Raw genomic sequence first — 71,192 nt, forward strand, 5'->3', positions numbered from 1 at the left:
AGGAAGGGAGCGGAGGCCGTACCCGCCAAGAATTGGACTGCAAATACATCTTAACAATATCCGAACCACATTAGGAAAATATTCTGAACAACTGCTAATTCCGAACACATTTCGAACCATTCTGAACAGAGGTGGGTCTAGGGGTCACGTGACCCTTTTGCCCAAAGAAAAGAACAACAGAAAAATAGGTATGTAAATGCAAATTATATGTATAAGCGACATGTATTTCTGAATTATGTTGATTGACCGATGTAGACTAACTGTCTCGATAAACGTATTCTTATTGTCTGTAACTTATCCGCTGAACGTAGTGGTACAGTACGCGTACAGTAGACAGTAGATACATCAATGCTAAATTGAGTAGTTACTTGGTCTTTGTCAGCGTAACAAAAAAATAATATCGATATGTACAGGCAAATTATTCCATGGACGACGATTTGAATGTACATGTTTTTATGTCGGTCCTGGTATTTAAATTGTCGATGTAGACTCGCTGCCCCCCATAGTACAGTCCCCTCTGTGAGATGCAACTTTTCCGCTGACTTTAATTTGACCTCAGAAGTACAAAATATGACTACATTGATGATACTTTGACCAGGTTGTTGAGATAACAAAATTAAGTTGACGTGTTGGAGTACAAGCATATTATTCTATGGAAGTATTAATTTTATAAAATGGTATGGACCTGGTATTACTGTACCATAGCCAGAGCAAACTATCACGACTGTACATCTATGCTAAATTGATTGAGAATGTAATCACAACAGAGAACTTGGTCGTTTAGTCTAACTTAGCTCATGTTTGCAGATATGACCAAGACGGGGAAGCCAGACTCATACTGGAGAGACATCTGCCAAAAGTATGCCCAGGGCAGCTACCAGTTTTCCACAGGCAAAAGGCCCGGTGGTAAGAAATGGAAAAGAGCCCTGGAGTGTATAGATGCTTGCCCGCTGCAGAGCAAGAGTAAGGTGGATCTGTTCGGGAGACACCTAAAATGCTCTTGTGGGTTCCATAAGGTAGGTTATATGATGATTTATTTCATTTAAGTGATGATAAGTTGCTGTAGCATGAAGTCGATTATTTGATGGATCATACCCTATGTGCACAAATTTGGATAAAACTAACAGTGTAGGATCATTGGTGAAATTATTTATTACAAGTAGCATGAGCCTCTTTTGTACTTGAAATCCTGCCTCCCCCCTTCAGTCAGATGCATCAGAGGCAGGTGGAGGCTCCTATGAGGCAGGTGGAGGCTCCAGGCAGGCAGGTGGAGGCTCCAGGCAGGCAAGAGAAGGCTCCTGTGAGGCAGGTGGAGGCTCCAGGCAGGCAGGAGAAGGCTCCTGTGAGGCAGGTGAAGGCTCCAGTCAGGCAGGAGAAGGCTCCAGTCAGGCAGGAGAAGGCTCCAGTCAGGCAGGAGAAGGCTCCAGTCAGGCAGGAGAAGGCTCCAGTCAGGCAGGAGAAGGCTCCAGTCAGGCAGGAGAAGGCTCCAGTCAGGCAGGAGAAGGCTCCAGTCAGGCAGGAGAAGGCTCCAGTCAGGCAGGTGGAGGCTCCTATGAGGCAGGTGGAGGCTCAAGGCAGGCAGGCGGAGGCACCAGTGCAGACAGAACAGTAAAGTGCTGTCAGTGCAATCAGGTTGTGAAGGCAGAAAAATTCTCCATGCACCTTTCTGACCGCCATGTAGAGGAGACATGTGACACCTGTGGGGCCAAGGTCCAAGGTTCTGTTGGCCTGTTGGAGCATATAGAACAGTTCCATTATTTATCCTGGTTGGCTCAACCTCCATCGCCAACTTCAACAGGTAGCTCCACCACACCATCCCCACGGCCAACACCATCTCCGCGGCTAACGGCCACACCATCTCCGCGGCCCACACCAACTCCGCGGCCCACACCATCTCCAGGGCCCACACCATCTCCAGGGCCCACACCATCTCCGCGGCCCACACCATCTCCAGGGCCCACACCATCTCCAGGGCCCACACCATCTCCGCGGCCCACACCATCTCCAGGGCCCACACCATCTCCATGGCCCACACCATCTCCGCGGCCCACACCATCTCCGCGGCCCACACCATCTCCAGGGCCCACACCATCTCCAAGGCCCACACCATCTCCAAGGCCCACACCATCTCCAAGGCCCACACCATCTCCACGGCTAACGGCCACGCCATCTCCGTGGACCACACCATCTCCGCGGCCCACACCATCTCCACGGCTAACGGCCACACCATCTCTACAGCCCACACCATCTCCGCCGACAACTACATCTCTGCTCCCTCCTCCAACAGGTTGCTCCAGCACGCCACGCCACACTCCTCAAACTCCACTTAGGCCAGCTTCCATTGATTGGGAAGCTTTTCTCCCCAATCAATTCAAAAAGGTTATACAGCCAGCAGATCGGGTGTGGATTGCCAAGGTCCTCTATGAGCCTACAGGTCAGCTGAGGCAGAAAATGGAGGCGTGCTGGTTTCATCCACCACTGCAGCACAAACCGTCTCCTCCCGAGCCCGGGTGGCACTTCCGGCAGAGGATGTTCCTCTGGGCACCAATGAGGATGTGGGGGATTCCTCTGAAATGCACGCGGTGTGACCGGAAAATGCACCACTCAGGGATCTACCCGAAGGTGAGGGAGGTGATAGATGTGGATACCCGCTACTACCTTGTGGGAGGGGACTATCCACGTTGCAGCAAGTGTATGCTGCCGGTCTGCCCATGGAGCCAGGAAATCCTTGCTCAACTGGATGTGGCACATAGGAGCCTGTTTCCCGCTGTCCTCACTACACAGCTAGCCCTGGATAGGAAGTGTATGACTTTCCTGAAGCCAAGGACCAGTGGGAACAGTTCCTCCTACCTCCAGTCTGCAGTAGAGGAAGCACACAGCGAGGAGTGGGCACGTCAGACCATCCGCTACCTGTCTGACTGTGAGCTTCATTTGAAGATGGCTACCTTCGTCTCTTCTGCAGCTGTCCATCTTCCTCCTCCACCCTTCAGGCCCCTTCCACTTGCCCAGTGGTTTGAGACGGTCCACTCCAACGACATCCTCAGCCACCTGGAAGAGATGAAGGGGGTGATCACCTCTACCTATGGTAGAATTCTGAAGATGGACTCTACAAAGAAGGTGAGGGTTTTAGCATTAATTTTATTTACTCTGATGTTAACCAATTGGAATGGATATAAATAGTTTACTTTATCATCCTAATGATGAAATAGTATTAATTTTAGTAAGTTTGTACAGTTTTTTTTAGAACGTTCTGTTTTTGTTTGTTTTTCAGATCACCAAGAAGCTGGCTGGCAGTATAGGGGACACCGCTGCATGGATGTCCAACATCGGCAACGAGCTTGGCCAGGTTCTGAACAGTGTTCTGACGACAGGTGAAGGTGCAGGGCTGGAAGAGTTGTGCCAGGGCATCGTCACACGTTATGAGAATGCTGGACAAGCTGAGCCTGAGGCTATCTATGTTGACCGGGACTGCTGCAGCCAGTCAGGTGGGATGCTGAAATTGTTACTTTATGAAATATACATTGCAGATTACAGTATGTAATTAACTAAAGTTAATTATGATGTTAAAAAAAGAGAAAAATGGTGATAGTAATCTATAAACTAACAATGTAATGTAATTGCCCAAAAAATAGATGATCACGTCTGTAATAATCAATGTTTGTCTTTCACAGGTGTGTCGTCAGTGCTGAGACTCTTTCGACCATGGAAGTTTGTCGTCCGTTTAGACGTCTTCCACTTCATGCGAAGGTTTAACTGCGGCCTCACTACTGAGCACCACCCTCTCTACGGTACCTTTTGCTCCAAACTTTCCGCCTGTATCTTTGAGTGGGATCAGGAGGATGTGCAACGGCTTAAGGAGGCCAAGAAAGGGGAGTGGAAGAGCAGCCATGGCGGAAATGCTCCCACTGAGGCACTGCTCTTGGCCAGTATCAGCACTGGTGAAATGGCAAAGCACTGCAGGTGGAGGACCCGTGCAGTGGAGGAAATCCGGGTCATGATTTCGGGGCTGCTCGAATCGATGTGGGAGCTGACTGACACCACGGGGCTGCGTCTAGTGAACCCTGACAGCATGCACCATGTGTGGGAGGTGCAGCAGAAGCACCTGGAGTGCATCCAGGACCCTGCAGGGGTGGAGTTGTACACAAAGACAGGGACACTGCAGAAGGGTGGCAAAGTCCTTGACGTCCTCAGGTGTGGGAGGGGTCCTCCTCCCTCGAGAGTTTTCACCGCCACCAGTGTGCTTTTGTTCCAGGTAAATTCAAAATGTTAACTTGCCGTATGCTGATCTTAAAAAAAAGTATGTGTTATGACATAGTATGCACTTGAATTATTCAAATAACAATGTAATTGTCACTTTGTATTTAATAGGTGTTAATATGTATTGACTTCATAATAATGGTTGACCTAACCTGAGTATTTTGTTTCTTAGGCTTTCGATGCAATGCATTGCACACACAAATGTACATGCTGGAGGGGGTATCGAGGTGGAACATGAACCGGGCAAAGGAAGCTGTAGCTGTGGTGGGGGCATCAACCCTGAGGACATTTGATGTTCGCTTGATGTCTCACCTAAACAGCATGAGCCAGCGGGTCCTTGGTTGTTCTCTGGTTCCAGAATTCACCCCACCTGGAAAACCTACTGGTGAGATAGCTCTCAGATCAGCACTGAGCATTTGAGTATTACTTCCTCTCCCACTTTTCTTTTCTCTGCCACCTCCACCCCTCCTCAGAGGACGTGGGAGTGAAGATCGGGCTCTACATGTAGGAGATGTGTCTGTGTCTGTGTTTGTGTCCTTTCCTCTTCTTTAACTATGTGTTTAAACACTATGTGTTACAGGCGAGCGCATTGCTGTGGAGTACCTGTTGGCCCAGTCCAATAGAGGCGACCTGCTGGTTCCACAGCAGCTGCCAGAGATCCCCACAGAGGAGCTCGAGGACGACGGGGGTGAACCTGACGTCACGGTGTGCCAGGTAGCTGACCTTAGGGTAGGTGATCCTGATCCTCCAATATGTGCCGTGGAGGCCCAGGTGACACTGGAGGGTGACAGTGGACCCAGATCCCTGGATGAGGACATCATTGTGGAGGAAGACGACACACAAGACAGCACATCAGACCAGGTAATGTAACACCTTTCTCAAAAACAAGATATGTAACAAGTTCGCTAATGATATGCCACAAGTATCATACGTTTGTCAAGTAAAACGTCAAGTATTACGTTTTATGGAGAGAGAAAAAAGGTCAACATTGCTCAAATAGTTCAAAGAAATTTACACATTTATTTACATGTGTTTTTTTCATGATTTTCACTTTTCAGAATAGCCGATGTGATTCCAGAGGTGTCTTGGGCTGGGATGCGGTTGATGACCTGGCAGCCTACCTGGTTGGCCTGAACCGAACCATCACTGCCTTGTCATCAAAAGAGGAGGCTGACATAGTCCATCTTTACATGGCTCTCCCTGCTATGGACAAGGAACCTTTGAGGTTCGGCCAGAAAGCGAGGAAGAAGACCGTGGCAGGACCTTGGAGAGCGCCCAGGAAGCCGAGTGGCTCTGCTCCTGGACAGCAGGCGGCAGAGAGGTGATTTGACACAATTCTTAATCATTTTGGTTCATTACAAATCATTGAATCAGAAGGCTGTACTGCGTCAAACCAGGATTGAAAAAAATATTTTGTGATTATATTAGTTTGTGGGGGGTAAATTGGGCTGTTCACAGGTGACAGGTTGTTGCTATTATTATATTTTTTTGTTTACAGCCTTGTTTAAAGTCCGGACCATATCATCCTTCTTTCCCACAGACTGTTCATGACTCACGGGCAGGCAGCCCAGGACCCCGAAGTCCACAGGGTCAGCGAATGTGTTTGCCTGAGACTTTTAAAAGAGTTTCAGCAAGCACCAAACAGGCCCAAGGACACAAGGAGTAGAACTCTGCCCATCCCACAGTCCATTGTGGTGGCCTACAGCCATCTTAAACAGCTGCTGGAGGACAGCAGGGTTGTTCTGGAGAAGACCAACGTGGTTCTGATACCAGTAAACAACACAACAATCTCTTCTTGGTGAGTCTTGTTTTTTACGTGTGCACCTTTCCTATACAATGACATTATATTATTATATTATTAAACTGCAAGAAAAACCTTCAACTGCTTGCTTGTTAGAAAATACTAAACATAGGAGGATAGGCTACTATGTATAAAATAACTAACTGAAGCTACTGTATGCATTTTTGTCTTTTAGGCTGCTTAGGAGGGATAAGAGGAAGGACAGGGACATGCTGCTGCAGGGCACCATACTCCCCAAACGGTTTGAACTGGCCAAGGACTCACTCCCTGAAGCCCAGACTCTTCCGGCTGCTCCTGTGCAGCATGGGCATGAGGCTATGGTGTTTGAGGAGCCAGAGAACCGGGAGGGTGAGGCAGTGATACGCCCTCGGCACAGTGTTCGTTCTGCCTTGGCACAGCACTACCAGCCTGGGTCATACGTATGGCCTGGTTCTGCTGGCTCAGCCTCGTATGAGCATGGTAACCTGCCACCACCCCCATCTCCTGCCTGGGCCTCGTACCAGCAGGGTCACCTGCCACCACCACCACCCCCATCTCCTGCCTGGGCCTCGTACCAGCAGGGTCACCTGCCACCACCACCATCTCCTGCCTGGGACTCGTACCAGCAGGATTACATGCCACCACCACCATCTCCTGCCTGGCCCTCGTACCAGCAGGATTACCTGCCACCACCACCATCTCCTGCCTGGCCTTCGTACCAGCAGGATTACCTGCCACCACCACCATCTCCTGCCTGGCCTTCGTACCAGCCACCTCCCCCCTTCCAGCCACCTCTCCCCTTCCAGCCACCTCCCCCCTTCCAGCCACCTCTTCCCTTCCAGCCACCTGCTGACCATCCACTGTACCTGGCCCCTCCACCACCTGGCACCTCTGTTCAGCCAAGGCAACGTACGTGGAGACAGAAAAAAGCTGCCCAGGAGAACGAGGAGCTGATGGCTAGGGGTGAACCTCCACGCAAGAAGTTCAGGGATACCTACCAGTACATTTGCAAGCAGTGTGGGCAGGGGAAAAACAAAAGTACGGGTCACACCCAGCTGAAGGGGCGGTGGTACTGTCCAGCCTCAGGACTCACCCTGGCAGAGTGGAAGGACCAGTTGACCAGTCTTGCCAGTGGGAAATAAAGGAAAATGTATGAATAAATAAATACTGTATATAATAGTTATGTGTAAATAGTTAAGTATTGTATATAGTTAAGTTTTTCATTTCTGTGTTCTAAAAAATTCAATAAAAAAAAAATAGATGTATATATTTGTTAAATATATACTTTCAGGTTTAATAAAGTGACCAAAGTTTGTCAAATTGTATAATAATGTGTAGATAGTAAAGTATTGTATATAGTTATGTTTTTCATTTCTGTGTTTGTGCATTGCATGGTGTTCTAAAAAAGAAAACAACAAAAAAATAAAGATGTATATATTTGCTAAATATATACTTTCAGGTTTAATAAACTGACCAAAGTTTCTCAAATTTTGACTTCTGGATTGTTTTTCTCCTATACCTCCTATACTTTATTCCTAGAACTCTTGCAAAGTAACTAAGTAGGCTACCAGTGCTGTTATTAAATATCAGCACTCCTGGAAAGCCCTCTGCCAATGAAAATACATACTTTCTTGCTTTGATCTTCCTGACCTCTTTTCTCACCAGTGTTTGATGTTGTAGGGGGTGTTGAGAGGGGGTGGAGCTGAGGGTAAGAGGTGAGATGAAAGGGATGGGGCAGGAGAAGCCAAAGCGGTGGGGGTCTGTGACCTGAGTGCTGTGGAGATGGGGGTAGGGCAGTGTTCTGGGGGTGCACCTGAGGTGTGCAGCAGCCGGGGTAGGGGCTGATCAAACCTGTTGAAGAACAAGTTCAGGTTGTTCACCCACTTCTGGTCCCCCGCAGTCTGGGACAGTTGCTAAATATATATATATATATCTGGGACAACTAACCCCCTAATCAGGATGAATGACACATAGCACTTTAATTACATCAAAATCAGATTTATTGGCCAAGTATGTTAACACACACACAATGATTTTGGTTCTGGCTGCTTTTAAACAATACATGCAATATTCACACAACTCACTTAATACAAGCAATATACACGTTATACGAAAGAAAAATTATGTTAATGCATGGTATTGGTGCATGCTGCCACGGTGCACAGCGTCGTCGGATCGAATCCCGCAGGAGACAAAGTGTCAATGTTGTCGATAAAAGTGATAAAAATAAGCGCACATGCGTGTGAAAATAACTTTAAAGGCGTTGTGAGTGGAGAAAAAAACATGACAAATTGTTTGTTTTTCTCCTTTTCTCTTTCCGTTTTTTCTCTTCCCCCCCCTCTTTTTCCTTCTCCCCCCCCCCTAGCAGTCCCTTTTGCCCCATTTTCCAGTAATGGCACGGGGGAAAAGACTGCAAAGGAGGGGGACGGGAGGAAGGAGGCTGCGAGAGGAGAGGGGCGAGGAGAAGAGAAGGCTGGAACAGGAGGAGAGGAGGGGAAGGAGGCGGAAGGAGGTGAAGGAGCGGAGAAGAAGGTGGCTGGGTCGGTGGAGAGAGAGGAGGAGGAGGAATCGGTGACGGGATTGGAAGGAGAGGCAGAGACGGGACAAGAAGAAGGAGCGGAGAAGGGGGAAGGAGCGGAGAAGGGGGAAGGAGCGAAGGAGTGGGGAGACAGCATGTCGAGCGCCTTGGTAGAAGAGATGAGGGGAATGGTGGAGGAGATAGCGGGGAGGGGGGGTGGTGTCTCCCCGTTGCCTCCAACACCAAGGAAGAGGAAAGGGAAGAGGAGGGGGGGCTCGACAGGCAGTGAGGGGGAGGGGAGTGGGGGGGTGGGGGGTGGGGGGGGGGGTGGCCAAGCGAGGGATGGGGGAGGGAAGAACGCCCTTGTCCTCGTCGGCGTCCTCGGTCCCTCAACTTGTAGTGGAGGGTGACTCCCAAGGGTTGGTTCAGGCCTGGTTGTCTGAGGGGGGATCTCAACTCCTGTTTGGGGTGGGGGGGTCCCCTACTACTAGCCCAGCAGCCTGCGGGGAGGGAGGATTGGAGGGTGTTGAGGGGGAACCCAGGATGCGGGGCTTTACAAGGCTTAACACTATGCCTGCATCCTGGGTTGGAGAGATGGGGGAGGACGGGGGGACGTCAGGAGAGGAGAAGACGTCCCTGCCGGACGAGATGGAGCAGGGGAGCATCGGGTGAGTCTCCTGTTTTTGGTTTTGTTGGTTTCTATTTTTTGATGTGTAGTTTAGTTTATAATGGATCCTTCTGTTAATATTTTCACTTTAAATGTTAGGGGGTTGAGGGATTTTGTTAAGAGGAGGGCAGTTTTTAGTTTTTTGGAAGGGGTGGGTTTTGATGTTTGTTTTTTACAGGAGGTTCACCTGAGGGATGGAGGGGATGTTGAAAGGTTTAGGAGGGAGTGGGATAAGGGGGAGTCAGTTTGGGGTATAGGTGGGGTTCATTCAACAGGGGTAGGGATTTTGTTTGGGAATAGGGAGGTGAAATTAGAGGATACTTTTGTTGTGATACAGGGCAGGGTTTTGGGGGTGGATGTTACTTTTAGGGATAGTAGGTATAGGTTAGTGGGGGTGTATGGGCCACAGGTGGCGGCAGACAGGAGAGAGATGGTAGACTGTCTGGCGCCACTGTGTGTTACAAATAGGCACTTGGTGATAGGAGGGGATTTTAATATAGATTTAGGGGTAGGGGGGGATAGCAGTGCAGGTGCCATCACCGGGCTAATGGCTTGCCATGGTTTGGTTGATGGTGGCCTGCACACTACTCCGACAATGGCTGGTCCCACATGGCGCAACTCCCGGGGGGTTGCGCGGAGGCTTGACTATATTTTTATATCCAGGTCTTTGGGTCAGTTGTCTGGGCGGCTGTTGCCTGTCTTCTTTTCGGATCACGACGGGGTGCTCCTGCAGGTGGGCTCGCCAGTCTGCCTCTTCGGTAGGGGGTACTGGAAATTAGATCGGGATGTGTTGGAGGAGCAAGTTTTCGTTGACGGCTTTTGCATTTTCTTTCGGAGGTTGGAAGGCCTCCGGTCCATGTGTGAGGGGGTGTTAGAGTGGTGGGATTTAGTTAAGGTAAGGATTAGGGCTTTTACAATAGGATATTGTAAGAGGAAAAAAAGGGAGGAAAGGAGGGAGGTGGATCGTATCCAAAGGTTGCTCGAACTCGAGTACGAGGCAGGCAACCTCGGCGGGTCGATTGACTGGGAGAGATCAGCAGCCCTGAAGGCGCAGCTCAGGGAGCTGCAGGAGCGGAAGGCTCGAGCTTTCCTGGAGCGTGCGCATAATGGCTTTCTAGAACATAATGAGACTTGTTCCGCTATGTTCTTTAAGTCGGTTAGGAGTAGACAGAGTAGGAAGGTAATGAATGGGGTTAGGGAAGAAAATGGTAGGATAGTCAGAGAGCCAGAGGAGATGGTCAGGGTGACAACTGACCATTTCCGAGGTTTATTTAAGGAGAGGGAAATAGATGTAGAGCAGGGAAATGTGTTTTTAGAACACTTGTTCGGCGTTTGCCGGAGGACATTAGAGAAGCGATGGAGGCTCAGATTTCCCTAGAAGAGGTTGAGAGCGCTCTTAGGAGGATGGGAAAAGGGAAGGTGCCCGGGATGGATGGGTTGCCGGCGGAGTTTTATCTCAAGTTTTGGGGTATACTTGGACCGGTGGTCCTTGAAGTCTTGAAGGCCATCCTTTGGGGGACTACATATTAAATGGATTTTTCGAACAGGGAGTCGGAAAAATGGGGCTTGCTCCGTCCGCTCCACGCATCGACCCGGTATTGCAGTACCTCCGGGAACGGTGCAACACTTTTCTCCCATTATCAAGGAAAACAACTACACGGAGGTAGGTAAAACATCCAGCAGAAGAAGAGAGGGAAAAAAAAAATCCAAACTGAAGGAAGGGCGAAGCGCTTTTCGTGCGCTCCATTGTTTTCCCTCCATTTTTCAAAAAATAAAAAAATAAATAAAATAAAATACGATATTTGGTTTGGCATTCACCAGGATACTGTCTGTCTGTCTGTCTGTCTGTCTGTCTGTCTGTCTGTCTGTCTGTCTGTGTCTGTGTTTCACCAAAAAAAGAACAAATACTTCACCAGGATAGTGGGTCTGTGTCTGTTTGTCTGTGACTTTTTCCCCACAGCCCCCGAAAAGTTGGCGAGTGGGTTCGGGGACAACCCGCGAGAACCCGGCCTTGAGTAAACAGAGTGCATCTCGGGCCCCGACCTCTGACTTCCATACGACTCTGGTTTCTCTTCATTACGCACAAGCCTTTCGCCTTTTACTAAAGACTTCCGTGGAGAGGAACACTTACGAGTTCAACGTATTTTTGGAGGGGCTTTGCTTCTGGCAGAGCCCGATATCTTGTTTCAAGAGAAATCAACAGAGACGGCAAGTCAGGCATTTGAGTTCGTGCTGGCTGACCGGCGTATTTTTCCAGTCAAAGTAGTCACTTGACGCATTAGCGACTTTTTGGGAAAAAAACACTTGCCTGTCGCCATGGAAACGTGGAGTGGTGGCGATGGGAGGAGCACACTTTAGCCAAACCGCTGAGGTCTCCCGAGACCCCCGGGTGCCCGGCGGGTGCAGGGTTCAATTTGTGGGTTATCGCTTCTCGGCCTTTTGGCTCAGATCAAGCTTGGTACCGAGGTGCCCCAAAGCCCGCTGAGTCAGGAGGTCGAAGGAAGGCAGGAGGGAGGAGGCTTTCATACCCTTTTGGAGGTGGTGGGAACCGGATTTTCGGTTTTCTTTTTTCAGTGGCTTCTTGTTTAAGAGAGCTTTTTTGAGAAAGATGGAGCAGCAGAAGCCAGTGCCGGGGATGGGTTTGGCGAACACGCTGAGGTTCACCTGGATAGACAAGGAGATGGAGCCGTGGGGACGAGAGACATTCGGGAGGAATATCCTGATGGGGTACCTGAAGCTTCAGGTTAAGGACGTGCTTTGCCTTCAAGGGAACCCTTTGGAGAGTGCATATGATGTAACTTTCCACTTGGAGGAGAAGCATGACAGCGTGATGAAGAAGGTGAGGGAAGGAAGAGGAGCAAGACCCCTGTGCCATTATGAGGTGACCAGCCTGGCAAGGAACAATTTCAGGGTGGTCACCGTGACTATGTATAATCCGCACGTAAAGGATGAGGAGGTGAGGGCCTTTCTGGGGAGATACGTGGACAACGTCTCCTCAGTGAGGCACCTCAGGGACTCCCTGGGATTCTGGAACGGGAGGAGAGGGTTCCAGGTCCTTCTCAGGGAGGACCCGAAGGGTTTGGGTGGCTACCTCCATCCTCCGGCAATGTTCTCCCTGGGGGCTGACAGGGGGACATTGTTTTATGCCCGTCAGCCTCCGTTCTGCAGGCGGTGTATGGCCTACGGCCATATCCTGGCCTCGTGCAACACCAGAAAATGCAGGTTCTGTGGATCGGGAGAGCACGAGGCCAAGGACTGTGACGAGCCCAAGGCTTGCCACGGGTGTGGCTCGGTAGCACACCTGTGGCGTGATTGCCCGGCTCGTAAGAGGTCATACGCGTCTGCAGCTGGAGGGGGAACGGGGGATGGGGGGAGAAGAGAAAGTAAGGGAGCGGATTCAAGTAATGGCACAGGGGAAAAGAAGGCACAGGAAGAGGACGGGAGGAAGGAGGCTGCGAGAGGAGAGGGACGAGGAGAAGAGAAGGCTGGAACAGGAGGAGAGGAGGGGAAGGAGGCGGAAGGAGGTGAAGGAGCGGAGAAGAAGGTGGCTGCGTCGGTGGGAGGAGGGAGGAGGAGGAGGAATCGGTGACGGGATTGGAAGGAGAGGCAGAGACGGGACAAGAAGAGGGAGCGGAGAAGGGGGAAGGAGCGAAGGAGTGGGGAGACAGCATGTCGAGCGCCTTGGTAGAAGAGATGAGGGGAATGGTGGAGGAGATAGCGGGGGGGGGGGGTGGTGTCTCCCCGTTGCCTCCAACACCAAGGAAGAGGAAAGGGAAGAGGAGGGGGGGCTCGACAGCCAGTGAGGGGGAGGGGAGTGGGGGGGTGGGGGGGGGGGGGGAGGGGGTGGCCAAGCGAGGGATGGGGGAGGGTAGAGCGCCCTTGGCCTCGTTGTTTTCCACAGTCCCTCAATGTTTGGGGGAGGGTGACTCCCAAGGGCTGGGTCAGGCCTGGTTGGCTGAGGGGGGATCCCAACTCCTGTTTGGGGCGGTGGGGTCCCCTACTATCAGCCCAGCAGCCTGCAGGGAGGGAGGAAGGGAGGGTGTTGAGGGGGAACCCAGGATGCAGGGCTTTACAAGGCCTAACACTATGCCTGCATCCTGGGTTGGAGAGATGGAGGAGGACGGGGGGACGTCAGGAGAGGAGAAGACGTCCCTGCCGGATGAGATGGAGCAGGGGAGCATCGGGTGAGTCTCCTGTTTTTGGTTTTGTTGGTTTCTATTTTTTGATGTGTAGTTTTAGTTTATAATGGATCCTTCTGTTAATATTTTTACTTTAAATGTTAGGGGGTTGAGGGATTTTGTTAAGAGGAGGGCAGTTTTTAGTTTTTTGGAAGGGGTGGGTTTTGATGTTTGTTTTTTACAGGAGGTTCACCTGAGGGATGGAGGGGATGTTGAGAGGTTTAGGAGGGAGTGGGATAAGGGGGAGTCAGTTTGGGGTATAGGTGGGGTGCATTCAACAGGGGTAGGGATTTTGTTTGGGAATAGGGAGGTGAAATTAGAGGATAGTTTTGTTGTGATACAGGGCAGGGTTTTGGGGGTGGATGTTACTTTTAGGGATAGTAGGTATAGGTTAGTGGGGGTGTATGGGCCACAGGTGGCGGCAGACAGGAGGGAGATGGTGGACTGTCTGGCGCCCCTGTGTGTTACAAATAGGCACTTGGTGATAGGAGGGGATTTTAATATAGATTTAGGGGTAGGGGGGGATAGCAGTGCAGGTGCCATCACCGGGCTAATGGCTTGCCATGGTTTGGTTGATGGAGGCCTGCACACTACTCCGACAATGGCTGGTCCCACGTGGCGCAACTCCCGGGGGGTTGCGCGGAGGCTTGACTATATTTTTATATCCAGGTCTTTGGGTCAGTTGTCTGGGCGGCTGTTGCCTGTCTTCTTTTCGGATCACGACGGGTGCTCCTGCAGGTGGGCTCGCCAGTCTGCCTCTTCGGTAGGGGGTACTGGAAATTAGATCGGGATGTGTTGGAGGAGCAAGCTTTCGTTGACGGCTTTTGCATTTTCTTTCGGAGGTTGGAAGGCCTCCGGTCCATGTGTGAGGGGGTGTTAGAGTGGTGGGATTTAGTTAAGGTTAGGATTAGGGCCTTTATAATAGGATATTGTAAGAGGAAAAAAAGGGAGGAAAGGAGGGAGGCGGATCGTATCCAAAGGTTGCTCGAACTCGAGTACGAGGCAGGCAACCTCGGCGGGTCGATTGACTGGGAGAGATCAGCAGCCCTGAAGGCGCAGCTCAGGGAGCTGCAGGAGCGGAAGGCTCGAGCTTTCCTGGAGCGTGCGCATAATGGCTTTCTAGAACATAATGAGACTTGTTCCGCTATGTTCTTTAAGTCGGTTAGGAGTAGACAGAGTAGGAAGGTAATGAATGGGGTTAGGGAAGAAAATGGTAGGATAGTCAGAGAGCCAGAGGAGATGGTCAGGGTGACAACTGACCATTTCCGAGGTTTATTTAAGGAGAGGGAAATAGATGTAGAGCAGGGAAATGTGTTTTTAGAACACTTGTCCCGGCGTTTGCCGGAGGACATTAGAGAAGCGATGGAGGCTCAGATTTCCCTAGAAGAGGTTGAGAGCGCTCTTAGGAGGATGGGAAAAGGGAAGGTGCCCGGGATGGATGGGTTGCCGGCGGAGTTTTATCTCAAGTTTTGGGGTATACTTGGACCGGTGGTCCTTGAAGTCTTGAAGGCCATCCTTGGGACGGGGGTCCCGGGGGGATCAATGGCTGTTGGTGTGCTGTCACTTCTCTATAAGAAGGGGGAAGTAACAGACCTTGGCAACTGGCGGCCGTTGACCATGCTGTGCGTAGACTACAAGATACTTGCAAAGGTTTTAGCAGACCGGTTGCGCACAGCCCTTCCCTACGTCGTCCACGAGGATCAGACGTGCGGGGGTAGAGGGCCGCTCCATTAGATGGAACCTACAGTTGATCAGGGACTCCATCGCTTGGGTAGAAGATAGAGGGTTGCCTCTAATGGTAGCAGCGCTAGATCAGGCGAAAGCCTTTGATCGCGTGAATAGGTCTTTTCTATTCAGGGTGTTAGGTAGATTAGGATTTGGGGAGAAGTTTATAGGATGGATCCGTACATTATATGTCGGAGCGGGGTGCCGGGTTAGCGTAAACAGTCACTTGGGTGATGTTTTTGACCTCGAGTCTGGGGTCAGGCAGGGGTGCCCGCTCTCGGCTCTCCTCTTCGTTCTGTACATGGAGCCTCTGGGGGCTGCCATTAGGGCAGACACAGGGGTGGAGGGCTTGTTGATTCCTGGAAGCGGTGGGTTGCGCGTCAACTTGACGCAGTACGCCGATGACACTTCCTTGCTGCTTTGCAAGGACTCGTGCCTGACAAGGTCCCTTGCCATTATTGGGGACTTCACCCGGGCGTCGGGAGCGGTTCTTAACCACGCAAAGTCTTCCGTTAAGTTCTTCGGAAGATGGCGTGGCAGGACGGATGTGCCCGGGGGGTTATCTCTCTGTAAGGGGGCCCTGAGGGTTCTCGGGGTCCATTTTGAGACCTCCGGCTCAGCGACGCTGAACTGGAACATGGGTATCGCAGTGGTACAGAGGAAGCTAGCGATGTGGAGGGCTAGGTCATTGTCCTTTATAGGCAAGGTCCTGGTTCTCAAGGTGGATGTATTGCCGTCTCTTTTGTACTTGGCATACATCTACCCATTGCCGGCTTGTCTGAGGAGGCCTCTGGTGAGGCTAGTGTTTCAGTTCATGTGGGGTGGCAGGTACGAGTGGGTCGCCAGGGCGCGCATGCTCTGCCCCATCGGGGAGGGAGGTAGGGGGGTACCACATCTCCCCCTCAAGCTGGACGCTATTTTTGTTTCTTTTCTGTTGACGGAGCTTGCTAAGCCGGTAATACACCCGTCCGGTTACCTCCTGCGGGTGTTCTTCTCGTATCAGGCGAGAAGCATAATGGTGTGGTCTAACGCGGGTCCTCGGGCGGAACAGCTGCCGTGGCACTTCGGCCATGCGGCCAAGTGGTTGCGTGCACACCCCGAGGTTGAAGTTGCCCGAGTAGGTTTAGATCACAGGCACCTGTACGAGGAGGTCAGACAGGCAGGGAGTCTGGCGCCGGTAGTGGGCATCCCGGCAGTGGTGTGGGAGGGAGTGCAGGCGCGGGGCCTGGACAATAGGCTCAAGGACCTGAATTGGTTGAGCCTCCACAAGTGTTTGCCGGTACGGTCCATCATGTACCGACATGGCTTGGCGCGATCCCCCACCTGCCCAAGACCATCTTGTGGCGGGGAGGAGACGGTGCGTCATGCTTTTTGGGACTGTGCCTTTGCCGGAGTAGTATGGGCTAGGGCACGGGTGTTGTTAGGAAGGGTAAGAGGGGATTTTGTGGTGACATGGGCAAAGTTAGAGAGAGGGGTAGGGAGAGCGAGAGGGACGGATAGGGATAGGTTTCTGCTCTGGCTTCTCATGAGTCTCTTTAAACGGGGGCTGTGGGAAGCCAGGCAGAACATGGTTAAGACAGGGAGAGATTGGGGGGTGGAAGGGGTAGTGAGGAGGGTGGAAGGAGATTTGAGGGGGAGGATGAAGAGGGAAGAGAGGAAGTGGGGGCAGCACGCTGCCCGGGAGAGGTGGAAAGGGGGTTTAGGGCTGGGGTTAAGTTAGATGGTATAGGTTAGGGACGGGGAGATATAGGGAGAGGTAGTTGTAGGATGACGGGGAGGGAAGATGCTCCCCTGAGTTTTTTGTTTGGGGTTTGTTTTTGTTTTGATGTAATAATGCCAATATTATTTGAGTGGAATGGAAGGTATGATTTTGTAAAGGATGAATGGCATTGAACGTAATAAATTATTTTTTCTAAAAAAAAAAAATCTGTTCTTATAGACAGAGACTAGGGTTTTGGGGACTGAGACAGCTGACTTTGGAGGGCAAGGTTTTAATCATCAAGGCTGTGATTTTACCTGTCCTTTTATTGATCAGTTCTGTTTTTATCCCCCCACGAAAAACTCTTTTAGCTCTGGACCGGATGTTGTTTTATTTTTTGTGGGGAAGCAAGTGGGAGAGGCTGAGGAGGGAGGTGGTAAAGAGGCCCAGGTTCAAGGGGGGGAAAGGCTTGCCTGACCTCTACTTGTTCCTGGGCAGCCGCTATACAGCGTTACATCTTACTCTTGCCACCTCCCCGGTCAACAACAAGACCCAGGCCCTCGCACGGTTCTGGCTGGGATCTTACCTCAGGTCTCTGAGGCTGATCCCAGTCGACCTGCGAGCCCCAGTCTCTTTCCTGCTCCCCACACACTATGCACAGCTCAGAACGTTTTTAAGACATTTTAAACTGGAAAAAGAGCCTGTCACTGTTTTAACTAAACACCGCTCTCTTCTCTCTCTTGTGCAGGAACGGGAACCGGTGTGTCCAGTGCGCGGGCTTGCTGTAGGCGAGCCCTCAACGGTTTGGCGCAACGTGTCCCATCCTGCTCTGCTGAATCGGCACCGGGACCTGTCCTGGATGGTCGCCCACGAGATCCTCCCGGTCAGGGCCGTCATGCACTCCCGGGGCATGGCGAGGACATCCGCGTGCCCCCGACCAGGCTGCGGCCAAGAAGAGTCGGTGAGGCACTTGCTCTGGGAGTGCAGAGCCGCACGGGACCTGTGGAAGGAAGCAGGCCCCCTGATCTCCCCACGCCTGCCAGCAGGGGAGGACCTAACGCCCCAGCTCGTGCTGTATGGGGTGGGCCGAAGGCCTATAACAACAAAGGCCTTCACACAACTCTGGCCCACCCTCACGTGTCTGAAGGACGCACTGTGGTCCTCCCGCAACCTGCTGGTAGGGAAACAGGTTGAGACCACCCCCCAGGCAGTGGCTTTGGTAGCCACGGAAGCCCTGGGGTGGTACGAACGACAGGGGGCCTCGACCCCAAGCGAAGGGTCCCCCACAACACCCAAGGTCCCGGCGGCCACGGCCTGACAGCGCTGCGGCGCCTAGGGCGATGCGCCTAGGGGAGGAGTCTCCTCTGGGCCCCGACGGACGGGTACGGAGTTGTTTCAGGAAGAGCAGGAGGAGGCTTTTTCGATAAGGACTCACCCCGTTCCTGTACAAAGGACCGAAGACAGCTTTTTTAACAAAGTGACTTTTTGACAGGCTTTTTATGTCTTAAAATTGTTTTTACTTTGTTAAAACATTTATGCACATTTTAAATGGCTTTTAGTAATCGGCTTTTACAAGAATAGGTACTTTTATATAGGATTGTTTTATTGTTTTAAATAAACAACATGTACCTTTTAAAATGTAATTGTAATGTAATGCTGGTTTTAATGCACTTTATGCCGTTTTTATGTGTGTAAATGAATTTCAAATGTGAGCTGTTTTAAAGGAATTGACAAATAAAAACTTTTCCAAAAAGAAAAAAAAATCTGTTCTTATCAGTTTAATATCTGATACGTCCCCCATTGGGGGACTACATATTAAATGGATTTTTCGAACAGGGAGTCGGAAAAATGGGGCTTGCTCCGTCCGCTCCACGCATCGACCCGGTATTGCAGTACCTCCGGGAACGGTGCAACACTTTTCTCCCATTGTCAAGGAAAACAACTACACGGAGGTAGGTAAAACATCCAGCAGAAGAAGAGAGGGAAAAAAAAAATCCAAACTGAAGGAAGGGCGAAGCGCTTTTCGTGCGCTCCATTGTTTTCCCTCCATTTTTCTTAAAAAAAAAAAAAAAATAAAAAAAAAACGATATTTGGTTTGGCATTCACCAGGATACTGTCTGTCTGTCTGTCTGTCTGTCTGTCTGTGTCTGTTTTTCACCAAAAAAAGAACAAATACTTCACCAGGATAGTGGGTCTGTGTCTGTTTGTCTGACTTTTTCCCCACAGCCCCCGAAAACTTGGCCAGTGGGTTCGGGGACAACCCGCGAGAACCCGGCCTTGAGTAAACAGAGTGCATCTCGGGCCCCGACCTCTGACTTCCATACGACTCTGGTTTCTCTTCATTACGCACAAGCCTTTCGCCTTTTACTAAAGACTTCCGTGGAGAGGAACACTTACGAGTTCAACTTATTTTTGGAGGGGCTTTGCTTCTGGCAGAGCCCGATATCTTGTTTCAAGAGAAATCAACAGAGACGGCGTCTGCCTGCCTGCCGCGCATACTTTTTGCTCAGGCATTTGAGTTCGTGCTGGCTGATCGGCGTATTTTTCCAGTCAAAGTAGTCACTCGGCCAATTGAATTCAAGCCCGACAACGACGACTGGCGTATTTTCCGGCCTTTGAACAAATAGTAGCACTGGACGTAAAGAGCTAGTAAGCACTTGACGCATTAGCGACTTTTTGGAGAAAAAAACATATTTTTGGAGGGGCTTTGCTTCTGGCAGAGCCCGATATCTTGTTTCAAGAGAAATCAACAGAGACGGCGTCTGCCTGCCTGCCTGCCGCGCAGACTTTTTGCTCAGGCATTTGAGTTCGTGCTGGCTGACCGGCGTATTTTTCCAGTCAAAGTAGTCACTCGGCCAATTGAATTCAAGCCCGACAACGACGACTGGCGTATTTCCGGCCTTTGAACAAATAGTAGCACTGGACGTAAAGAGCTAGTAAGCACTTGACGCATCAGCGACTTTTGGAAAAAAACATATTTTTGGAGGGGCTTTGCTTCTGGCAGAGCCCGATATCTTGTTTCAAGAGAAATCAACAGAGACGGCGTCTGCCTGCCTGCCTGCCGCGCATGTCACAATCGTCAGGGAGAGACCAATGCGCAGCGTGTTGAACGAACATACTTTAATTAGTTAAAGTTTAAACAATACAAAACAAGAAACGACTCGTGACGTCCACGGTATCAATGACCGAACACGGAACAAAAACCCACAAACCCAAAGGGAAAAACATACAGTTTAAATATGGCTCCTAATCAGAGACAACCAGCCAACAGCTGACACTCGTTGCCTCTGATTGGGAGTCACACAGGCAAACATAGAAATCAACAAACTAGAACCCCCAACATAGAAATAAACACATAGAATAAACACACCCTGGCTCAACAAATAGAGTCCCAGAGCCAGGGTGTGACAGCGCAGACTTTTTGCTCAGGCATTTGAGTTCGTGCTGGCTGACCGGCGTATTTTTCCAGTCAAAGTAGTCACTCGGCCAATTGAATTCAAGCCCGACAACGACGACTGGCGTATTTTCCGGCCTTTGAACAAATAGTAGCACTGGACGTAAAGAGCTAGTAAGCACTTGACGCATTAGCGACTTTTTGGAAAAAAAACATATTTTTGGAGGGGCTTTGCTTCTGGCAGAGCCCGATATCTTGTTTCAAGAGAAATCAACAGAGACGGCGTCTGCCTGCCTGCCGCGCATACTTTTGCTCAGGCATTTGAGTTCGTGCTGGCTGACCGGCGTATTTTTCCAGTCAAAGTAGTCACTCGGCCAATTGAATTCAAGCCCGACAACGACGACTGGCGTATTTTCCGGCCTTTGAACAAATAGTAGCACTGGACGTAAAGAGCTAGTAAGCACTTGACGCATTAGCGACTTTTTGGAGAAAAAAAACATATTTTTGGAGGGGCTTTGCTTCTGGCAGAGCCCGATATCTTGTTTCAAGAGAAATCAACAGAGACGGCGTCTGCCTGCCTGCCTGCCGCGCAGACTTTTTGCTCAGGCATTTGAGTTCGTGCTGGCTGACCGGCGTATTTTTCCAGTCAAAGTAGTCACTCGGCCAATTGAATTCAAGCCCGACAACGACGACTGGCGTATTTTCCGGCCTTTGAACAAATAGTAGCACTGGACGTAAAGAGCTAGTAAGCACTTGACGCATCAGCGACTTTTTGGAAAAAAAACATATTTTTGGAGGGGCTTTGCTTCTGGCAGAGCCCGATATCTTGTTTCAAGAGAAATCAACAGAGACGGCGTCTGCCTGCCTGCCTGCCGCGCATGTCACAATCGTCAGGGAGAGACCAATGCGCAGCGTGTTGAACGAACATACTTTAATTAGTTAAAGTTTAAACAATACAAAACAAGAAACGACTCGTGACGTCCACGGTATCAATGACCGAACACGGAACAAAAACCCACAAACCCAAAGGGAAAAACATACAGTTTAAATATGGCTCCCAATCAGAGACAACCAGCCAACAGCTGACACTCGTTGCCTCTGATTGGGAGTCACACAGGCAAACATAGAAATCAACAAACTAGAACCCCCAACATAGAAATAAACACATAGAATAAACACACCCTGGCTCAACAAATAGAGTCCCAGAGCCAGGGTGTGACAGCGCAGACTTTTTGCTCAGGCATTTGAGTTCGTGCTGGCTGACCGGCGTATTTTTCCAGTCAAAGTAGTCACTCGGCCAATTGAATTCAAGCCCGACAACGACGACTGGCGTATTTTCCGGCCTTTGAACAAATAGTAGCACTGGACGTAAAGAGCTAGTAAGCACTTGACGCATTAGCGACTTTTTGGAAAAAAAACATATTTTTGGAGGGGCTTTGCTTCTGGCAGAGCCCGATATCTTGTTTCAAGAGAAATCAACAGAGACGGCGTCTGCCTGCCTGCCGCGCATACTTTTTGCTCAGGCATTTGAGTTCGTGCTGGCTGACCGGCGTATTTTTCCAGTCAAAGTAGTCACTCGGCCAATTGAATTCAAGCCCGACAACGACGACTGGCGTATTTTCCGGCCTTTGAACAAATAGTAGCACTGGACGTAAAGAGCTAGTAAGCACTTGACGCATTAGCGACTTTTTGGAGAAAAAAACATATTTTTGGAGGGGCTTTGCTTCTGGCAGAGCCCGATATCTTGTTTCAAGAGAAATCAACAGAGACGGCGTCTGCCTGCCTGCCTGCCGCGCAGACTTTTTGCTCAGGCATTTGAGTTCGTGCTGGCTGACCGGCGTATTTTTCCAGTCAAAGTAGTCACTCGGCCAATTGAATTCAAGCCCGACAACGACGACTGGCGTATTTACCGGCCTTTGAACAAATAGTAGCACTGGACGTAAAGAGCTAGTAAGCACTTGACGCATCAGCGACTTTTTGGAAAAAAAACATATTTTTGGAGGGGCTTTGCTTCTGGCAGAGCCCGATATCTTGTTTCAAGAGAAATCAACAGAGACGGCGTCTGCCTGCCTGCCTGCCGCGCATTCACAATCGTCAGGGAGAGACCAATGCGCAGCGTGTTGAACGAACATACTTTAATTAGTTAAAGTTTAAACAATACAAAACAAGAAACGACTCGTGACGTCCACGGTATCAATGACCGAACACGGAACAAAAACCCACAAACCCAAAGGGAAAAACATACAGTTTAAATATGGCTCCCAATCAGAGACAACCAGCCAACAGCTGACACTCGTTGCCTCTGATTGGGAGTCACACAGGCAAACATAGAAATCAACAAACTAGAACCCCCAACATAGAAATAAACACATAGAATAAACACACCCTGGCTCAACAAATAGAGTCCCAGAGCCAGGGTGTGACAGCGCAGACTTTTTGCTCAGGCATTTGAGTTCGTGCTGGCTGACCGGCGTATTTTTCCAGTCAAAGTAGTCACTCGGCCAATTGAATTCAAGCCCGACAACGACGACTGGCGTATTTTCCGGCCTTTGAACAAATAGTAGCACTGGACGTAAAGAGCTAGTAAGCACTTGACGCATTAGCGACTTTTGGAAAAAAAACATATTTTTGGAGGGGCTTTGCTTCTGGCAGAGCCCGATATCTTGTTTCAAGAGAAATCAACAGAGACGGCGTCTGCCTGCCTGCCGCGCATACTTTTTGCTCAGGCATTTGAGTTCGTGCTGGCTGACCGGCGTATTTTTCCAGTCAAAGTAGTCACTCGGCCAATTGAATTCAAGCCCGACAACGACGACTGGCGTATTTTCCGGCCTTTGAACAAATAGTAGCACTGGACGTAAAGAGCTAGTAAGCACTTGACGCATTAGCGACTTTTTGGAGAAAAAAAACATATTTTTGGAGGGGCTTTGCTTCTGGCAGAGCCCGATATCTTGTTTCAAGAGAAATCAACAGAGACGGCGTCTGCCTGCCTGCCTGCCGCGCAGACTTTTTGCTCAGGCATTTGAGTTCGTGCTGGCTGACCGGCGTATTTTTCCAGTCAAAGTAGTCACTCGGCCAATTGAATTCAAGCCCGACAACGACGACTGGCGTATTTTCCGGCCTTTGAACAAATAGTAGCACTGGACGTAAAGAGCTAGTAAGCACTTGACGCATCAGCGACTTTTTGGAAAAAAAACATATTTTTGGAGGGGCTTTGCTTCTGGCAGAGCCCGATATCTTGTTTCAAGAGAAATCAACAGAGACGGCGTCTGCCTGCCTGCCTGCCGCGCATGTCACAATCGTCAGGGAGAGACCAATGCGCAGCGTGTTGAACGAACATACTTTAATTAGTTAAAGTTTAAACAATACAAAACAAGAAACGACTCGTGACGTCCACGGTATCAATGACCGAACACGGAACAAAAACCCACAAACCCAAAGGGAAAAACATACAGTTTAAATATGGCTCCCAATCAGAGACAACCAGCCAACAGCTGACACTCGTTGCCTCTGATTGGGAGTCACACAGGCAAACATAGAAATCAACAAACTAGAACCCCCAACATAGAAATAAACACATAGAATAAACACACCCTGGCTCAACAAATAGAGTCCCAGAGCCAGGGTGTGACAGCGCAGACTTTTTGCTCAGGCATTTGAGTTCGTGCTGGCTGACCGGCGTATTTTTCCAGTCAAAGTAGTCACTCGGCCAATTGAATTCAAGCCCGACAACGACGACTGGCGTATTTTCCGGCCTTTGAACAAATAGTAGCACTGGACGTAAAGAGCTAGTAAGCACTTGACGCATTAGCGACTTTTGGAAAAAAACATATTTTTGGAGGGGCTTTGCTTCTGGCAGAGCCCGATATCTTGTTTCAAGAGAAATCAACAGAGACGGCGTCTGCCTGCCTGCCGCGCATACTTTTTGCTCAGGCATTTGAGTTCGTGCTGGCTGACCGGCGTATTTTTCCAGTCAAAGTAGTCACTCGGCCAATTGAATTCAAGCCCGACAACGACGACTGGCGTATTTTCCGGCCTTTGAACAAATAGTAGCACTGGACGTAAAGAGCTAGTAAGCACTTGACGCATTAGCGACTTTTTGGAGAAAAAAAACATATTTTTGGAGGGGCTTTGCTTCTGGCAGAGCCCGATATCTTCTTTCAAGAGAAATCAACAGAGACGGCGTCTGCCTGCCTGCCTGCCGCGCAGACTTTTTGCTCAGGCATTTGAGTTCGTGCTGGCTGACCGGCGTATTTTTCCAGTCAAAGTAGTCACTCGGCCAATTGAATTCAAGCCCGACAACGACGACTGGCGTATTTTCCGGCCTTTGAACAAATAGTAGCACTGGACGTAAAGAGCTAGTAAGCACTTGACGCATCAGCGACTTTTTGGAAAAAAACATATTTTTGGAGGGGCTTTGCTTCTGGCAGAGCCCGATATCTTGTTTCAAGAGAAATCAACAGAGACGGCGTCTGCCTGCCTGCCTGCCGCGCATGTCACAATCGTCAGGGAGAGACCAATGCGCAGCGTGTTGAACGAACATACTTTAATTAGTTAAAGTTTAAACAATACAAAACAAGAAACGACTCGTGACGTCCACGGTATCAATGACCGAACACGTAACAAAAACCCACAAACCCAAAGGGAAAAACATACAGTTTAAATATGGCTCCCAATCAGAGACAACCAGCCAACAGCTGACACTCGTTGCCTCTGATTGGGAGTCACACAGGCAAACATAGAAATCAACAAACTAGAACCCCCAACATAGAAATAAACACATAGAATAAACACACCCTGGCTCAACAAATAGAGTCCCAGAGCCAGGGTGTGACAGCGCAGACTTTTTGCTCAGGCATTTGAGTTCGTGCTGGCTGACCGGCGTATTTTTCCAGTCAAAGTAGTCACTCGGCCAATTGAATTCAAGCCCGACAACGACGACTGGCGTATTTTCCGGCCTTTGAACAAATAGTAGCACTGGACGTAAAGAGCTAGTAAGCACTTGACGCATTAGCGACTTTTTGGAAAAAAAACATATTTTTGGAGGGGCTTTGCTTCTGGCAGAGCCCGATATCTTGTTTCAAGAGAAATCAACAGAGACGGCGTCTGCCTGCCTGCCGCGCATACTTTTTGCTCAGGCATTTGAGTTCGTGCTGGCTGATCGGCGTATTTTTCCAGTCAAAGTAGTCACTCGGCCAATTGAATTCAAGCCCGACAACGACGACTGGCGTATTTTCCGGCCTTTGAACAAATAGTAGCACTGGACGTAAAGAGCTAGTAAGCACTTGACGCATTAGAGACTTTTTGGAAAAAAACATATTTTTGGAGGGGCTTTGCTTTCTGGCAGAGCCCGATATCTTGTTTCAAGAGAAATCAACAGAGACGGCGTCTGCCTGCCTGCCTGCCGCGCAGACTTTTTGCTCAGGCATTGAGTTCGTGCTGGCTGACCGGCGTATTTTTCCAGTCAAAGTAGTCACTCGGCCAATTGAATTCAAGCCCGACAACGACGACTGGCGTATTTTCCGGCCTTTGAACAAATAGTAGCACTGGACGTAAAGAGCTAGTAAGCACTTGACGCATTAGCGACTTTTTGGAGAAAAAAACATATTTTTGGAGGGGCTTTGCTTCTGGCAGAGCCCGATATCTTGTTTCAAGAGAAATCAACAGAGACGGCGTCTGCCTGCCTGCCTGCCGCGCAGACTTTTTGCTCAGGCATTTGAGTTCGTGCTGGCTGACCGGCGTATTTTTCCAGTCAAAGTAGTCACTCGGCCAATTGAATTCAAGCCCGACAACGACGACTGGCGTATTTACCGGCCTTTGAACAAATAGTAGCACTGGACGTAAAGAGCTAGTAAGCACTTGACGCATCAGCGACTTTTGGAAAAAAACATATTTTTGGAGGGGCTTTGCTTCTGGCAGAGCCCGATATCTTGTTTCAAGAGAAATCAACAGAGACGGCGTCTGCCTGCCTGCCTGCCGCGCATGTCACAATCGTCAGGGAGAGACCAATGCGCAGCGTGTTGAACGAACATACTTTAATTAGTTAAAGTTTAAACAATACAAAACAAGAAACGACTCGTGACGTCCACGGTATCAATGACCGAACACGGAACAAAAACCCACAAACCCAAAGGGAAAAACATACAGTTTAAATATGGCTCCCAATCAGAGACAACCAGCCAACAGCTGACACTCGTTGCCTCTGATTGGGAGTCACACAGGCAAACATAGAAATCAACAAACTAGAACCCCCAACATAGAAATAAACACATAGAATAAACACACCCTGGCTCAACAAATAGAGTCCCAGAGCCAGGGTGTGACAGCGCAGACTTTTGCTCAGGCATTTGAGTTCGTGCTGGCTGACCGGCGTATTTTTCCAGTCAAAGTAGTCACTCGGCCAATTGAATTCAAGCCCGACAACGACGACTGGCGTATTTTCCGGCCTTTGAACAAATAGTAGCACTGGACGTAAAGAGCTAGTAAGCACTTGACGCATTAGCGACTTTTTGGAAAAAAAACATATTTTTGGAGGGGCTTTGCTTCTGGCAGAGCCCGATATCTTGTTTCAAGAGAAATCAACAGAGACGGCGTCTGCCTGCCTGCCGCGCATACTTTTGCTCAGGCATTTGAGTTCGTGCTGGCTGATCGGCGTATTTTTCCAGTCAAAGTAGTCACTCGGCCAATTGAATTCAAGCCCGACAACGACGACTGGCGTATTTTCCGGCCTTTGAACAAATAGTAGCACTGGACGTAAAGAGCTAGTAAGCACTTGACGCATTAGAGACTTTTTGGAAAAAAAACATATTTTTGGAGGGGCTTTGCTTCTGGCAGAGCCCGATATCTTGTTTCAAGAGAAATCAACAGAGACGGCGTCTGCCTGCCTGCCTGCCGCGCAGACTTTTGCTCAGGCATTGAGTTCGTGCTGGCTGACCGGCGTATTTTTCCAGTCAAAGTAGTCACTCGGCCAATTGAATTCAAGCCCGACAACGACGACTGGCGTATTTTCCGGCCTTTGAACAAATAGTAGCACTGGACGTAAAGAGCTAGTAAGCACTTGACGCATTAGCGACTTTTTGGAGAAAAAAAACATATTTTTGGAGGGGCTTTGCTTCTGGCAGAGCCCGATATCTTGTTTCAAGAGAAATCAACAGAGACGGCGTCTGCCTGCCTGCCTGCCGCGCAGACTTTTTGCTCAGGCATTTGAGTTCGTGCTGGCTGACCGGCGTATTTTTCCAGTCAAAGTAGTCACTCGGCCAATTGAATTCAAGCCCGACAACGACGACTGGCGTATTTTCCGGCCTTTGAACAAATAGTAGCACTGGACGTAAAGAGCTAGTAAGCACTTGACGCATTAGCGACTTTTTGGAAAAAAAACATATTTTTGGAGGGGCTTTGCTTCTGGCAGAGCCCGATATCTTGTTTCAAGAGAAATCAACAGAGACGGCGTCTGCCTGCCTGCCTGCCGCGCATGTCACAATCGTCAGGGAGAGACCAATGCGCAGCGTGTTGAACGAACATACTTTAATTAGTTAAAGTTTAAACAATACAAAACAAGAAACGACTCGTGACGTCCACGGTATCAATGACCGAACACATAACAAAAACCCACAAACCCAAAGGGAAAAACATACAGTTTAAATATGGCTCCCAATCAGAGACAACCAGCCAACAGCTGACACTCGTTGCCTCTGATTGGGAGTCACACAGGCAAACATAGAAATCAACAAACTAGAACCCCCAACATAGAAATAAACACATAGAATAAACACACCCTGGCTCAACAAATAGAGTCCCAGAGCCAGGGTGTGACAGCGCAGACTTTTTGCTCAGGCATTTGAGTTCGTGCTGGCTGACCGGCGTATTTTTCCAGTCAAAGTAGTCACTCGGCCAATTGAATTCAAGCCCGACAACGACGACTGGCGTATTTTCCGGCCTTTGAACAAATAGTAGCACTGGACGTAAAGAGCTAGTAAGCACTTGACGCATTAGCGACTTTTTGGAAAAAAAACATATTTTTGGAGGGGCTTTGCTTCTGGCAGAGCCCGATATCTTGTTTCAAGAGAAATCAACAGAGACGGCGTCTGCCTGCCTGCCGCGCATACTTTTTGCTCAGGCATTTGAGTTCGTGCTGGCTGATCGGCGTATTTTTCCAGTCAAAGTAGTCACTCGGCCAATTGAATTCAAGCCCGACAACGACGACTGGCGTATTTTCCGGCCTTTGAACAAATAGTAGCACTGGACGTAAAGAGCTAGTAAGCACTTGACGCATTAGAGACTTTTTGGAAAAAAAACATATTTTTGGAGGGGCTTTGCTTCTGGCAGAGCCCGATATCTTGTTTCAAGAGAAATCAACAGAGACGGCGTCTGCCTGCCTGCCTGCCGCGCAGACTTTTTGCTCAGGCATTGAGTTCGTGCTGGCTGACCGGCGTATTTTTCCAGTCAAAGTAGTCACTCGGCCAATTGAATTCAAGCCCGACAACGACGACTGGCGTATTTTCCGGCCTTTGAACAAATAGTAGCACTGGACGTAAAGAGCTAGTAAGCACTTGACGCATTAGCGACTTTTTGGAGAAAAAAACATATTTTTGGAGGGGCTTTGCTTCTGGCAGAGCCCGATATCTTGTTTCAAGAGAAATCAACAGAGACGGCGTCTGCCTGCCTGCCTGCCGCGCAGACTTTTTGCTCAGGCATTTGAGTTCGTGCTGGCTGACCGGCGTATTTTTCCAGTCAAAGTAGTCACTCGGCCAATTGAATTCAAGCCCGACAACGACGACTGGCGTATTTTCCGGCCTTTGAACAAATAGTAGCACTGGACGTAAAGAGCTAGTAAGCACTTGACGCATTAGCGACTTTTTGGAAAAAAAACATATTTTTGGAGGGGCTTTGCTTCTGGCAGAGCCCGATATCTTGTTTCAAGAGAAATCAACAGAGACGGCGTCTGCCTGCCTGCCTGCCGCGCATGTCACAATCGTCAGGGAGAGACCAATGCGCAGCGTGTTGAACGAACATACTTTAATTAGTTAAAGTTTAAACAATACAAAACAAGAAACGACTCGTGACGTCCACGGTATCAATGACCGAACACATAACAAAAACCCACAAACCCAAAGGGAAAAACATACAGTTTAAATATGGCTCCCAATCAGAGACAACCAGCCAACAGCTGACACTCGTTGCCTCTGATTGGGAGTCACACAGGCAAACATAGAAATCAACAAACTAGAACCCCCAACATAGAAATAAACACATAGAATAAACACACCCTGGCTCAACAAATAGAGTCCCAGAGCCAGGGTGTGACAGCGCAGACTTTTTGCTCAGGCATTTGAGTTCGTGCTGGCTGACCGGCGTATTTTTCCAGTCAAAGTAGTCACTCGGCCAATTGAATTCAAGCCCGACAACGACGACTGGCGTATTTTCCGGCCTTTGAACAAATAGTAGCACTGGACGTAAAGAGCTAGTAAGCACTTGACGCATTAGCGACTTTTTGGAAAAAAAACATATTTTTGGAGGGGCTTTGCTTCTGGCAGAGCCCGATATCTTGTTTCAAGAGAAATCAACAGAGACGGCGTCTGCCTGCCTGCCGCGCATACTTTTTGCTCAGGCATTTGAGTTCGTGCTGGCTGATCGGCGTATTTTTCCAGTCAAAGTAGTCACTCGGCCAATTGAATTCAAGCCCGACAACGACGACTGGCGTATTTTCCGGCCTTTGAACAAATAGTAGCACTGGACGTAAAGAGCTAGTAAGCACTTGACGCATTAGCGACTTTTTGGAAAAAAACATATTTTTGGAGGGGCTTTGCTTCTGGCAGAGCCCGATATCTTGTTTCAAGAGAAATCAACAGAGACGGCGTCTGCCTGCCTGCCTGCCGCGCAGACTTTTTGCTCAGGCACTTGAGTTCGTGCTGGCTGACCGGCGTATTTTTCCAGTCAAAGTAGTCACTCGGCCAATTGAATTCAAGCCCGACAACGACGACTGGCGTATTTTCCGGCCTTTGAACAAATAGTAGCACTGGACGTAAAGAGCTAGTAAGCACTTGACGCATTAGCGACTTTTTGGAGAAAAAAAACATATTTTTGGAGGGGCTTTGCTTCTGGCAGAGCCCGATATCTTGTTTCAAGAGAAATCAACAGAGACGGCGTCTGCCTGCCTGCCTGCCGCGCAGACTTTTTGCTCAGGCATTTGAGTTCGTGCTGGCTGACCGGCGTATTTTTCCAGTCAAAGTAGTCACTCGGCCAATTGAATTCAAGCCCGACAACGACGACTGGCGTATTTCCGGCCTTTGAACAAATAGTAGCACTGGACGTAAAGAGCTAGTAAGCACTTGACGCATCAGCGACTTTTTGGAAAAAAAACATATTTTTGGAGGGGCTTTGCTTCTGGCAGAGCCCGATATCTTGTTTCAAGAGAAATCAACAGAGACGGCGTCTGCCTGCCTGCCTGCCGCGCATGTCACAATCGTCAGGGAGAGACCAATGCGCAGCGTGTTGAACGAACATACTTTAATTAGTTAAAGTTTAAACAATACAAAACAAGAAACGACTCGTGACGTCCACGGTATCAATGACCGAACACATAACAAAAACCCACAAACCCAAAGGGAAAAACATACAGTTTAAATATGGCTCCCAATCAGAGACAACCAGCCAACAGCTGACACTCGTTGCCTCTGATTGGGAGTCACACAGGCAAACATAGAAATCAACAAACTAGAACCCCCAACATAGAAATAAACACATAGAATAAACACACCCTGGCTCAACAAATAGAGTCCCAGAGCCAGGGTGTGACAGCGCAGACTTTTTGCTCAGGCATTTGAGTTTGTGCTGGCTGACCGGCGTATTTTTCCAGTCAAAGTAGTCACTCGGCCAATTGAATTCAAGCCCGACAACGACGACTGGCGTATTTTCCGGCCTTTGAACAAATAGTAGCACTGGACGTAAAGAGCTAGTAAGCACTTGACGCATTAGCGACTTTTTGGAAAAAAAACATATTTTTGGAGGGGCTTTGCTTCTGGCAGAGCCCGATATCTTGTTTCAAGAGAAATCAACAGAGACGGCGTCTGCCTGCCTGCCTGCCGCGCAGACTTTTTGCTCAGGCACTTGAGTTCGTGCTGGCTGACCGGCGTATTTTTCCAGTCAAAGTAGTCACTCGGCCAATTGAATTCAAGCCCGACAACGACGACTGGCGTATTTTCCGGCCTTTGAACAAATAGTAGCACTGGACGTAAAGAGCTAGTAAGCACTTGACGCATTAGCGACTTTTTGGAGAAAAAAACATATTTTTGGAGGGGCTTTGCTTCTGGCAGAGCCCGATATCTTCTTTCAAGAGAAATCAACAGAGACGGCGTCTGCCTGCCTGCCTGCCGCGCAGACTTTTTGCTCAGGCATTTGAGTTCGTGCTGGCTGACCGGCGTATTTTTCCAGTCAAAGTAGTCACTCGGCCAATTGAATTCAAGCCCGACAACGACGACTGGCGTATTTTCCGGCCTTTGAACAAATAGTAGCACTGGACGTAAAGAGCTAGTAAGCACTTGACGCATTAGCGACTTTTTGGAAAAAAAAAATATTTTTGGAGGGGCTTTGCTTCTGGCAGAGCCCGATATCTTGTTTCAAGAGAAATCAACAGAGACGGCGTCTGCCTGCCTGCCTGCCGCGCATGTCACAATCGTCAGGGAGAGACCAATGCGCAGCGTGTTGAACGAACATACTTTAATTAGTTAAAGTTTAAACAATACAAAACAAGAAACGACTCGTGACGTCCCACGGTATCAATGACCGAACACGGAACAAAAACCCACAAACCCAAAGGGAAAAACATACAGTTTAAATATGGCTCCCAATCAGAGACAACCAGCCAACAGCTGACACTCGTTGCCTCTGATTGGGAGTCACACAGGCAAACATAGAAATCAACAAACTAGAACCCCCAACATAGAAATAAACACATAGAATAAACACACCCTGGCTCAACAAATAGAGTCCCAGAGCCAGGGTGTGACAGCGCAGACTTTTTGCTCAGGCATTTGAGTTCGTGCTGGCTGACCGGCGTATTTTTCCAGTCAAAGTAGTCACTCGGCCAATTGAATTCAAGCCCGACAACGACGACTGGCGTATTTTCCGGCCTTTGAACAAATAGTAGCACTGGACGTAAAGAGCTAGTAAGCACTTGACGCATTAGCGACTTTTTGGAAAAAAAACATATTTTTGGAGGGGCTTTGCTTCTGGCAGAGCCCGATATCTTGTTTCAAGAGAAATCAACAGAGACGGCGTCTGCCTGCCTGCCTGCCGCGCATACTTTTTGCTCAGGCATTTGAGTTCGTGCTGGCTGACCGGCGTATTTTTCCAGTCAAAGTAGTCACTCGGCCAATTGAATTCAAGCCCGACAACGACGACTGGCGTATTTTCCGGCCTTTGAACAAATAGTAGCACTGGACGTAAAGAGCTAGTAAGCACTTGACGCATTAGCGACTTTTGGAGAAAAAAACATATTTTTGGAGGGGCTTTGCTTCTGGCAGAGCCCGATATCTTGTTTCAAGAGAAATCAACAGAGACGGCGTCTGCCTGCCTGCCTGCCGCGCAGACTTTTTGCTCAGGCATTTGAGTTCGTGCTGGCTGACCGGCGTATTTTTCCAGTCAAAGTAGTCACTCGGCCAATTGAATTCAAGCCCGACAACGACGACTGGCGTATTTCCGCCTTTGAACAAATAGTAGCACTGGACGTAAAGAGCTAGTAAGCACTTGACGCATCAGCGACTTTTTGGAAAAAAACATATTTTTGGAGGGGCTTTGCTTCTGGCAGAGCCCGATATCTTGTTTCAAGAGAAATCAACAGAGACGGCGTCTGCCTGCCTGCCTGCCGCGCATGTCACAATCGTCAGGGAGAGACCAATGCGCAGCGTGTTGAACGAACATACTTTAATTAGTTAAAGTTTAAACAATACAAAACAAGAAACGACTCGTGACGTCCACGGTATCAATGACCGAACACGGAACAAAAACCCACAAACCCAAAGGGAAAAACATACAGTTTAAATATGGCTCCCAATCAGAGACAACCAGCCAACAGCTGACACTCGTTGCCTCTGATTGGGAGTCACACAGGCAAACATAGAAATCAACAAACTAGAACCCCCAACATAGAAATAAACACATAGAATAAACACACCCTGGCTCAACAAATAGAGTCCCAGAGCCAGGGTGTGACAGCGCAGACTTTTTGCTCAGGCATTTGAGTTTGTGCTGGCTGACCGGCGTATTTTTCCAGTCAAAGTAGTCACTCGGCCAATTGAATTCAAGCCCGACAACGACGACTGGCGTATTTTCCGGCCTTTGAACAAATAGTAGCACTGGACGTAAAGAGCTAGTAAGCACTTGACGCATTAGCGACTTTTGGAAAAAAAACATATTTTTGGAGGGGCTTTGCTTCTGGCAGAGCCCGATATCTTGTTTCAAGAGAAATCAACAGAGACGGCGTCTGCCTGCCTGCCTGCCGCGCAGACTTTTTGCTCAGGCATTGAGTTCGTGCTGGCTGACCGGCGTATTTTTCCAGTCAAAGTAGTCACTCGGCCAATTGAATTCAAGCCCGACAACGACGACTGGCGTATTTTCCGGCCTTTGAACAAATAGTAGCACTGGACGTAAAGAGCTAGTAAGCACTTGACGCATTAGCGACTTTTGGAGAAAAAAAACATATTTTTGGAGGGGCTTTGCTTCTGGCAGAGCCCGATATCTTGTTTCAAGAGAAATCAACAGAGACGGCGTCTGCCTGCCTGCCTGCCCGCGCAGACTTTTTGCTCAGGCATTTGAGTTCGTGCTGGCTGACCGGCGTATTTTTCCAGTCAAAGTAGTCACTCGGCCAATTGAATTCAAGCCCGACAACGACGACTGGCGTATTTACCGGCCTTTGAACAAATAGTAGCACTGGACGTAAAGAGCTAGTAAGCACTTGACGCATTAGCGACTTTTTGGAAAAAAAACATATTTTTGGAGGGGCTTTGCTTCTGGCAGAGCCCGATATCTTGTTTCAAGAGAAATCAACAGAGACGGCGTCTGCCTGCCTGCCTGCCGCGCATGTCACAATCGTCAGGGAGAGACCAATGCGCAGCGTGTTGAACGAACATACTTTAATTAGTTAAAGTTTAAACAATACAAAACAAGAAACGACTCGTGACGTCCACGGTATCAATGACCGAACACGGAACAAAAACCCACAAACCCAAAGGGAAAAACATACAGTTTAAATATGGCTCCCAATCAGAGACAACCAGCCAACAGCTGACACTCGTTGCCTCTGATTGGGAGTCACACAGGCAAACATAGAAATCAACAAACTAGAACCCCCAACATAGAAATAAACACATAGAATAAACACACCCTGGCTCAACAAATAGAGTCCCAGAGCCAGGGTGTGACAGCGCAGACTTTTTGCTCAGGCATTTGAGTTCGTGCTGGCTGACCGGCGTATTTTTCCAGTCAAAGTAGTCACTCGGCCAATTGAATTCAAGCCCGACAACGACGACTGGCGTATTTTCCGGCCTTTGAACAAATAGTAGCACTGGACGTAAAGAGCTAGTAAGCACTTGACGCATTAGCGACTTTTTGGAAAAAAAACATATTTTTGGAGGGGCTTTGCTTCTGGCAGAGCCCGATATCTTGTTTCAAGAGAAATCAACAGAGACGGCGTCTGCCTGCCTGCCTGCCGCGCAGACTTTTTGCTCAGGCATTTGAGTTCGTGCTGGCTGACCGGCGTATTTTTCCAGTCAAAGTAGTCACTCGGCCAATTGAATTCAAGCCCGACAACGACGACTGGCGTATTTTCCGGCCTTTGAACAAATAGTAGCACTGGACGTAAAGAGCTAGTAAGCACTTGACGCATTAGCGACTTTTTGGAGAAAAAAACATATTTTTGGAGGGGCTTTGCTTCTGGCAGAGCCCGATATCTTGTTTCAAGAGAAATCAACAGAGACGGCGTCTGCCTGCCTGCCTGCCGCGCAGACTTTTTGCTCAGGCATTTGAGTTCGTGCTGGCTGACCGGCGTATTTTTCCAGTCAAAGTAGTCACTCGGCCAATTGAATTCAAGCCCGACAACGACGACTGGCGTATTTACCGGCCTTTGAACAAATAGTAGCACTGGACGTAAAGAGCTAGTAAGCACTTGACGCATCAGCGACTTTTTGGAAAAAAAACATATTTTTGGAGGGGCTTTGCTTCTGGCAGAGCCCGATATCTTGTTTCAAGAGAAATCAACAGAGACGGCGTCTGCCTGCCTGCCTGCCGCGCATGTCACAATCGTCAGGGAGAGACCAATGCGCAGCGTGTTGAACGAACATACTTTAATTAGTTAAAGTTTAAACAATACAAAACAAGAAACGACTCGTGACGTCCACGGTATCAATGACCGAACACGGAACAAAAACCCACAAACCCAAAGGGAAAAACATACAGTTTAAATATGGCTCCCAATCAGAGACAACCAGCCAACAGCTGACACTCGTTGCCTCTGATTGGGAGTCACACAGGCAAACATAGAAATCAACAAACTAGAACCCCCAACATAGAAATAAACACATAGAATAAACACACCCTGGCTCAACAAATAGAGTCCCAGAGCCAGGGTGTGACAGCGCAGACTTTTTGCTCAGGCATTTGAGTTCGTGCTGGCTGACCGGCGTATTTTTCCAGTCAAAGTAGTCACTCGGCCAATTGAATTCAAGCCCGACAACGACGACTGGCGTATTTTCCGGCCTTTGAACAAATAGTAGCACTGGACGTAAAGAGCTAGTAAGCACTTGACGCATTAGCGACTTTTTGGAAAAAAAACATATTTTTGGAGGGGCTTTGCTTCTGGCAGAGCCCGATATCTTGTTTCAAGAGAAATCAACAGAGACGGCGTCTCTGCCTGCCTGCCGCGCATACTTTTTGCTCAGGCACTTGAGTTCGTGCTGGCTGACCGGCGTATTTTTCCAGTCAAAGTAGTCACTCGGCCAATTGAATTCAAGCCCGACAACGACGACTGGCGTATTTTCCGGCCTTTGAACAAATAGTAGCACTGGACGTAAAGAGCTAGTAAGCACTTGACGCATTAGCGACTTTTTGGAAAAAAAACATATTTTTGGAGGGGCTTTGCTTCTGGCAGAGCCCGATATCTTGTTTCAAGAGAAATCAACAGAGACGGCGTCTGCCTGCCTGCCTGCCGCCGCAGACTTTTTGCTCAGGCATTTGAGTTCGTGCTGGCTGACCGGCGTATTTTTCCAGTCAAAGTAGTCACTCGGCCAATTGAATTCAAGCCCGACAACGACGACTGGCGTATTTTCCGGCCTTTGAACAAATAGTAGCACTGGACGTAAAGAGCTAGTAAGCACTTGACGCATTAGCGACTTTTTGGAAAAAAACATATTTTTGGAGGGGCTTTGCTTCTGGCAGAGCCCGATATCTTGTTTCAAGAGAAATCAACAGAGACGGCGTCTGCCTGCCTGCCTGCCGCGCAGACTTTTTGCTCAGGCATTTGAGTTCGTGCTGGCTGACCGGCGTATTTTTCCAGTCAAAGTAGTCACTCGGCCAATTGAATTCAAGCCCGACAACGACGACTGGCGTATTTTCCGGCCTTTGAACAAATAGTAGCACTGGACGTAAAGAGCTAGTAAGCACTTGACGCATCAGCGACTTTTTGGAAAAAAACATATTTTTGGAGGGGCTTTGCTTCTGGCAGAGCCCGATATCTTGTTTCAAGAGAAATCAACAGAGACGGCGTCTGCCTGCCTGCCTGCCGCGCATGTCACAATCGTCAGGGAGAGACCAATGCGCAGCGTGTTGAACGAACATACTTTAATTAGTTAAAGTTTAAACAATACAAAACAAGAAACGACTCGTGACGTCCACGGTATCAATGACCGAACACGGAACAAAAACCCACAAACCCAAAGGGAAAAACATACAGTTTAAATATGGCTCCCAATCAGAGACAACCAGCCAACAGCTGACACTCGTTGCCTCTGATTGGGAGTCACACAGGCAAACATAGAAATCAACAAACTAGAACCCCCAACATAGAAATAAACACATAGAATAAACACACCCTGGCTCAACAAATAGAGTCCCAGAGCCAGGGTGTGACAGCGCAGACTTTTTGCTCAGGCATTTGAGTTCGTGCTGGCTGACCGGCGTATTTTTCCAGTCAAAGTAGTCACTCGGCCAATTGAATTCAAGCCCGACAACGACGACTGGCGTATTTTCCGGCCTTTGAACAAATAGTAGCACTGGACGTAAAGAGCTAGTAAGCACTTGACGCATTAGCGACTTTTTGGAAAAAAACATATTTTTGGAGGGGCTTTGCTTCTGGCAGAGCCCGATATCTTGTTTCAAGAGAAATCAACAGAGACGGCGTCTGCCTGCCTGCCGCGCATACTTTTTGCTCAGGCATTTGAGTTCGTGCTGGCTGACCGGCGTATTTTTCCAGTCAAAGTAGTCACTCGGCCAATTGAATTCAAGCCCGACAACGACGACTGGCGTATTTTCCGGCCTTTGAACAAATAGTAGCACTGGACGTAAAGAGCTAGTAAGCACTTGACGCATTAGCGACTTTTTGGAGAAAAAAACATATTTTTGGAGGGGCTTTGCTTCTGGCAGAGCCCGATATCTTGTTTCAAGAGAAATCAACAGAGACGGCGTCTGCCTGCCTGCCTGCCGCGCAGACTTTTTGCTCAGGCATTTGAGTTCGTGCTGGCTGACCGGCGTATTTTTCCAGTCAAAGTAGTCACTCGGCCAATTGAATTCAAGCCCGACAACGACGACTGGCGTATTTTCCGGCCTTTGAACAAATAGTAGCACTGGACGTAAAGAGCTAGTAAGCACTTGACGCATTAGCGACTTTTGGAAAAAAAACATATTTTTGGAGGGGCTTTGCTTCTGGCAGAGCCCGATATCTTGTTTCAAGAGAAATCAACAGAGACGGCGTCTGCCTGCCTGCCTGCCGCGCATGTCACAATCGTCAGGGAGAGACCAATGCGCAGCGTGTTGAACGAACATACTTTAATTAGTTAAAGTTTAAACAATACAAAACAAGAAACGACTCGTGACGTCCACGGTATCAATGACCGAACACGGAACAAAAACCCACAAACCCAAAGGGAAAAACATACAGTTTAAATATGGCTCCCAATCAGAGACAACCAGCCAACAGCTGACACTCGTTGCCTCTGATTGGGAGTCACACAGGCAAACATAGAAATCAACAAACTAGAACCCCCAACATAGAAATAAACACATAGAATAAACACACCCTGGCTCAACAAATAGAGTCCCAGAGCCAGGGTGTGACAGCGCAGACTTTTTGCTCAGGCATTTGAGTTTGTGCTGGCTGACCGGCGTATTTTTCCAGTCAAAGTAGTCACTCGGCCAATTGAATTCAAGCCCGACAACGACGACTGGCGTATTTTCCGGCCTTTGAACAAATAGTAGCACTGGACGTAAAGAGCTAGTAAGCACTTGACGCATTAGCGACTTTTTGGAAAAAAAACATATTTTTGGAGGGGCTTTGCTTCTGGCAGAGCCCGATATCTTGTTTCAAGAGAAATCAACAGAGACGGCGTCTGCCTGCCTGCCGCGCATACTTTTTGCTCAGGCATTTGAGTTCGTGCTGGCTGACCGGCGTATTTTTCCAGTCAAAGTAGTCACTCGGCCAATTGAATTCAAGCCCGACAACGACGACTGGCGTATTTTCCGGCCTTTGAACAAATAGTAGCACTGGACGTAAAGAGCTAGTAAGCACTTGACGCATTAGCGACTTTTTGGAAAAAAAACATATTTTTGGAGGGGCTTTGCTTCTGGCAGAGCCCGATATCTTGTTTCAAGAGAAATCAACAGAGACGGCGTCTGCCTGCCTGCCTGCCGCGCAGACTTTTTGCTCAGGCACTTGAGTTCGTGCTGGCTGACCGGCGTATTTTTCCAGTCAAAGTAGTCACTCGGCCAATTGAATTCAAGCCCGACAACGACGACTGGCGTATTTTCCGGCCTTTGAACAAATAGTAGCACTGGACGTAAAGAGCTAGTAAGCACTTGACGCATTAGCGACTTTTGGAAAAAAACATATTTTTGGAGGGGCTTTGCTTCTGGCAGAGCCCGATATCTTCTTTCAAGAGAAATCAACAGAGACGGCGTCTGCCTGCCTGCCTGCCGCGCAGACTTTTTGCTCAGGCATTTGAGTTCGTGCTGGCTGACCGGCGTATTTTTCCAGTCAAAGTAGTCACTCGGCCAATTGAATTCAAGCCCGACAACGACGACTGGCGTATTTTCCGGCCTTTGAACAAATAGTAGCACTGGACGTAAAGAGCTAGTAAGCACTTGACGCATTAGCGACTTTTTGGAAAAAAAACATATTTTTGGAGGGGCTTTGCTTCTGGCAGAGCCCGATATCTTGTTTCAAGAGAAATCAACAGAGACGGCGTCTGCCTGCCTGCCTGCCGCGCATGTCACAATCGTCAGGGAGAGACCAATGCGCAGCGTGTTGAACGAACATACTTTAATTAGTTAAAGTTTAAACAATACAAAACAAGAAACGACTCGTGACGTCCACGGTATCAATGACCGAACACGGAACAAAAACCCACAAACCCAAAGGGAAAAACATACAGTTTAAATATGGCTCCCAATCAGAGACAACCAGCCAACAGCTGACACTCGTTGCCTCTGATTGGGAGTCACACAGGCAAACATAGAAATCAACAAACTAGAACCCCCAACATAGAAATAAACACATAGAATAAACACACCCTGGCTCAACAAATAGAGTCCCAGAGCCAGGGTGTGACAGCGCAGACTTTTTGCTCAGGCATTTGAGTTCGTGCTGGCTGACCGGCGTATTTTTCCAGTCAAAGTAGTCACTCGGCCAATTGAATTCAAGCCCGACAACGACGACTGGCGTATTTTCCGGCCTTTGAACAAATAGTAGCACTGGACGTAAAGAGCTAGTAAGCACTTGACGCATTAGCGACTTTTTGGAAAAAAAAACATATTTTTGGAGGGGCTTTGCTTCTGGCAGAGCCCGATATCTTGTTTCAAGAGAAATCAACAGAGACGGCGTCTGCCTGCCTGCCTGCCGCGCAGACTTTTTGCTCAGGCACTTGAGTTCGTGCTGGCTGACCGGCGTATTTTTCCAGTCAAAGTAGTCACTCGGCCAATTGAATTCAAGCCCGACAACGACGACTGGCGTATTTTCCGGCCTTTGAACAAATAGTAGCACTGGACGTAAAGAGCTAGTAAGCACTTGACGCATTAGCGACTTTTTGGAGAAAAAAACATATTTTTGGAGGGGCTTTGCTTCTGGCAGAGCCCGATATCTTGTTTCAAGAGAAATCAACAGAGACGGCGTCTGCTGCCTGCCTGCCTGCCGCGCAGACTTTTGCTCAGGCATTTGAGTTCGTGCTGGCTGACCGGCGTATTTTTCCAGTCAAAGTAGTCACTCGGCCAATTGAATTCAAGCCCGACAACGACGACTGGCGTATTTACCGGCCTTTGAACAAATAGTAGCACTGGACGTAAAGAGCTAGTAAGCACTTGACGCATCAGCGACTTTTTGGAAAAAAACATATTTTTGGAGGGGCTTTGCTTCTGGCAGAGCCCGATATCTTGTTTCAAGAGAAATCAACAGAGACGGCGTCTGCCTGCCTGCCTGCCGCGCATGTCACAATCGTCAGGGAGAGACCAATGCGCAGCGTGTTGAACGAACATACTTTAATTAGTTAAAGTTTAAACAATACAAAACAAGAAACGACTCGTGACGTCCACGGTATCAATGACCGAACACGGAACAAAAACCCACAAACCCAAAGGGAAAAACATACAGTTTAAATATGGCTCCCAATCAGAGACAACCAGCCAACAGCTGACACTCGTTGCCTCTGATTGGGAGTCACACAGGCAAACATAGAAATCAACAAACTAGAACCCCCAACATAGAAATAAACACATAGAATAAACACACCCTGGCTCAACAAATAGAGTCCCAGAGCCAGGGTGTGACAGCGCAGACTTTTTGCTCAGGCATTTGAGTTCGTGCTGGCTGACCGGCGTATTTTTCCAGTCAAAGTAGTCACTCGGCCAATTGGATTCAAGCCCGACAACGACGACTGGCGTATTTTCCGGCCTTTGAACAAATAGTAGCACTGGACGTAAAGAGCTAGTAAGCACTTGACGCATCAGCGACTTTTTGGAAAAAAAACATATTTTTGGAGGGGCTTTGCTTCTGGCAGAGCCCGTTCTATATCGTGGAGCTCCGCCCCATAGGGGAGCTCTGCTCCTAGTGGTTTACCCTCTGCCCTAGGGCAGAACAGCCTGAAGCAAAATTATGCACACACCTACAGCCAATAGGAGTACAGGTGTCCCTATATAAGGAACCCCGTTCCCTCAATCTGCCTCCCATTATCTTCAGCGACTGGACTAGAGAAGAAGCCTAGAAGACTCAGGAAGATCGCGACGTTGATATCCAGCCATCAACGTCTTCCTAAATGAGCGCACCAACATATCCACCCCCAAAGGCCCTTTTCAGGGCCCTTTGTCGATGTACTTCCATGGCCGTTGCGGACCCCCACGACCTATGTTTCGTGTGCTTGGGACCGCAGCACGCCAAGGATGGTCTCGACATCCCTCCTAATTGCGCCTCCTGCGCCCTCCTTCCTGTGAAGGAGAGGAAGCAGCGCTGGGCGTTTTTTAGAGAGGACGTCCCTCTGGATGATGCCCTGTCCACACTCGCCTCCGCTTCGGAGATATCTGAGGACAGTGCAGAATCAGAGGATGACAAGGAGGGCGCCGAGAGGGATGTTCCAGTGGGACAATCCCATACTCTGGCACCTGCCTTCAAGACCCCCTCTCTATCAGAGAGCGTGAGGTCTGAGGGATCCTTGTGCGATGATGACATGGGCTCTGTTAGGTCAGAAGCCCTGTCCTTCGCAGCAGCCTCTCTGCGTTCCGACTTTCCGGAACTCATTGAGAGGGCGACCAAGCGACTGGAGATTGCGCTGCCCCCAGTTCCCCTCCCTATGGAGGTGGATCTGATGGAGGGCGGCCCTTACTCTAAACCAAGGAGAGCAGCTGAGCCAATGGCTCCAGCCTTGCCCTCCCTTGGTAAATATGTCGAGGGCTCGTGGGGGACACCCCTGGCGGCGCGTTCGCCGGCCAGGGCGTACACCCCATTCACCAGAGTGAACGGATACGAGTGGGCAGCTAGGGGAATCCCCAGGCTCGAAGGCGCCATGACGGCGTTCTTAGTGCCGGGTTCGAGTCCCTGGGCCGCCTCCAAGAAGGCCACTCTGCCGGCGCAGAAGGATAGGTTCACAGCCACTTTGGCTGAGAAATCCTTCACGCTGGGAGCCCAGAGCGTAGCGGCGGCAAACAACATCGCCATCCTCGCGGCCTCCCTATCCCGTCTTACGACAGGAAGGTCTGAGTTGACCAGTGAGGAGGTGGAGGAGGCATCCAAGATTTCTGGAGCCATTCTCCACCTGACACAGGCGGTAGCCATCTGTGCGGGCAGGACCATGGCCACTTCGGTGGTCATGGAGAGACACCTCTGGCTGTCGATGACAGCTATGAAGGAGACTGATAGAGCTTCATTGCTCAACGCCCCCGTCTCCAGCGAAGGGCTATTTGGCCTCGCTGTGAAAGACGCCACGGAACGAATCGCCAAGCTGGACGAGGAGAGGAGGCATCTGGCTAAGCATCTGCCGCTGGCGATGAAAGCCAGCAGAGCCCCGACAGTTCCGTCCACCCCAAACGCCCCCAGCAGAGCAGGGAGGCGACGGGCCAGGCGACAGGCGCCCACCGAAGGCGGCAGGAGAGCGGGTTCGGCCCCTCCAGCAGCAGCGGTGGCAGCAGCGGTTCCGCCGACCAGAGAGGTTGTCACAAAGCCGGCCTGGCAGCACCGAAAGGCATCCCAGAAGAGACGGCACTTGTGACGAGGCGAGGGGGCGAGAACGGGAGATGGCCCGGCGTACGACGCTCAAGAGCCTACTGTTCCCCCCCACCCCACTGTTCAGGGCGTGGAGGGCGTTTTGTTTTATGTGAATAAAGAGCGGAGTCTCACTGACATTGTCAATGAAAGACATTTATTCCATAAGGTACAGAACACTTCACGTTCTATGGTATCCCCCCACCATCCTGAGTGTAGCTCAACCCACCTAGAGTGCGTTGCTGAGCGCGCTCAGGAGAGGAAAAGGGAAGAGGTAGCAAGGCGCAGCCTTAGCTCACCTAATAAAGATCTCTTACTACAGACTCCTAGGAGCTCTGTAGTAAAGGTCTCACATAGCAGGCAGCTGTCTATGTCCCAATGTGACATGAAGGCGCAGCCGCTAGCCGGGAAGAACGCCTTGCTGCAGGCTAATGCCTCAGCCGGCGCAGTTCAGACCCGTGCGACGTTCACGGAGAGCGGGAATACCAGAGTTACAAGTGTAACTAAGGTATGGACGCCTCCGGTCTATCATGAACGTATCAATGCCCATGGCTCTGAGCGCAGCCCACCACTCACTGAGTGTGTTGTAGAGCGGACGCATGAGACCAGTAAAGAGGTATTATGGCACCACCGTGTGGTACCAGTCAGAGAGCACACCTTTCAGACTCAGATGAGTGCTGTAATGGATGGGTCTCAGGGCAAGCGGCAGTCTCAGTCAGACAATGACGTGATGATGCAATCGCTATTCGGGGAGAGCGCGCCGGCTCAGGTTAATGCCTCAGCCAGCGCAGTTCAGAACCGTGCTGCGTTCACGGAGGGCCGGATTACTGGAGTTACAGGCGTAACTAACGTATCAAGGCCTCCGACTCACACAGAACCAGCTGATGTTTCCTCTCCCTTTCGAGGGGGGCCCACCCTGGGCTATTCCACCAACTCAGTGCTGGGGAATAGCGGCGGCGAGGGCCATAGAGGAATACAGGTCCTTCCTACTGGATGTACCACAGCTTCGTGCACGCCCGCTCTCTCTGCATTGCTGGCAGTGGCGACGAAGCTGTACCCTCTCACGCTGGCTAGAACAGACGTTAGAGAAGGGTTATGCCCTCCAATTCCGCCGGACCCCACCCCCGTTTCGGGGAGTGGTGGAAACGGTGATGAAAACGCCGGACAAAGTAGCCGCTCTGATGTCAGAGATCACGGAACTTTTGGCGAAGGAGGCGGTCACAGTAGTTCCCCGAGAGCAGAGGAACAAAGGGCTCTATTCGCCTTATTTCCTAGTGCCCAAAAAGACGGGGGGAGTGAGGCCGATTTTGGATTTACGCATTCTAAACGAAAGCATAACCAAACGGCCCTTCCGAATGCTGACGACAAAACGTCTACTGGAATGTGTCCAGAAGGGAGACTTTTGTACAAGCATAGACCTAAAGGACGCGTACTTTCATGTGCCGATTCAATCTCGCCACAGAAAGTTTCTGCGGTTCGCCTTTCAAGGGGTGGCGTACGAGTTCACGAGGATGCCGTTTGGGTACGCCCTGGCACCTCGAACTTTTTCCAAATGTGTGGAGGCGGCATTGGAACCGCTGCGTCGTCAAGGGATAAGGATACTAGCCTACCTAGACGACCTGCTGGTTCTCGCCCCGTCAGCAGAGCTGGCGTTCATGCACACGACACAGACAGTGATTCATCTCACGCGTCTGGGGTTCGCTGTGAATTGGGAAAAGAGCGCACCCTGGCCCAGTCATCAGATAGTCTACCTGGGACTACAGCTAGACTCTGTAATGATGAGGGCGCGAATTTCGGACCCTCGAAGGGCAGCATTGGTACTAGCCCTGAGGAAGTGTCGTCCGAATCACACAGTAACGGCGCTATCGATCATGTCACTTTTGGGTCTCATGTCGGCAGCCCACTCTGTGGTACCGCTGGGGCTTCTGCACATGCGCAGAACACAGCGGTGGTTCGCCCAACTAAGACTAGACCCAGTGCGTCAACGTCATCGGTTGGTGGTGGTTCCTCTCTCGCTAAGAGCAGACCTGGACTATTGGAGGAACCCGTGCGTTCTCACGCACGGAGTCCCGATGGGCAAGGTGTCATCCTACATTCCAGTGTATACAGATGCCTGTCTAACTGGATGGGGAGGGACATGTCAGTCTCAAGCGATAGGTGGTGCATGGCCTCAATCAGGTCGGCACATAAACCTCTTGGAGTTGGAAACGGTTCGACTGGTTCTGAACCACTTCGCGTCTACCCTTCGGGGTCGCGATGTGTTGGTTTGGTCAGACAACCGGACCACAGTAGCTCACATAAATCGCCAGGGAGGGGTCAGGTCTCCTGCCCTCCACAGGGCGGCAGAGGAATTGTGGCTGTGGGCTCACAAGCACCTTCGCTCGTTGAGAGCAGCGCACATTCCGGGCTACTTGAACGTAGGGGCAGATCTCATGTCAAGAGGGGGTCCTCGAGACGACGAGTGGTGTCTGCACCCAGACATTGTTCTCCAAATTTGGAAACAATTCGGGAGAGCCGAGGTGGATCTGTTCGCGTCACGTGTGAACGCGCAGTGTCCCCTATGGTTCTCCCTGAGACAACAGGACGAGCCGCCATTGGGAAGAGACGCGTTCGCGCACTGCCCGTGGCCGAAAGTTCTCCTGTATGCATTCCCTCCGCTGTCTTGCATTCTCCCACTGCTAGCCAGGGTGAGATCAGAGGAGCTAACAGTGATACTGATAGCGCCCGATCGCCCGGGGGCTCCGTGGTTTGCAGAGATGAGTCAGATGTTGATTGTGCCACCTTGGACAATTCCACATCGACGAGACGCGTTGAGCCAGGCGGGAGGCTCGATAGGGCAGTGGCCCATAATCGGTCAACCACTGAGGGCTTGGTTCCTGAACGGGACAGGTTGAAGCGCCGTGGGTTATCTGATGCAGTGATCAGAACCATACAGAGCGCTAGGGCCAGTTCCACTTCCAGGATGTACACGAGCAGATGGAATGTTTTCTCACAGTGGTGTAACACACAGGACGTAGACCCCATGAGCTGTCAGGTAGAGAGTGTGCTCTCATTCCTGCAGTTTATGTTTGATAAGCAGAAATCGCCCTCCACCATTCGAGTGTTTGCAGCGGCAATTTCAGCTGGTCATGAAGGGTTTAACGGGAAGAACCTGTTTAGTCATCCATTAGTGAAACGTTTTTTATTGGGAACGCGACGGCTTAGGCCAATGCCTAGAGCTACGCTGCCCCGATGGGATTTGGCTTTGGTTCTCGAAGCGCTATGTAAGTCGCCGTTCGAGCCATTGAATCAAATACCCCTCAAAATGCTGTCTATCAAGACGGCGCTGTTGCTCGCCTTGACTACCGCTAAGCGGGTCAGTGATTTGAGTGCACTGTCGACGAGACCCGACTGCCTTGCCATTAATGGCGATTTGAGCAGAGCGGTGTTACGTCCCAACCCGGCATTTGTGCCGAAGGTTATTAACAGTGCATATAGATCACAGACCGTGGAATTGTGGGCTTTTTATCCCCCTCCCCATGGGGAGAGGAGTGAGAAAAAGCTTCATTGTCTGTGCCCAGTACGCGCTTTGGCGTGTTACGTTGAGCGCACAGCAGCGATTAGGTCATCGCCTCAGCTGTTTGTGTGTCACGGTGCGGCTGCATTGGGTAGACCACTTTCAAAACAGCGATTGTCTCATTGGCTTTGTGAAGGCATTGAGACGGCGTACGAGGCGGCGGGGCAACAACCGCCTCAGGGTATTAAAGCGCATTCCACTCGTGGAGTAGCAGCTTCTACTGCCCTCTTCAGAGGTACAGAGGTAGTGGATATTTGTAGAGCGGCGTCTTGGTCGACACCGTCTCCTTTTATTCGTTTCTATCTGTTGGATATGTCTTCTAACTGTTTGGCTCGGTCTGTACTCAGCGTGGCTGAAGGGAGATCTTGAGAAAGAAACAGAGAAAGAAAGCAGAATTGTGACCATGTTCATAAATCCGCTTTTATTAGAAGGAACATATTATGGCACGTTTTTCCAACTCTTTAGCTCGGTCGGCATTCAGCAGAGCTGAAAGGCGATTTTGAGCTAAAAAGGAGAGGACAGAGCAGGACCTTGGACAGGTTCCAATTAGGTCCGCCTTGGTTAGGAAAATGTGTTATGTCAAGAATAGGTTTTTCAACTTTCAAGCTCGATTGCACTCAGCATAGCTGAAAGAGAATCTTGAGCTAGAGGAAAGAGAAGCAGGACGATAGACAGGTCTCTATCAGGTCCGCTTCGGATGAAAGGCTATCTGTGGCATGTCTCTTGACTCAGGGTCAGTACATAGAGACATGTATTGAACTGACAGAATGTGAGGTCATCTATCTGATTCAGATAGTATGACTTTTATATTTTGTTCCTGCCTACTAATCTATGGGGTTCCTTAGAGTGAGTTAGGCGGTCTGTTGGACACGTAATGTCATTACATTAGTGGACGATAGTGTTGTCACAGAATATTGAGGCACGGCTAGCTGCTGGTACAGATTAGCACGGCGTTTATTCTGATGATCTGCCCACTAGCCATTGGCATTGCCATTGAGCTAGATGGGGCGGGTCTATAACCGATGACGCGGTATATTGTGACGCCCTAATGGGTTTCTTAGTCGCAGTACTGCGGGAATTGGTTGCAGCCATTGCTGGGCTTGACCTTTTTTCATTTTTTAATGGAAAGTGTTAGGCTCGGCAGGGAGTACATTTTGGAGCGTTTCGCTCCGCCTTAAACCACTAGGAGCAGAGCTCCCCTATGGGGCGGAGCTCCACGATATAGAACGACTAGTTACCGGAGTGTAACTCCAGTTCTATGAGTGGAGCGGAGCCCCATAGGACTTAAGGCCCTACCGACCCTCTCTAGTCTCGCTGAAGATAATATCTCGGGAGGCAGATTGAGGGAACGGGGTTCCTTATATAGGGACACCTGTACTCCTATTGGCTGTAGGTGTGTGCATAATTTTGCTTCAGGCTGTTCTGCCCTAGGGCAGAGGGTAAACCACTAGGAGCAGAGCTCCCCTATGGGGCTCCGCTCCACTCATAGAACTGGAGTTACACTCCGGTAACTAGTCGATATCTTGTTTCAAGAGAAATCAACAGAGACGGCGTCTGCCTGCCTGCCTGCCGAGCATGTCACAATCGTCAGGGAGAGACCAATGCGCAGCGTGTTGAACGAACATACTTTAATTAGTTAAAGTTTAAACAATACAAAACAAGAAACGACTCGTGACGTCCACGGTATCAATGACCGAACACGGAACAAAAACCCACAAACCCAAAGGGAAAAACATACAGTTTAAATATGGCTCCCAATCAGAGACAACCAGCCAACAGCTGACACTCGTTGCCTCTGATTGGGAGTCACACAGGCAAACATAGAAATCAACAAACTAGAACCCCCAACATAGAAATAAACACATAGAATAAACACACCCTGGCTCAACAAATAGAGTCCCAGAGCCAGGGTGTGACAGCGCAGACTTTTTGCTCAGGCATTTGAGTTCGTGCTGGCTGACCGGCGTATTTTTCCAGTCAAAGTAGTCACTCGGCCAATTGAATTCAAGCCCGACAACGACGACTGGCGTATTTTCCGGCCTTTGAACAAATAGTAGCACTGGACGTAAAGAGCTAGTAAGCACTTGACGCATTAGCGACTTTTTGGAAAAAAACATATTTTTGGAGGGGCTTTGCTTCTGGCAGAGCCCGATATCTTGTTTCAAGAGAAATCAACAGAGACGGCGTCTGCCTGCCTGCCTGCCGCGCAGACTTTTTGCTCAGGCACTTGAGTTCGTGCTGGCTGACCGGCGTATTTTTCCAGTCAAAGTAGTCACTCGGCCAATTGAATTCAAGCCCGACAACGACGACTGGCGTATTTTCCGGCCTTTGAACAAATAGTAGCACTGGACGTAAAGAGCTAGTAAGCACTTGACGCATTAGCGACTTTTTGGAGAAAAAAAACATATTTTTGGAGGGGCTTTGCTTCTGGCAGAGCCCGATATCTTGTTTCAAGAGAAATCAACAGAGACGGCGTCTGCCTGCCTGCCTGCCGCGCAGACTTTTGCTCAGGCATTTGAGTTCGTGCTGGCTGACCGGCGTATTTTTCCAGTCAAAGTAGTCACTCGGCCAATTGAATTCAAGCCCGACAACGACGACTGGCGTATTTACCGGCCTTTGAACAAATAGTAGCACTGGACGTAAAGAGCTAGTAAGCACTTGACGCATCAGCGACTTTTTGGAAAAAAACATATTTTTGGAGGGGCTTTGCTTCTGGCAGAGCCCGATATCTTGTTTCAAGAGAAATCAACAGAGACGGCGTCTGCCTGCCTGCCTGCCGCGCATGTCACAATCGTCAGGGAGAGACCAATGCGCAGCGTGTTGAACGAACATACTTTAATTAGTTAAAGTTTAAACAATACAAAACAAGAAACGACTCGTGACGTCCACGGTATCAATGACCGAACACGGAACAAAAACCCACAAACCCAAAGGGAAAAACATACAGTTTAAATATGGCTCCCAATCAGAGACAACCAGCCAACAGCTGACACTCGTTGCCTCTGATTGGGAGTCACACAGGCAAACATAGAAATCAACAAACTAGAACCCCCAACATAGAAATAAACACATAGAATAAACACACCCTGGCTCAACAAATAGAGTCCCAGAGCCAGGGTGTGACAGCGCAGACTTTTTGCTCAGGCATTTGAGTTCGTGCTGGCTGACCGGCGTATTTTTCCAGTCAAAGTAGTCACTCGGCCAATTGAATTCAAGCCCGACAACGACGACTGGCGTATTTTCCGGCCTTTGAACAAATAGTAGCACTGGACGTAAAGAGCTAGTAAGCACTTGACGCATTAGCGACTTTTTGGAAAAAAAACATATTTTTGGAGGGGCTTTGCTTCTGGCAGAGCCCGATATCTTGTTTCAAGAGAAATCAACAGAGACGGCGTCTGCCTGCCTGCCTGCCGCGCAGACTTTTTGCTCAGGCATTTGAGTTCGTGCTGGCTGACCGGCGTATTTTTCCAGTCAAAGTAGTCACTCGGCCAATTGAATTCAAGCCCGACAACGACGACTGGCGTATTTTCCGGCCTTTGAACAAATAGTAGCACTGGACGTAAAGAGCTAGTAAGCACTTGACGCATTAGCGACTTTTTGGAAAAAAAACATATTTTTGGAGGGGCTTTGCTTCTGGCAGAGCCCGATATCTTGTTTCAAGAGAAATCAACAGAGACGGCGTCTGCCTGCCTGCCTGCCTGCCTGCCGCGCATACTTTTTGCTCAGGCATTTGAGTTCGTGCTGGCTGACCGGCGTATTTTTCCAGTCAAAGTAGTCACTCGGCCAATTGAATTCAAGCCCGACAACGACGACTGGCGTATTTTTCCGGCCTTTGAACAAATAGTAGCACTGGACGTAAAGAGCTAGTAAGCACTTGACGCATTAGCGACTTTTTGGAAAAAAACATATTTTTGGAGGGGCTTTGGTTCTGGCAGAGCCCGATATCTTGTTTCAAGAGAAATCAACAGAGACGGCGTCTGCCTGCCTGCCTGCCGCGCAGACTTTTTGCTCAGGCATTTGAGTTCGTGCTGGCTGACCGGCGTATTTTTCCAGTCAAAGTAGTCACTCGGCCAATTGAATTCAAGCCCGACAACGACGACTGGCGTATTTTCCGGCCTTTGAACAAATAGTAGCACTGGACGTAAAGAGCTAGTAAGCACTTGACGCATTAGCGACTTTTTGGGAAAAAAACATATTTTTGGAGGGGCTTTGCTTCTGGCAGAGCCCGATATCTTCTTTCAAGAGAAATCAACAGAGACGGCGTCTGCCTGCCTGCCTGCCTGCCGCGCAGACTTTTTGCTCAGGCATTTGAGTTCGTGCTGGCTGACCGGCGTATTTTTCCAGTCAAAGTAGTCACTCGGCCAATTGAATTCAAGCCCGACAACGACGACTGGCGTATTTTCCGGCCTTTGAACAAATAGTAGCACTGGACGTAAAGAGCTAGTAAGCACTTGACGCATTAGCGACTTTTTGGAAAAAAAACATATTTTTGGAGGGGCTTTGCTTCTGGCAGAGCCCGATATCTTGTTTCAAGAGAAATCAACAGAGACGGCGTCTGCCTGCCTGCCTGCCGCGCATGTCACAATCGTCAGGGAGAGACCAATGCGCAGCGTGTTGAACGAACATACTTTAATTAGTTAAAGTTTAAACAATACAAAACAAGAAACGACTCGTGACGTCCACGGTATCAATGACCGAACACGGAACAAAAACCCACAAACCCAAAGGGAAAAACATACAGTTTAAATATGGCTCCCAATCAGAGACAACCAGCCAACAGCTGACACTCGTTGCCTCTGATTGGGAGTCACACAGGCAAACATAGAAATCAACAAACTAGAACCCCCAACATAGAAATAAACACATAGAATAAACACACCCTGGCTCAACAAATAGAGTCCCAGAGCCAGGGTGTGACAGCGCAGACTTTTTGCTCAGGCATTTGAGTTCGTGCTGGCTGACCGGCGTATTTTTCCAGTCAAAGTAGTCACTCGGCCAATTGAATTCAAGCCCGACAACGACGACTGGCGTATTTTCCGGCCTTTGAACAAATAGTAGCACTGGACGTAAAGAGCTAGTAAGCACTTGACGCATTAGCGACTTTTGGAAAAAAAACATATTTTTGGAGGGGCTTTGCTTCTGGCAGAGCCCGATATCTTGTTTCAAGAGAAATCAACAGAGACGGCGCTCTGCCTGCCTGCCGCGCATACTTTTGCTCAGGCATTTGAGTTCGTGCTGGCTGACCGGCGTATTTTTCCAGTCAAAGTAGTCACTCGGCCAATTGAATTCAAGCCCGACAACGACGACTGGCGTATTTTCCGGCCTTTGAACAAATAGTAGCACTGGACGTAAAGAGCTAGTAAGCACTTGACGCATTAGCGACTTTTTGGAAAAAAACATATTTTTGGAGGGGCTTTGCTTCTGGCAGAGCCCGATATCTTGTTTCAAGAGAAATCAACAGAGACGGCGTCTGCCTGCCTGCCTGCCGCGCATGTCACAATCGTCAGGGAGAGACCAATGCGCAGCGTGTTGAACGAACATACTTTAATTAGTTAAAGTTTAAACAATACAAAACAAGAAACGACTCGTGACGTCCACGGTATCAATGACCGAACACGGAACAAAAACCCACAAACCCAAAGGGAAAAACATACAGTTTAAATATGGCTCCCAATCAGAGACAACCAGCCAACAGCTGACACTCGTTGCCTCTGATTGGGAGTCACACAGGCAAACATAGAAATCAACAAACTAGAACCCCCAACATAGAAATAAACACATAGAATAAACACACCCTGGCTCAACAAATAGAGTCCCAGAGCCAGGGTGTGACAGCGCAGACTTTTTGCTCAGGCATTTGAGTTTCGTGCTGGCTGACCGGCGTATTTTTCCAGTCAAAGTAGTCACTCGGCCAATTGAATTCAAGCCCGACAACGACGACTGGCGTATTTTCCGGCCTTTGAACAAATAGTAGCACTGGACGTAAAGAGCTAGTAAGCACTTGACGCATTAGCGACTTTTTGGAAAAAAAAACATATTTTTGGAGGGGCTTTGCTTCTGGCAGAGCCCGATATCTTGTTTCAAGAGAAATCAACAGAGACGGCGTGCCTGCCTGCCTGCCGCGCATACTTTTGCTCAGGCATTTGAGTTCGTGCTGGCTGACCGGCGTATTTTTCCAGTCAAAGTAGTCACTCGGCCAATTGAATTCAAGCCCGACAACAACGACTGGCGTATTTTCCGGCCTTTGAACAAATAGTAGCACTGGACGTAAAGAGCTAGTAAGCACTTGACGCATTAGCGACTTTTTGGAAAAAAAACATATTTTTGGAGGGGCTTTGCTTCTGGCAGAGCCCGATATCTTGTTTCAAGAGAAATCAACAGAGACGGCGTCTGCCTGCCTGCCTGCCGCGCAGACTTTTTGTCAGGCATTTGAGTTCGTGCTGGCTGACCGGCGTATTTTTCCAGTCAAAGTAGTCACTCGGCCAATTGAATTCAAGCCCGACAACGACGACTGGCGTATTTTCCGGCCTTTGAACAAATAGTAGCACTGGACGTAAAGAGCTAGTAAGCACTTGACGCATTAGCGACTTTTTGGAAAAAAAAACATATTTTTGGAGGGGGCTTTGCTTCTGGCAGAGCCCGATATCTTGTTTCAAGACAAATCAACAGAGACGGCGTCTGCCTGCCTGCCTGCCGCGCATGTCACAATCGTCAGGGAGAGACCAATGCGCAGCGTGTTGAACGAACATACTTTAATTAGTTAAAGTTTAAACAATACAAAACAAGAAACGACTCGTGACGTCCACGGTATCAATGACCGAACACGGAACAAAAACCCACAAACCCAAAGGGAAAAACATACAGTTTAAATATGGCTCCCAATCAGAGACAACCAGCCAACAGCTGACACTCGTTGCCTCTGATTGGGAGTCACACAGGCAAACATAGAAATCAACAAACTAGAACCCCCAACATAGAAATAAACACATAGAATAAACACACCCTGGCTCAACAAATAGAGTCCCAGAGCCAGGGTGTGACAGCGCAGACTTTTTGCTCAGGCATTTGAGTTCGTGCTGGCTGACCGGCGTATTTTTCCAGTCAAAGTAGTCACTCGGCCAATTGAATTCAAGCCCGACAACGACGACTGGCGTATTTTCCGGCCTTTGAACAAATAGTAGCACTGGACGTAAAGAGCTAGTAAGCACTTGACGCATTAGAGACTTTTTGGGAAAAAAAACATATTTTTGGAGGGGCTTTGCTTCTGGCAGAGCCCGATATCTTGTTTCAAGAGAAATCAACAGAGACGGCGTCTGCCTGCCTGCCTGCCGCGCATACTTTTTGCTCAGGCATTTGAGTTCGTGCTGGCTGACCGGCGTATTTTTCCAGTCAAAGTAGTCACTCTGCCAATTGAATTCAAGCCCGACAACGACGACTGGCGTATTTTCCGGCCTTTGAACAAATAGTAACACTGGACGTAAAGAGCTAGTAAGCACTTGACGCATTAGCGACTTTTTGGAAAAAAAACATATTTTTGGAGGGGCTTTGGTTCTGGCAGAGCCCGATATCTTGTTTCAAGAGAAATCAACAGAGACGGCGTCTGCCTGCCTGCCTGCCTGCCACGCAGAGTTTTTGCTCAGGCATTTGAGTTCGTGCTGGCTGACCGGCGTATTTTTCCAGTCAAAGTAGTCACTCGGCCAATTGAATTCAAGCCCGACAACGACGACTGCCGTATTTTCCGGCCTTTGAACAAATAGTAGCACTGGACGTAAAGAGCTAGTAAGCACTTGACGCATTAGCGACTTTTTGGAAAAAAAACATATTTTGGAGGGGCTTTGCTTCTGGCAGAGCCCGATATCTTGTTTCAAGAGAAATCAACAGAGACGGCGTCCTGCCTGCCTGCCTGCCGCGCATACTTTTTGCTCAGGCATTTGAGTTCGTGCTGGCTGACCGGCGTATTTTTCCAGTCAAAGTAGTCACTCGGCCAATTGAATTCAAGCCCGACAACGACGACTGCCGTATTTTCCGGCCTTTGAACAAATAGTAGCACTGGACGTAAAGAGCTAGTAAGCACTTGACGCATTAGCGACTTTTTGGAAAAAAAACATATTTTTGGAGGGGCTTTGCTTCTGGCAGAGCCCGATATCTTGTTTCAAGAGAAATCAACAGAGACGGCGCTGCTGCCTGCCTGCCTGCCTGCCCGCGCGAGACTTTTGCTCAGGCATTTGAGTTCGTGCTGGCTGACCGGCGTATTTTCCAGTCAAAGTAGTCACTCGGCCAATTGAATTCAAGCCCGACAACGACGACTGGCGTATTTTCCGGCCTTTGAACAAATAGTAGCACTGGACGTAAAGAGCTAGTAAGCACTTGACGCATTAGCGACTTTTTGGAAAAAAAACATATTTTTGGAGGGGCTTTGCTTCTGGCAGAGCCCGATATCTTGTTTCAAGAGAAATCAACAGAGACGGCGTCTGCCTGCCTGCCTGCCGCGCATGTCACAATCGTCAGGGAGAGACCAATGCGCAGCGTGTTGAACGAACATACTTTAATTAGTTAAAGTTTAAACAATACAAAACAAGAAACGACTCGTGACGTCCACGGTATCAATGACCGAACACGGAACAAAAACCCACAAACCCAAAGGGAAAAACATACAGTTTAAATATGGCTCCCAATCAGAGACAACCAGCCAACAGCTGACACTCGTTGCCTCTGATTGGGAGTCACACAGGCAAACATAGAAATCAACAAACTAGAACCCCCAACATAGAAATAAACACATAGAATAAACACACCCTGGCTCAACAAATAGAGTCCCAGAGCCAGGGTGTGACAGCGCAGACTTTTTGCTCAGGCATTTGAGTTCGTGCTGGCTGACCGGCGTATTTTTCCAGTCAAAGTAGTCACTCTGGCCAATTGAATTCAAGCCCGACAACGACGACTGGCGTATTTTCCGGCCTTTGAACAAATAGTAGCACTGGACGTAAAGAGCTAGTAAGCACTTGACGCATTAGCGACTTTTTGGAAAAAAACATATTTTTGGAGGGGCTTTGCTTCTGGCAGAGCCCGATATCTTGTTTCAAGAGAAATCAACAGAGACGGCGTCTGCCTGCCTGCCTGCCGCGCATGTCACAATCGTCAGGGAGAGACCAATGCGCAGCGTGTTGAACGAACATACTTTAATTAGTTAAAGTTTAAACAATACAAAACAAGAAACGACTCGTGACGTCCACGGTATCAATGACCGAACACGGAACAAAAACCCACAAACCCAAAGGGAAAAACATACAGTTTAAATATGGCTCCCAATCAGAGACAACCAGCCAACAGCTGACACTCGTTGCCTCTGATTGGGAGTCACACAGGCAAACATAGAAATCAACAAACTAGAACCCCCAACATAGAAATAAACACATAGAATAAACACACCCTGGCTCAACAAATAGAGTCCCAGAGCCAGGGTGTGACAGCGCAGACTTTTTGCTCAGGCATTTGAGTTCGTGCTGGCTGACCGGCGTATTTTTCCAGTCAAAGTAGTCACTCGGCCAATTGAATTCAAGCCCGACAACGACGACTGGCGTATTTTCCGGCCTTTGAACAAATAGTAGCACTGGACGTAAAGAGCTAGTAAGCACTTGACGCATTAGCGACTTTTTGGAAAAAAAACATATTTTTGGAGGGGCTTTGCTTCTGGCAGAGCCCGATATCTTGTTTCAAGAGAAATCAACAGAGACGGCGCTGCCTGCCTGCCTGCCGCGCATACTTTTTGCTCAGGCATTTGAGTTCGTGCTGGCTGACCGGCGTATTTTTCCAGTCAAAGTAGTCACTCGGCCAATTGAATTCAAGCCCGACAACGACGACTGGCGTATTTTCCGGCCTTTGAACAAATAGTAGCACTGGACGTAAAGAGCTAGTAAGCACTTGACGCATTAGCGACTTTTTGGAAAAAAACATATTTTTGGAGGGGCTTTGCTTCTGGCAGAGCCCGATATCTTGTTTCAAGAGAAATCAACAGAGACGGCGTCTGCCTGCCTGCCTGCCTGCCGCGCAGACTTTTTGCTCAGGCATTTGAGTTCGTGCTGGCTGACCGGCGTATTTTTCCAGTCAAAGTAGTCACTCGGCCAATTGAATTCAAGCCCGACAACGACGACTGGCGTATTTTCCGGCCTTTGAACAAATAGTAGCACTGGACGTAAAGAGCTAGTAAGCACTTGACGCATTAGCGACTTTTTGGAGAAAAAAAAAATATTTTTGGAGGGGCTTTGCTTCTGGCAGAGCCCGATATCTTGTTTCAAGACAAATCAACAGAGACGGCGTCTGCCTGCCTGCCTGCCGCGCATGTCACAATCGTCAGGGAGAGACCAATGCGCAGCGTGTTGAACGAACATACTTTAATTAGTTAAAGTTTAAACAATACAAAACAAGAAACGACTCGTGACGTCCACGGTATCAATGACCGAACACGGAACAAAAACCCACAAACCCAAAGGGAAAAACATACAGTTTAAATATGGCTCCCAATCAGAGACAACCAGCCAACAGCTGACACTCGTTGCCTCTGATTGGGAGTCACACAGGCAAACATAGAAATCAACAAACTAGAACCCCCAACATAGAAATAAACACATAGAATAAACACACCCTGGCTCAACAAATAGAGTCCCAGAGCCAGGGTGTGACAGCGCAGACTTTTTGCTCAGGCATTTGAGTTCGTGCTGGCTGACCGGCGTATTTTTCCAGTCAAAGTAGTCACTCGGCCAATTGAATTCAAGCCCGACAACGACGACTGGCGTATTTTCCGGCCTTTGAACAAATAGTAGCACTGGACGTAAAGAGCTAGTAAGCACTTGACGCATTAGCGACTTTTTGGAAAAAAAACATATTTTTGGAGGGGCTTTGCTTCTGGCAGAGCCCGATATCTTGTTTCAAGAGAAATCAACAGAGACGGCGTCGCCTGCCTGCCTGCCTGCCTGCCGCGCAGACTTTTTGCTCAGGCATTTGAGTTCGTGCTGGCTGACCGGCGTATTTTTCCAGTCAAAGTAGTCACTCGGCCAATTGAATTCAAGCCCGACAACGACGACTGGCGTATTTCCGGCCTTTGAACAAATAGTAGCACTGGACGTAAAGAGCTAGTAAGCACTTGACGCATCAGCGACTTTTTGGAAAAAAAACATATTTTTGGAGGGGCTTTGCTTCTGGCAGAGCCCGATATCTTGTTTCAAGAGAAATCAACAGAGACGGCGTCTGCCTGCCTGCCTGCCTGCCGCGCATGTCACAATCGTCAGGGAGAGACCAATGCGCAGCGTGTTGAACGAACATACTTTAATTAGTTAAAGTTTAAACAATACAAAACAAGAAACGACTCGTGACGTCCACGGTATCAATGACCGAACACGGAACAAAAACCCACAAACCCAAAGGGAAAAACATACAGTTTAAATATGGCTCCCAATCAGAGACAACCAGCCAACAGCTGACACTCGTTGCCTCTGATTGGGAGTCACACAGGCAAACATAGAAATCAACAAACTAGAACCCCCAACATAGAAATAAACACATAGAATAAACACACCCTGGCTCAACAAATAGAGTCCCAGAGCCAGGGTGTGACAGCGCAGACTTTTTGCTCAGGCATTTGAGTTCGTGCTGGCTGACCGGCGTATTTTTCCAGTCAAAGTAGTCACTCGGCCAATTGAATTCAAGCCCGACAACGACGACTGGCGTATTTTCCGGCCTTTGAACAAATAGTAGCACTGGACGTAAAGAGCTAGTAAGCACTTGACGCATTAGCGACTTTTTGGAAAAAAAACATATTTTTGGAGGGGCTTTGCTTCTGGCAGAGCCCGATATCTTGTTTCAAGAGAAATCAACAGAGACGGCGTCTGCCTGCCTGCCTGCCTGCCGCGCATACTTTTTGCTCAGGCATTTGAGTTCGTGCTGGCTGACCGGCGTATTTTTCCAGTCAAAGTAGTCACTCTGCCAATTGAATTCAAGCCCGACAACGACGACTGGCGTATTTTCCGGCCTTTGAACAAATAGTAACACTGGACGTAAAGAGGAAGTTGAGGAGCTTTGCTTCTGGCAGAGCCCGATATCTTGTTTCAAGAGAAATCAACAGAGACGGCGTCTGCCTGCCTGCCTGCCTGCCTGCCTGCCTGCCTGCCGCGCAGACTTTTTGCTCAGGCATTTGAGTTCGTGCTGGCTGACCGGCGTATTTTTCCAGTCAAAGTAGTCACTCGGCCAATTGAATTCAAGCCCGACAACGACGACTGGCGTATTTTCCGGCCTTTGAACAAATAGTAGCACTGGACGTAAAGAGCTAGTAAGCACTTGACGCATTAGCGACTTTTTGGAAAAAAAACATATTTTTGGAGGGGCTTTGCTTCTGGCAGAGCCCGATATCTTGTTTCAAGAGAAATCAACAGAGACGGCGTCTGCCTGCCTGCCTGCCTGCCTGCCTGCCGCGCAGACTTTTTGCTCAGGCATTTGAGTTCGTGCTGGCTGACCGGCGTATTTTTCCAGTCAAAGTAGTCACTCGGCCAATTGAATTCAAGCCCGACAACGACGACTGGCGTATTTTCCGGCCTTTGAACAAATAGTAGCACTGGACGTAAAGAGCTAGTAAGCACTTGACGCATTAGCGACTTTTTGGGAAAAAAACATATTTTTGGAGGGGCTTTGCTTCTGGCAGAGCCCGATATCTTGTTTCAAGAGAAATCAACAGAGACGGCGTCTGCCTGCCTGCCTGGGCGCGCAGACTTTTTGCTCAGGCATTTGAGTTCGTGCTGGCTGACCGGCGTATTTTTCCAGTCAAAGTAGTCACTCGGCCAATTGAATTCAAGCCCGACAACGACGACTGGCGTATTTTCCGGCCTTTGAACAAATAGTAGCACTGGACGTAAAGAGCTAGTAAGCACTTGACGCATTAGCGACTTTTTGGAAAAAAACATATTTTTGGAGGGGCTTTGCTTCTGGCAGAGCCCGATATCTTGTTTCAAGAGAAATCAACAGAGACGGCGTCTGCCTGCCTGCCTGCCGCGCATACTTTTTGCTCAGGCATTTGAGTTCGTGCTGGCTGACCGGCGTATTTTTCCAGTCAAAGTAGTCACTCGGCCAATTGAATTCAAGCCCGACAACGACGACTGGCGTATTTTCCGGCCTTTGAACAAATAGTAGCACTGGACGTAAAGAGCTAGTAAGCACTTGACGCATTAGCGACTTTTTGGAAAAAAAACATATTTTTGGAGGGGCTTTGCTTCTGGCAGAGCCCGATATCTTGTTTCAAGAGAAATCAACAGAGACGGCGTCTGCCTGCCTGCCTGCCTGCCTGCCGCGCAGACTTTTTGCTCAGGCATTTGAGTTCGTGCTGGCTGACCGGCGTATTTTTCCAGTCAAAGTAGTCACTCGGCCAATTGAATTCAAGCCCGACAACGACGACTGGCGTATTTTCCGGCCTTTGAACAAATAGTAGCACTGGACGTAAAGAGCTAGTAAGCACTTGACGCATTAGCGACTTTTTGGAAAAAAAACATATTTTTGGAGGGGCTTTGCTTCTGGCAGAGCCCGATATCTTGTTTCAAGAGAAATCAACAGAGACGGCGTCTGCCTGCCTGCCTGCCTGCCTGCCGCGCAGACTTTTGCTCAGGCATTTGAGTTCGTGCTGGCTGACCGGCGTATTTTTCCAGTCAAAGTAGTCACTCGGCCAATTGAATTCAAGCCCGACAACGACGACTGGCGTATTTTCCGGCCTTTGAACAAATAGTAGCACTGGACGTAAAGAGCTAGTAAGCACTTGACGCATTAGCGACTTTTTGGAAAAAAAACATATTTTTGGAGGGGCTTTGCTTCTGGCAGAGCCCGATATCTTGTTTCAAGAGAAATCAACAGAGACGGCGTCTGCCTGCCTGCCTGCCTGCCTGCCGCGCAGACTTTTGCTCAGGCATTTGAGTTCGTGCTGGCTGACCGGCGTATTTTTCCAGTCAAAGTAGTCACTCGGCCAATTGAATTCAAGCCCGACAACGACGACTGGCGTATTTTCCGGCCTTTGAACAAATAGTAGCACTGGACGTAAAGAGCTAGTAAGCACTTGACGCATTAGCGACTTTTGGAAAAAAAACATATTTTTGGAGGGGCTTTGCTTCTGGCAGAGCCCGATATCTTGTTTCAAGAGAAATCAACAGAGACGGCGTCTGCCTGCCTGCCTGCCTGCCTGCCTGCCTGCCTGCCTGCCTGCCGCGCAGACTTTTTGCTCAGGCATTTGAGTTCGTGCTGGCTGACCGGCGTATTTTTCCAGTCAAAGTAGTCACTCGGCCAATTGAATTCAAGCCCGACAACGACGACTGGCGTATTTTCCGGCCTTTGAACAAATAGTAGCACTGGACGTAAAGAGCTAGTAAGCACTTGACGCATTAGCGACTTTTTGGAAAAAAAACATATTTTTGGAGGGGCTTTGCTTCTGGCAGAGCCCGATATCTTGTTTCAAGAGAAATCAACAGAGACGGCGTCTGCCTGCCTGCCTGCCTGCCTGCCTGCCTGCCGCGCAGACTTTTTGCTCAGGCATTTGAGTTCGTGCTGGCTGACCGGCGTATTTTTCCAGTCAAAGTAGTCACTCGGCCAATTGAATTCAAGCCCGACAACGACGACTGGCGTATTTTCCGGCCTTTGAACAAATAGTAGCACTGGACGTAAAGAGCTAGTAAGCACTTGACGCATTAGCGACTTTTTGGAAAAAAAACATATTTTTGGAGGGGCTTTGCTTCTGGCAGAGCCCGATATCTTGTTTCAAGAGAAATCAACAGAGACGGCGTCTGCCTGCCTGCCTGCCGCGCAGACTTTTTGCTCAGGCATTTGAGTTCGTGCTGGCTGACCGGCGTATTTTTCCAGTCAAAGTAGTCACTCGGCCAATTGAATTCAAGCCCGACAACGACGACTGGCGTATTTTCCGGCCTTTGAACAAATAGTAGCACTGGACGTAAAGAGCTAGTAAGCACTTGACGCATTAGCGACTTTTTGGAAAAAAACATATTTTTGGAGGGGCTTTGCTTCTGGCAGAGCCCGATATCTTGTTTCAAGAGAAATCAACAGAGACGGCGTCTGCCTGCCTGCCGCGCATACTTTTGCTCAGGCATTTGAGTTCGTGCTGGCTGACCGGCGTATTTTTCCAGTCAAAGTAGTCACTCGGCCAATTGAATTCAAGCCCGACAACGACGACTGGCGTATTTTCCGGCCTTTGAACAAATAGTAGCACTGGACGTAAAGAGCTAGTAAGCACTTGACGCATTAGCGACTTTTTGGAAAAAAAACATATTTTTGGAGGGGCTTTGCTTCTGGCAGAGCCCGATATCTTCTTTCAAGAGAAATCAACAGAGACGGCGTCTGCCTGCCTGCCTGCCTGCCGCGCAGACTTTTTGCTCAGGCATTTGAGTTCGTGCTGGCTGACCGGCGTATTTTTCCAGTCAAAGTAGTCACTCGGCCAATTGAATTCAAGCCCGACAACGACGACTGGCGTATTTTCCGGCCTTTGAACAAATAGTAGCACTGGACGTAAAGAGCTAGTAAGCACTTGACGCATTAGCGACTTTTGGAAAAAAAACATATTTTTGGAGGGGCTTTGCTTCTGGCAGAGCCCGATATCTTGTTTCAAGAGAACTCAACAGAGACGGCGTCTGCCTGCCTGCCTGCCTGCCTGCCGCGCATACTTTTTGCTCAGGCATTTGAGTTCGTGCTGGCTGACCGGCGTATTTTTCCAGTCAAAGTAGTCACTCGGCCAATTGAATTCAAGCCCGACAACGACGACTGGCGTATTTTCCGGCCTTTGAACAAATAGTAGCACTGGACGTAAAGAGCTAGTAAGCACTTGACGCATTAGCGACTTTTGGAAAAAAAACATATTTTGGAGGGGCTTTGCTTCTGGCAGAGCCCGATATCTTGTTTCAAGAGAAATCAACAGAGACGGCGTCTGCCTGCCTGCCTGCCTGCCTGCCGCGCATACTTTTTGCTCAGGCATTTGAGTTCGTGCTGGCTGACCGGCGTATTTTTCCAGTCAAAGTAGTCACTCGGCCAATTGAATTCAAGCCCGACAACGACGACTGGCGTATTTTCCGGCCTTTGAACAAATAGTAGCACTGGACGTAAAGAGCTAGTAAGCACTTGACGCATTAGCGACTTTTTGGAAAAAAAACATATTTTTGGAGGGGCTTTGCTTCTGGCAGAGCCCGATATCTTGTTTCAAGAGAAATCAACAGAGACGGCGTCTGCCTGCCTGCCTGCCTGCCTGCCTGCCTGCGCGCAGACTTTTTGCTCAGGCATTTGAGTTCGTGCTGGCTGACCGGCGTATTTTTCCAGTCAAAGTAGTCACTCGGCCAATTGAATTCAAGCCCGACAACGACGACTGGCGTATTTTCCGGCCTTTGAACAAATAGTAGCACTGGACGTAAAGAGCTAGTAAGCACTTGACGCATTAGCGACTTTTGGAAAAAAAACATATTTTTGGAGGGGCTTTGCTTCTGGCAGAGCCCGATATCTTGTTTCAAGAGAAATCAACAGAGACGGCGCGTCTGCCTGCCTGCCGCGCAGACTTTTTGCTCAGGCATTTGAGTTCGTGCTGGCTGACCGGCGTATTTTTCCAGTCAAAGTAGTCACTCGGCCAATTGAATTCAAGCCCGACAACGACGACTGGCGTATTTTCCGGCCTTTGAACAAATAGTAGCACTGGACGTAAAGAGCTAGTAAGCACTTGACGCATTAGCGACTTTTTGGAAAAAAAACATATTTTTGGAGGGGCTTTGCTTCTGGCAGAGCCCGATATCTTCTTTCAAGAGAAATCAACAGAGACGGCGTCTGCCTGCCTGCCTGCCTGCCGCGCGCAGACTTTTGCTCAGGCATTTGAGTTCGTGCTGGCTGACCGGCGTATTTTTCCAGTCAAAGTAGTCACTCGGCCAATTGAATTCAAGCCCGACAACGACGACTGGCGTATTTTCCGGCCTTTGAACAAATAGTAGCACTGGACGTAAAGAGCTAGTAAGCACTTGACGCATTAGCGACTTTTGGAAAAAAACATATTTTTGGAGGGGCTTTGCTTCTGGCAGAGCCCGATATCTTGTTTCAAGAGAAATCAACAGAGACGGCGTCTGCCTGCCTGCCTGCATGCCTGCCGCGCATACTTTTTGCTCAGGCATTTGAGTTCGTGCTGGCTGACCGGCGTATTTTTCCAGTCAAAGTAGTCACTCGGCCAATTGAATTCAAGCCCGACAACGACGACTGGCGTATTTTCCGGCCTTTGAACAAATAGTAGCACTGGACGTAAAGAGCTAGTAAGCACTTGACGCATTAGCGACTTTTGGAAAAAAAACATATTTTTGGAGGGGCTTTGCTTCTGGCAGAGCCCGATATCTTGTTTCAAGAGAAATCAACAGAGACGGCGTCTGCCTGCCTGCCTGCCTGCCTGCCTGCCTGCCTGCCGCGCAGACTTTTTGCTCAGGCATTTGAGTTCGTGCTGGCTGACCGGCGTATTTTTCCAGTCAAAGTAGTCACTCGGCCAATTGAATTCAAGCCCGACAACGACGACTGGCGTATTTTCCGGCCTTTGAACAAATAGTAGCACTGGACGTAAAGAGCTAGTAAGCACTTGATGCATTAGCGACTTTTTGGAGAAAAAAAACATATTTTTGGAGGGACTTTGCTTCTGGCAGAGCCCGATATCTTGTTTCAAGAGAAATCAACAGAGACGGCGTCTGCCTGCCTGCCTGCCTGCCTGCCTGCCTGCCTGCCGCGCAGACTTTTTGCTCAGGCATTTGATGTCGTGCTGGCTGACCGGCGTATTTTTCCAGTCAAAGTAGTCACTCGGCCAATTGAATTCAAGCCCGACAACGACGACTGGCGTATTTTCCGGCCTTTGAACAAATAGTAGCACTGGACGTAAAGAGCTAGTAAGCACTTGACGCATTAGCGACTTTTTGGAAAAAAACATATTTTTGGAGGGGCTTTGCTTCTGGCAGAGCCCGATATCTTGTTTCAAGAGAAATCAACAGAGACGGCGTCTGCCTGCCTGCCTGCCTGCCGCGCATACTTTTTGCTCAGGCATTTGAGTTCGTGCTGGCTGACCGGCGTATTTTTCCAGTCAAAGTAGTCACTCGGCCAATTGAATTCAAGCCCGACAACGACGACTGGCGTATTTTCCGGCCTTTGAACAAATAGTAGCACTGGACGTAAAGAGCTAGTAAGCACTTGACGCATTAGCGACTTTTTGGAAAAAAAACATATTTTTGGAGGGGCTTTGCTTCTGGCAGAGCCCGATATCTTGTTTCAAGAGAAATCAACAGAGACGGCGTCTGCCTGCCTGCCTGCCGCGCAGACTTTTTGCTCAGGCATTTGAGTTCGTGCTGGCTGACCGGCGTATTTTTCCAGTCAAAGTAGTCACTCGGCCAATTGAATTCAAGCCCGACAACAACGACTGGCGTATTTTCCGGCCTTTGAACAAATAGTAGCACTGGACGTAAAGAGCTAGTAAGCACTTGACGCATTAGCGACTTTTTGGAAAAAAAACATATTTTTGGAGGGGCTTTGCTTCTGGCAGAGCCCGATATCTTCTTTCAAGAGAAATCAACAGAGACGGCGTCTGCCTGCCTGCCTGCCTGCCTGCCGCGCAGACTTTTTGGTCAGGCATTTGAGTTCGTGCTGGCTGACCGGCGTATTTTTCCAGTCAAAGTAGTCACTCGGCCAATTGAATTCAAGCCCGACAACGACGACTGGCGTATTTTCCGGCCTTTGAACAAATAGTAGCACTGGACGTAAAGAGCTAGTAAGCACTTGACGCATTAGCGACTTTTTGGAAAAAAAACATATTTTTGGAGGGGCTTTGCTTCTGGCAGAGCCCGATATCTTGTTTCAAGAGAAATCAACAGAGACGGCGTCTGCCTGCCTGCCTGCCTGCCTGCCGCGCAGACTTTTTGCTCAGGCATTTGAGTTCGTGCTGGCTGACCGGCGTATTTTTCCAGTCAAAGTAGTCACTCGGCCAATTGAATTCAAGCCCGACAACGACGACTGGCGTATTTTCCGGCCTTTGAACAAATAGTAGCACTGGACGTAAAGAGCTAGTAAGCACTTGACGCATTAGCGACTTTTTGGAAAAAAAAACATATTTTTGGAGGGGCTTTGCTTCTGGCAGAGCCCGATATCTTGTTTCAAGAGAAATCAACAGAGACGGCGTCTGCCTGCCTGCCTGCCTGCCTGCCGCGCAGACTTTTTGCTCAGGCATTTGAGTTCGTGCTGGCTGACCGGCGTATTTTTCCAGTCAAAGTAGTCACTCGGCCAATTGAATTCAAGCCCGACAACGACGACTGGCGTATTTTCCGGCCTTTGAACAAATAGTAGCACTGGACGTAAAGAGCTAGTAAGCACTTGACACATTAGCGACTTTTGGAAAAAAAACATATTTTTGGAGGGGCTTTGCTTCTGGCAGAGCCCGATATCTTGTTTCAAGAGAAATCAACAGAGACGGCGTCTGCCTGCCTGCCTGCCTGCCTGCCGCGCAGACTTTTTGCTCAGGCATTTGAGTTTGTGCTGGCTGACCGGCGTATTTTTCCAGTCAAAGTAGTCACTCGGCCAATTGAATTCAAGCCCGACAACGACGACTGGCGTATTTTCCGGCCTTTGAACAAATAGTAGCACTGGACGTAAAGAGCTAGTAAGCACTTGACGCATTAGCGACTTTTGGAAAAAAAACATATTTTTGGAGGGGCTTTGCTTCTGGCAGAGCCCGATATCTTGTTTCAAGAGAAATCAACAGAGACGGCGTCTGCCTGCCTGCCTGCCTGCCTGCCTGCCTGCCGCGCAGACTTTTTGCTCAGGCATTTGAGTTCGTGCTGGCTGACCGGCGTATTTTTCCAGTCAAAGTAGTCACTCGGCCAATTGAATTCAAGCCCGACAACGACGACTGGCGTATTTTCCGGCCTTTGAACAAATAGTAGCACTGGACGTAAAGAGCTAGTAAGCACTTGACGCATTAGCGACTTTTTGGAAAAAAAACATATTTTTGGAGGGGCTTTGCTTCTGGCAGAGCCCGATATCTTGTTTCAAGAGAAATCAACAGAGACGGCGTCTGCCTGCCTGCCTGCCTGCCTGCCTGCCTGCCGCGCAGACTTATTGCTCAGGCATTTGAGTTCGTGCTGGCTGACCGGCGTATTTTTCCAGTCAAAGTAGTCACTCGGCCAATTGAATTCAAGCCCGACAACGACGACTGGCGTATTTTCCGGCCTTTGAACAAATAGTAGCACTGGACGTAAAGAGCTAGTAAGCACTTGACGCATTAGCGACTTTTTGGAAAAAAAACATATTTTTGGAGGGGCTTTGCTTCTGGCAGAGCCCGATATCTTGTTTCAAGAGAAATCAACAGAGACGGCGTCTGCCTGCCTGCCTGCCGCGCAGACTTATTGCTCAGGCATTTGAGTTCGTGCTGGCTGACCGGCGTATTTTTCCAGTCAAAGTAGTCACTCGGCCAATTGAATTCAAGCCCGACAACGACGACTGGCGTATTTTCCGGCCTTTGAACAAATAGTAGCACTGGACGTAAAGAGCTAGTAAGCACTTGACGCATTAGCGACTTTTTGGAAAAAAACATATTTTTGGAGGGGCTTTGCTTCTGGCAGAGCCCGATATCTTGTTTCAAGAGAAATCAACAGAGACGGCGTCTGCCTGCCTGCCGCGCATACTTTTTGCTCAGGCATTTGAGTTCGTGCTGGCTGACCGGCGTATTTTTCCAGTCAAAGTAGTCACTCGGCCAATTGAATTCAAGCCCGACAACAACGACTGGCGTATTTTCCGGCCTTTGAACAAATAGTAGCACTGGACGTAAAGAGCTAGTAAGCACTTGACGCATTAGCGACTTTTTGGAAAAAAAACATATTTTTGGAGGGGCTTTGCTTCTGGCAGAGCCCGATATCTTCTTTCAAGAGAAATCAACAGAGACGGCGTCTGCCTGCCTGCCTGCCTGCCTGCCGCGCAGACTTTTGGTCAGGCATTTGAGTTCGTGCTGGCTGACCGGCGTATTTTTCCAGTCAAAGTAGTCACTCGGCCAATTGAATTCAAGCCCGACAACGACGACTGGCGTATTTTCCGGCCTTTGAACAAATAGTAGCACTGGACGTAAAGAGCTAGTAAGCACTTGACGCATTAGCGACTTTTTGGAAAAAAAACATATTTTTGGAGGGGCTTTGCTTCTGGCAGAGCCCGATATCTTGTTTCAAGAGAAATCAACAGAGACGGCGTCTGCCTGCCTGCCTGCCTGCCGCGTATACTTTTTGCTCAGGCATTTGAGTTCGTGCTGGCTGACCGGCGTATTTTTCCAGTCAAAGTAGTCACTCGGCCAATTGAATTCAAGCCCGACAACGACGACTGGCGTATTTTCCGGCCTTTGAACAAATAGTAGCACTGGACGTAAAGAGCTAGTAAGCACTTGACGCATTAGCGACTTTTGGAAAAAAAACATATTTTTGGAGGGGCTTTGCTTCTGGCAGAGCCCGATATCTTGTTTCAAGAGAAATCAACAGAGACGGCGTCTGCCTGCCTGCCTGCCTGCCTGCCGCGCATACTTTTGCTCAGGCATTTGAGTTCGTGCTGGCTGACCGGCGTATTTTTCCAGTCAAAGTAGTCACTCGGCCAATTGAATTCAAGCCCGACAACGACGACTGGCGTATTTTCCGGCCTTTGAACAAATAGTAGCACTGGACGTAAAGAGCTAGTAAGCACTTGACGCATTAGCGACTTTTGGAAAAAAACATATTTTTGGAGGGGCTTTGCTTCTGGCAGAGCCCGATATCTTGTTTCAAGAGAACTCAACAGAGACGGCGTCTGCCTGCCTGCCTGCCTGCCTGCCGCGCAGACTTTTTGCTCAGGCATTTGAGTTCGTGCTGGCTGACCGGCGTATTTTTCCAGTCAAAGTAGTCACTCGGCCAATTGAATTCAAGCCCGACAACGACGACTGGCGTATTTTCCGGCCTTTGAACAAATAGTAGCACTGGACGTAAAGAGCTAGTAAGCACTTGACGCATTAGCGACTTTTTGGGAAAAAAAACATATTTTTGGAGGGGCTTTGCTTCTGGCAGAGCCCGATATCTTCTTTCAAGAGAAATCAACAGAGACGGCGTCTGCCTGCCTGCCTGCCTGCCTGCCTGCCTGCCGCGCAGACTTTTTGCTCAGGCATTTGAGTTCGTGCTGGCTGACCGGCGTATTTTTCCAGTCAAAGTAGTCACTCGGCCAATTGAATTCAAGCCCGACAACGACGACTGGCGTATTTTCCGGCCTTTGAACAAATAGTAGCACTGGACGTAAAGAGCTAGTAAGCACTTGACGCATTAGCGACTTTTTGGAAAAAAAACATTTTTGGAGGGGCTTTGCTTCTGGCAGAGCCCGATATCTTGTTTCAAGAGAAATCAACAGAGACGGCGTCTGCCTGCCTGCCTGCCTGCCGCGCATACTTTTGCTCAGGCATTTGAGTTCGTGCTGGCTGACCGGCGTATTTTTCCAGTCAAAGTAGTCACTCGGCCAATTGAATTCAAGCCCGACAACGACGACTGGCGTATTTTCCGGCCTTTGAACAAATAGTAGCACTGGACGTAAAGAGCTAGTAAGCACTTGACACATTAGCGACTTTTGGAAAAAAACATATTTTTGGAGGGGCTTTGCTTCTGGCAGAGCCCGATATCTTGTTTCAAGAGAAATCAACAGAGACGGCGTCTGCCTGCCTGCCTGCCTGCCTGCCGCGCATACTTTTTGCTCAGGCATTTGAGTTCGTGCTGGCTGACCGGCGTATTTTTCCAGTCAAAGTAGTCACTCGGCCAATTGAATTCAAGCCCGACAACGACGACTGGCGTATTTTCCGGCCTTTGAACAAATAGTAGCACTGGACGTAAAGAGCTAGTAAGCACTTGACGCATTAGCGACTTTTTGGAAAAAAAACATATTTTTGGAGGGGCTTTGCTTCTGGCAGAGCCCGATATCTTGTTTCAAGAGAAATCAACAGAGACGGCGTCTGCCTGCCTGCCTGCCTGCCTGCCGCGCATACTTTTTGCTCAGGCATTTGAGTTCGTGCTGGCTGACCGGCGTATTTTTCCAGTCAAAGTAGTCACTCGGCCAATTGAATTCAAGCCCGACAACGACGACTGGCGTATTTTCCGGCCTTTGAACAAATAGTAGCACTGGACGAAGAGCTAGTAAGCACTTGACGCATTAGCGACTTTTTGGGAAAAAAACATATTTTTGGAGGGGCTTTGCTTCTGGCAGAGCCCGATATCTTCTTTCAAGAGAAATCAACAGAGACGGCGTCTGCCTGCCTGCCTGCCTGCCTGCCTGCCTGCCGCGCAGACTTTTGCTCAGGCATTTGAGTTCGTGCTGGCTGACCGGCGTATTTTTCCAGTCAAAGTAGTCACTCGGCCAATTGAATTCAAGCCCGACAACGGCGACTGGCGTATTTTCCGGCCTTTGAACAAATAGTAGCACTGGACGTAAAGAGCTAGTAAGCACTTGACGCATTAGCGACTTTTTGGAAAAAAACATATTTTTGGAGGGGCTTTGCTTCTGGCAGAGCCCGATATCTTCTTTCAAGAGAAATCAACAGAGACGGCGTCTGCCTGCCTGCCTGCCTGCCTGCCTGCCGCGCAGACTTTTGCTCAGGCATTTGAGTTCGTGCTGGCTGACCGGCGTATTTTTCCAGTCAAAGTAGTCACTCGGCCAATTGAATTCAAGCCCGACAACGACGACTGGCGTATTTTCCGGCCTTTGAACAAATAGTAGCACTGGACGTAAAGAGCTAGTAAGCACTTGACGCATTAGCGACTTTTGGAAAAAAACATATTTTTGGAGGGGCTTTGCTTCTGGCAGAGCCCGATATCTTGTTTCAAGAGAAATCAACAGAGACGGCGTCTGCCTGCCTGCGCGCGCAGACTTTTTGCTCAGGCATTTGAGTTCGTGCTGGCTGACCGGCGTATTTTTCCAGTCAAAGTAGTCACTCGGCCAATTGAATTCAAGCCCGACAACAACGACTGGCGTATTTTCCGGCCTTTGAACAAATAGTAGCACTGGACGTAAAGAGCTAGTAAGCACTTGACGCATTAGCGACTTTTGGAAAAAAACATATTTTTGGAGGGGCTTTGCTTCTGGCAGAGCCCGATATCTTGTTTCAAGAGAAATCAACAGAGACGGCGTCTGCCTGCCTGCCTGCCGCGCATACTTTTTGCTCAGGCATTTGAGTTCGTGCTGGCTGACCGGCGTATTTTTCCAGTCAAAGTAGTCACTCGGCCAATTGAATTCAAGCCCGACAACAACGACTGGCGTATTTTCCGGCCTTTGAACAAATAGTAGCACTGGACGTAAAGAGCTAGTAAGCACTTGACGCATTAGCGACTTTTTGGAAAAAAACATATTTTTGGAGGGGCTTTGCTTCTGGCAGAGCCCGATATCTTGTTTCAAGAGAACTCAACAGA

The 71,192-nt window shown here is 49.0% G+C and overlaps 1 protein-coding gene, 2 non-coding genes and 2 pseudogenes across 3 annotated transcripts; all 5 read left to right on the forward strand.

Annotated features, from left to right (window-relative positions):
* The first annotated feature begins 497 nt into the window (after window positions 1–497).
* Window positions 498–7,467, forward strand: LOC121555451. The gene is made up of 10 exons (XM_045215229.1): window positions 498–1,016; window positions 1,207–3,117; window positions 3,272–3,485; window positions 3,672–4,129; window positions 4,192–4,252; window positions 4,430–4,642; window positions 4,838–5,118; window positions 5,316–5,578; window positions 5,798–6,055; window positions 6,234–7,467. Exons 1-10 carry the CDS (start codon window positions 798–800, stop codon window positions 7,177–7,179), a joined length of 4,824 nt encoding a protein of 1,607 aa, XP_045071164.1. The 5' UTR covers window positions 498–797; the 3' UTR covers window positions 7,180–7,467.
* Window positions 7,468–10,728: 3,261 nt separating this feature from the next.
* LOC121555457 lies at window positions 10,729–10,851 on the forward strand (annotated as a pseudogene).
* A 428-nt stretch (window positions 10,852–11,279) lies between these two features.
* On the forward strand, window positions 11,280–11,396 carry LOC121555458. Its single transcript, XR_005997916.1, has one exon. It is a non-coding gene; the product is annotated as a U5 spliceosomal RNA (small nuclear RNA).
* A 7,165-nt stretch (window positions 11,397–18,561) lies between these two features.
* LOC121555456 lies at window positions 18,562–18,742 on the forward strand (annotated as a pseudogene).
* A 405-nt stretch (window positions 18,743–19,147) lies between these two features.
* Window positions 19,148–19,264, forward strand: LOC121555459. The gene has a single exon (XR_005997917.2). It is a non-coding gene; the product is annotated as a U5 spliceosomal RNA (small nuclear RNA).
* Window positions 19,265–71,192: the final 51,928 nt, after the last annotated feature.

Source organism: Coregonus clupeaformis, unplaced genomic scaffold (assembly GCF_020615455.1).
Source record: "Coregonus clupeaformis isolate EN_2021a unplaced genomic scaffold, ASM2061545v1 scaf0399, whole genome shotgun sequence".
In the NCBI taxonomy this organism is placed as follows: Eukaryota; Metazoa; Chordata; class Actinopteri; order Salmoniformes; family Salmonidae; genus Coregonus; species Coregonus clupeaformis.

What these genes read in the sequence shown, in the direction of transcription:
- LOC121555451 (XM_045215229.1), top strand. Translation starts at nt 798, where the DNA reads ATGTTTGCAGATATGACCAAGACGGGGAAGCCAGACTCATACTGGAGA. An exon ending in CCAGTGTGCTTTTGTTCCAG is followed by an intron (nt 4,253 to 4,429) that starts GTAAATTCAAAA and finishes TTTGTTTCTTAG; the next exon opens with GCTTTCGATGCAATGCATTG. An exon ending in AAGACAGCACATCAGACCAG is followed by an intron (nt 5,119 to 5,315) that starts GTAATGTAACAC and finishes TTCACTTTTCAG; the next exon opens with AATAGCCGATGTGATTCCAG.